Raw genomic sequence first — 71,878 nt, forward strand, 5'->3', positions numbered from 1 at the left:
CATGTGGTTTGTGGGAATTGAACTCAGGACCTCTGAAAGAGCAGCCAGTGCTCTTAACCACTGAGCTAGCTCTCCAGCACCAAGCCTTTTTTTTTCTTTTTTTTTCTTTTTTTTTTTTTTTTTTTTTGGTCAGAGTCTCACTATGTTTTCTTGGCTGGCCTGGAACAGGCTATATAGACTAGGCCAGTCTAGAACTCCCAGAGATCCTCCTGCCTCTGCCTCCTGAGTGTTGGGCTTAAAGATGTGAACCATCAAACTGACAAAAGCCATTTAAAAAAACTGGCTATGTAAAGAACATATGGTCTCGACATACAGTGGAACAGCCTATGACTCTAAGAAAATAATGTAGCATTACCATTTGTGACAGGAATAAAATGAGATCATTCTGTTAAGTGGCTTACATAGGAAGAAACAAAGAGTCAAGTCCCACATGATCTCACTCATTGTGGTGGTTTGAGTGAGAATGGTTTCCACAGGTTCATATGTTTGTCCCCAGTGCAACTGTCTGGGAAGAATTAGAAGGCGTGGCATTGGAGGAGGTGTGTCACTTGGGAGCGGGCTGTGAGGCAGTGGCTATTTCCAGTTAGCTCTCTCTGTCTCTCTGAGGATAAGGATCTGAGCTTTCAGTGCCATGCGTGCCTGCTGCCATGCTCCCTGCCAGGATAGTTGCTAGACGTCTGAGGAAACATAAAGAGACAAAGGCAGAAAGGACTATAGTCTGACCTCAACAAATGAGGCTGTGTGGGTTAGCCACAGTGAGAGTCAGCCTCTCTCCCACAGCAGCAGAGAGATCTGCCAGGGATACAAGCTGGCTGGGACCCTTTCTAGGAGCGGGTGAGGGACTTGAGAATGAGGAAGCCATTGCAGCTGTAGGGGGCTACAATTTCTGCTTCCGAAGTTGTTTGCCCAAGAAAAGACAACACTTCTTTGACTCAACAGACACCACTGCTTTCTGGAAGTCTACTGATAGATAGTTCTGACCCTCTAGAACAATGAACACTAACTAATTAAATGCTTTCTTTTATAAGTTTCTGTCTTGGTTTGGTTTCTATTTCTGTGAACAGACACCATGATCAAGGTAACTCTTACAAAGGACAACATTTAATTGGGGCTGGCTTACAGGTTCAGAGGTTCAGTCCATTATCATCAAGGAAGGGTCATGGCAGCATCCAGGCAGGCATGGGGCAGAAGTTGAGAGTTCTACATCTTGTTCCAGAGGCAAACAGAAGAAGTCTGGTTCTTCTACAGGCCACTAGGTAGAGGGTCTCAAAGTCCACCCCAACAATGATACACTTCCTCCAACAAGGCCACACCTTGTTGGTGTGCCACTCCCTGGACCAAGCACATTCAAACCATCACAGTTTCCTTCGTCATGGTGCCTTATCACAGCAATTGATAAACAACTATGACACCAGTCCATGTAATCTTAACCTGATCTCACAGAGGCTGAGAGTGAATAGTGGTTACCAGAAGCCAGGCAGAAGAGGGTGAGGAAGAGTTAGGGGAAGGTTGCCTTACAGGTATGAGGTGATGGTGTCATGTTTCACGTACAGGGGATAGGTTTGTTTCTCTACTGATTGAAGAATTAAAGGACAGAAAAAGTTTGAAAACCAGAGAAAGATTTTTTTTTTAAGGAGAATAGTTTTATTAGGGTTTAAAAGAAAAAAATTCCAAGACAGGTAAGCTTTAAATTTTAGTAGCTGCCTGGAAGAGAGAGAGAAAAGAAGAGAAAAGAAGAGAAGAGAAGGGAAGGGAAGGGGAAGGGAAGGAAGGAAGGAAGGAAGGGAAGGAAGGAAGGAAGGGAAGGAAGGGAAGAGAAGAAGAGAGGAGGAGAGGGGGGGGAGGGGAGGAGAGGGAAGGAGGTGAAGGGAAGGAAGGAAGGAAGGAAGGAAGGAAGGAAGGGAAGGGAAGGAAGGGAAGGAAGAGAAGAGAAGAGAAGAGAAGAGAAGAGAAGAGAAGAGAAGAGAAGAGAAGGAAAACGCCATGTCTCAAGTTACACCAGCATAGAGGTCACAAGGTGGGGGAAGAGGGATTTAGAAGAAGAACAAAGCCAAGGTGTTAGGAAAAGCGTGCTTGGAAAAGTAAAGAAACAACAGCTTTTCAGAGTAATTCATTAAAAAAAAAAAAAAAAAAAAAAGGGCTGGTTTATGAAGCAGTATGGCTCCACTTGTTGGGATTTGAGAGGGAATTCTGGGAAGCAAAAGAAAAATATCTCCTTACAGGTGCAAGCATTCCTCCTGCCTCCTTAGGATGGCTCAAGACAGTGGTTCTCAATCTTCCCAGTGCTGAGACGACTTAATACAGTTCCCCACGTTGCGGTGACCTCCAACCATCTCATTATTTCCCTGCTATGTCATGACACTGCTGCAGGGTATTCAATCACACTGTGGACCCTGGGCTTCACTGGGAAAACCTGTTTCCGGTTGTGGTGTGGTTGAGCCTGAGCACACACCTTTAACCTGAGTTTTCTGCTTGAAATTGTAAACAGGGTCAAATAAAGTCCACCACAGGTCCAGAGGTGGAGCAAGCAAACGGCTGACAGGAAGTGAACACAGGATTATTAAGAAAAACCACAGAGGGGCTGGAGAGATGGCTCAGCCGTTAAGAGCACCGACTGCTCTTCCGGAGGTCCTGAGTTCAAATCCCAGCAACCACATGGTGGCTCACAACCATCTGTAATGGGATCCAATGACCTTTTCTGGTGTGTCTGAAGACAGCAACAGTGTACTTATATATAATACATAAATAAATCCTTAAAAAAAAAAAAAAAAAACAAAAAAAATAAGAAAAAAAAAAAATAAAAATTTAAAAAAAAAAAAAAGTAAAAAAAAAAAACCCCAAAAAAAAAAAAAAAAAAAAAAATCCCCCCCAAAAAAAAAAAAAAACCAAAAAAAAAAACTAAAAAAAAAAAAAAAAGGAAAGAAAAACCATAGAGAGGGAGTTTGAAGAAAGTTGTGTTTTGAGATGGCCTGAAAGTGGGGCATTGCTGGTGGGACGTCAGCTGAGGAGGAAGGTCAGCCGGGAGCTTTCTCTGCCTCTCTGAGCTAGCAGGCTTTCACCCCGGCATCTGGCTCCCGAGTCTTCATTGGTAAAATGATTGCGATTTTGTTAAGGAAACAACACAGCTGTAATCTTGCTATTGTTGTGGATGGCAGTGTAAACATCTGATATACAGAACATCTGTGAGAGCCCCAAAGGGGGCACGGCCCACAGGTTGAGAATCGTTGGCTTAAGGCGAGCCTGCCTCCCTGGAAGTGGTCCTTGGCTGATGTTGGCATGCATGGCCGCATTGACTTGCTTTGGGTAGCTTGGAGGGTTAGGATTCCACCCAGGCCAGAGGTTTCATGTTCTTGCCTAGAAGGAACAAGTTTCCCTTGATGGGTCTGTACTGTTGCAGTGTCAGTGACCATCGGATGACAACGAGGATGTCCCCAGGGCCATAGTATGACACGGCGACTATAGATAATGATAATGTACCGCAACCTAAAAGGCTACGAAAAGCAGCCGTGAAGATTCTCTCCATCAAGGAATGGTAAGTGGATGGGCGTGGTGGCGAATGTTCTTAGTCCCAGTGCTCACAATGCAGAGACAAGCAGACCTCTGGGAGTTGTAGGCCAGCCTGATCCACACAGAGTTCCAGAAGGACAGCAAGGGCTGCATAGTGAGAAATAATAAATGTCTAAGAAAAAGAAGTAGATGCTTGAAGACAGCCTGGTTTACATGGTTCAAACATTACACAATGTGTACATGTAATGGTTTACTTCTCTTTTTTTTTTTTGTAATTAAAAATTTTCATTGATTCCTTGTGACTTCACATCATGCACCCTATCCTACTCATCACACTGTCCCTTCATATCTGCCCTCTGTCCTTTTAATGTTTCCCCCACCCCCAGAAGAAAACCAACCAATCGACCAACCACAAAAATCTCTCTGTGGAAGCTGCAGTGTGACACAGTGTGTCACGGTGTGTCACCCAGTACACCCTTTTGCCCAGACAGCTTTACTTTCAAATGTTCATTGATCTGGTTCGAGGCCTCTGGCTTCTGCTTCACTATCAATACTGGATCCTCACTGGGGCTCCTCTCAGACATCCTGTTGTTGCCCTGGGTCATGGAGGCCCTGTAGATTTGGATCTGTAGAACCAGGCTTTTCACACAGTCCAGCAGCTCATAGATGTTGGGTTGGACCAACTCAGAGTCCTGGATCTGGGCCTGGGGGATAGCTGAGTTGGGCCAGCTCTCCTGAGCCCAGACCACCAGGACCAGCTCTCCCACTTTACCCAGGCAATGGGCGGGGCCAGTTTCTACTCTCAGCACCCCAGGGCCAGCTCATCCTTCCCCTGACACTAACTTGTCCCAGCTCTACTGTGCAGCCTAGGAGAAGAGCAGGGACCACTCTTCTAAGTGTTGCAGCCAGTGAGGGGCACAGACCTCTTGCATCTCTCAACCCTCCCACCCACCCCTGCTATCAGAGCCAGCTCTCCTGCGGCAGGTGAAGGGCAGGGACAGCATAGCACAGTACTTGGACTTAGGTAACAGTCTAGACCAGGGACATCTGCACAGCCATTGGTAGTAGCTTGGGCCACTGACATCAGCACAGACCCAGCTGCAGTAGGATCACTGACCCAGCCATGGCCCTTGGTGGCGTCCCAGGCCCAGACATCACCTTGACCCCCCGTGGCTACACAGGCTCCTGGCATCTGCCTTTTTGTCACTGCCGTCACGTCTGTAGTTCCACCTCTCTCCACAGTGGGTGGCACTTGGACAGCAAGAACTGCATAGATCTACATAGTGAGACCCACTCTACAAAAGTAACAGCAGCAACAACAACAACAACAGCAGGCTGGGTGGTGATGACACATGTCTTTCTTCCCAGCAGCACTTGGGAGTCAGAGGCTGGTGGATCTCTGTGTTTGAGGCCACAGAGCAAGTTCCAGGACAAGGCTACACAGAGAAACTCTGTCTAAAAAAACCAAAAACCCAACAACAATAGTAATGATAATAATACTAACACCAACAACATGTAAAAGCAAAGTGGCTGCCCTAAGGAATACAAGAAAATAAAAGTGGAACTGAAATGTGACAGAAAGTTTTGTTGTAGTATGAAATGCGCATAATGGTGACATAAAAACGCAGATTATTAATGGAAGGCAATAATGCGAAGGAAAAGAAGACGCTCAGATGTAGGAACAGGAAAGACAGCTGGACAGGAAAGACAGCTAGACACGGTAATCCCAATACTCACGGGGTGGTGTTGTAGGATCAGGAGTTCAAGGCCAGCCTGGGCAACATAGTAAGATCCAGTCTCATACAAGTCAAGCAAGACCCAACCAATCGACCAAGAGCAAACAAAACTCCAAAACTACCCAGGCTGAGTGACTCAGCACCCACGGTAAAGGCACTGGTTTCCCAATGACCTAGGTCAGTGTCCCGAACCCACGTGGGGAGCAGAAAGAACTGACTCCACAAAGTTGTTCTAGCCTCCTTCACACAAGCACTGGGCCACACCTGCCCCTCTCCCTCCAGTCGCACACAAAGACACATTAAACAACTTCAAAAAAATAGCACAAATAGGAAATAATCAGAAATACAAAAAAATGACTATAACAGGTGAAATTATGGGGGTTTAAATCTTCTAATTGTTATTTTTCTAATAACAACAACCTTCTCTTCCTCCCCTTCTTCTCCTACTCCTTTTTCTTCTGGTTTTCTTTCTTTCCTTTCCCTTTCCCTCTTTCTTTCTTCCTTTCTTTCTTTCTTTCTTTCTTCCTTCCTTCCTTCCTTCCTTCCTTCCTTCCTTTCTTTCTTTCTTTCTTTCTTTCTTTCTTTCTTTCTTTCTTTCTTTCTTTCTTTCTTTCTTTCTTTCTTTCTTGTTGCTGATTTGTTTGATAGTTTGTTTTTTGAGACAGGGTTTCTTCGTGTAGCCCTAGCTGTCCTGAACTAGCTTTGTAGATCAGGCTGGCCTTGAACCCACAGAGATCCGAGTGTCTCTATTTCCCTGGTGCAGGTGCTATTGAAGGCATCCTCTTTGCCTAGCCAATAACAACTGCCAATCAGGGGCCAGAGAGGTGGCTCAGCTGGTATGGGCGCCTACCACCAAACCCGATAAACAGAGTTCAATTCCCTGAGTCCACATAGAAGCACCAGACCCAGCGTGTATAGGCTGTCCCCCTACCCTCTCATTATTAAAATATGATAAGCTTGTTTATCAATCACAAATAAAACTCCCATTTAATGACTAAGAGACGAAATGTCCTATCCGGAGGGATTTAAGCAGTACTGGTTTGCTTTCCTTTTAAATCAGATGTGGAAAGGACAAAGGGAGTTTAAAATGAAGAATATTTACACTTAAAACATGGAAAATTTATATACTGTTTGCTAAGTGTCTTGGCAATAACCCGGCAGGGAGAGAAAGAAAATGTCAGGGTAGACCCCTGTGCAGGGAAGTCAGAATATTTCCTGGGTCCTCCGTGACTGTTAACAAATGATTTTGAGGGTTCACAGAGTGACTGTATCTTTCCCTTAGGATAGAAGACCCCGGAAACGCAGCTGAACATCTGCGTATTTACATGCTGCACACCGTGACCTCGCGGCTTCCGCGGGTGGGCGGCGGCTCAGGAAAGGCTCTTTGCTCAGCGTTATAAAATCCCAGGAGAAAGACGGTGTACAAACATAACATTTGCTCATTTCCCTTAAGCAGGTATAATACTAATATTTATGGAAGCTCGCAAAGAGACACTTGATGGAGAAGCCTGAATCGGTTCAACTGCGCGTTGCTGGGAAACTCTGTCGGAAGGCAAACAGCTGCATTGATTTCCAGGATACGGGACTCTAAGTAAGTGTCCCGGCAGGTGCAGCGCACACACAGCAGGTAGCCGTCTGTTGTCTAGAAATAGCCGAGAGGCCTTCTGCTAGATAGAAGCTGATAGAAGGCAGAGGAGGAGAGTAGGAGGCCTGCCTTTGTTCTAGGCATCCCAGCAGCCATCGCTCAGGCACACTCACAGACCCTCTCTGTTTATGCTTGTTCTTATTTTCCAAATAGCTTTTTCTTTTCTTCCAGTGGCAATATTGCATAGCAGAGAGATGAAGCATTCTTCCAAGGCCACAGAGTGAGGACATCTTGGAATTCTAGTCTGCATGGCTTCTTCAGCCTTTCCCTCAGCCCTGGTCTCTTTACCAGCTGCCAAATGGTCATAATTATGTGGTCAGAGGAAAAAAAACAATTTTTTTTTTTAGTACTGGAGATTGAATTCGGTGATTCATTCCCATCCTTGAACTAAGGTACATTCTCAGCCAAAAGAAAATCTTTTAAAAATGAAATAAAATACGAGAAAATTCGGTCTTAGTTAGGGTTTCGTTGCTGTGAAGAGACACCATGACCATGGCAACCCCTGTAAGGGACAACATTTAACTGGGGCTGGCTTACAGGTTCAGAGGTCCAGTCCATACTCATACAGGCAGGAGCCTGGCAGCATCTAGGAAGACATGGTCGTGGAGGAACTAAGAACCCTACACCAAACAGAAGACTGACTCCTCAGGCAGCTAGGAGGAGGGTCTTAAAGTCCACACCCACAGTGACACACTTCCTCCAACAAGGCCACACCCACTCCAACAAGGCCACACCTCCTAATAGTGCCTCTCCTTGGGCCAAGCATATTCAAACCACCACAGATACTCTTTGGGCAGGAAAGTTGATCATGACTTTGAATTCAGTTTGTGGGAATCAGATGTATGTTTGCCAGGAAAAATGTTTTCTGGAGTTTCCCTGATACATTCTATAGGAAACATTTATGGCTCCAAACTAGGTTTCAAATGTACTTGGCATATTTTCAGTACATGTTCTTTCCTGTTGGTTTTGTTGTTTTTGATTTTTGAAACAGGGTTTCTCTGTGTAGCTATGGCTGTCCTGGAACTCACCCTGCAGACCAGGATGGTCTTGAACTCACAGAGATCCGCCTGCCTGTGCCTCGTGAGTGCTGACATTAAGGGTGTGCACCACCACCACCCTCTTGACACTGGGTAAAAGGAGTAAGTTTGAAGACTCCTAAGACGGGAACAGGTACACATCACTTGTTAACTGTGGACCTGAAGGGATCTCCTCAGTCTGGTTGGGCTTCATCTTTGTGTAAGGGTTACAACACCCAGGTTGCAGATATGTCTGAGAGATCTGAATTTCCACAATCTTGCATTAAGAGCCACACTATTTTTTTCTGAATCAAGTTTAGCCTAACCCCAATCCCTATTAGTCAAGTTTGTTTTGCAAGGACAATATTGGAATGGGGAGGGGTGTATGAGAGAGAGAGAGAGGAGAGAGGGGGGGGAGGGAGAGGGAGAGGGAGGGGAAGGGGAGAGAAAGAGGGAGAAGGAGGGAGGAGAGAAAGAGAGGGAGAAGGGGGAGGGGAAGGGGAGGAAGAGAAGAGAAGAGCAGAGAGAGAGAGAGAGAGAGAGAGAGAGAGAGAGCGGTCTTTGTTGCAGTGTTGCAGTCCATCTGTTTGTCATTGAGATGCTCTATGACCCAGATAGCCAGCTCCCTCAAGGCAAGCACTTCCATGTGCACTGTGAACTAACGTCTTACTCTTATACACCGAGTGATTCTGTGACCCAGAGAAACTGTTACTTGGCAACACACCAGGATTTCAGAGAGAAGGAGGGAATGAAAGGGTAGAGACAGAAAAGATAAAGAATTTTAATGTTGGGCTGGAGAGATGGCTCAGTGGTTAAGAGCACTGACTGCTCTTCCAGAGGTCATGAGTTCAAATCCCAGCAACCACATGGTGGCTCACAACCATCTGTAATGGGATCTGATGCACTCTTCTGGTGTGTCTGAAGACAGCGACAGTGTACTCGTCATATATAAAATGAATAAATAAAATCTTTAAAAAAAGAATTTTAATGTTTTATTCTTTGATAATTTTATACACAAACACAATTCATTTTCACCCCTATTACCCTCCCTTAGCACCCTGTCTTTCCTGCTGAAAACTTTTTCCTAACAAGCCTATTATTTTGATATTCCCCTTCCCCCACTTTGGTGTTTTGAATAAAATGCCCCCTCCCTAGGACCATAGGGAGTAGCCCTATTTGGAGGTGTGGTCTTGGAGGAAGCGAGTCACTGGGGATGGGCTTTGAAGTCTCAGAAGCTCAAGTCAGGCCTAGCAGCTGGCTTGACTCTTCCTCCTGCCTGCAGATCCAGATGTAAAGCTCCCAGCTCCTTCTCAGCTGCATCTGCCTGGGTGCCGACACACTTCCCACCATGCTGACAGTGGACTGAGCCTCTGAACCGTGAGCCAGCCCCCATTCAATGTTTTCCTTTATCTCTTCACAGCAATAAAACCATAACGAATGGGGTTGGGGATTTAGCTCAGTGGTAGAACGCTTGCCTAGCAAGCGCAAGGCCCTGGGTTCGGTCCCCAGCTCTGAAAAAAAAAAAAAAGAAAAAGAAAAAAAAAAAACAAAAAAAACCAAACCATAACGAAGACACCCATTGGGTTTAATTGTGGTTGCTTGAATGATCATGAGTCAGCAGTTATTCATTGGAGCAGGGACGGACGACTTGTCAGTGGCTACACTGCTGAAGAAAATGACACACCATGGTGATGGGCGGACTGAAAGTCTCGTATAAAAAAGCCACATTTGCAGTGAGCTTGTGAGATGACCAGGATATTGTTTCACTCCTCCCCAGCTCTGGCTCTTAAAGTCCTCCTCTCCCTCTCTCTTGATATTCCCTTGGAGTCTTCGAGGGGGTGATGGTAGATGTCTTATTAAGGGCCAACCCTCACCATCATTGTCCCTGCACCTCAGGAGAGGCAAGTCTACCGTTGCCTCTCTTCAGATATTACACACCCCGCAGCCAAGCCCCAATCCTTACTGGTGTTTTGAAGTTAAACTCCATTCTTGTTGAGTCTGCATTCATACATCTTTTTATAAAGTATATTGATTTATTGGTAGATTTTTTTCAACTTCTTATTGATTCTTGTGAGTTTCACATCAAGCTCCCCGATCCCACTCATCTCCCTGTCCCTGCATCTCTCTGTCCTTGCAAACTCCCTGAACAATAGAATAAAAACGAAACAAAACAAACTAGTAAACAGAACCAAAGCATGGAAAACATCTCACCGGGGACGCTGTATTGTGTCACAGTGTGTCCCACAGTGTACCCCTCTGTCCACACTTTTTTTTAAAAAATATTTTAAATTATATGTATAAGTGTGTGTCTGTGTTTGGATATGTGCATGAGGGTGCGAGAACCCATGGAGGCCAGAGGAATTGGATCCCAGTGGAGCCGAAGTAACAGGTGCTTGTGACCGTCTAACAAGGGTTTTGGGAGTTGAATTTTATTTCTCTGTAAGGTGAGCACTTTGAACTGCTGGGCCATCTCTCCAGCCTTGTGTCTTATTTCTTTCAATACAATTAATATTGTGTATGTCATGGGAGTGTAAAACCTGACTCTGACACTTAGAAGCCACAAGAAGAGGCTTCACGCTCCGTTGAGTTGGAGAGTTAAGGAGGGACATGAGTTTGCTTGTGTGCCGGTCATTCACCTCTGTGACAAAACATGAGAGGCACCCTAATGGAGAAGGCTTCCTCCCAGCTTCTGGTTCCAGGGGTAAGGCCCACCATGGGGGTGGGGGGGAGACACAGTGCCAACTTCAGCAGCAGATGTACAAGGCAACATGCTCATGTCCCAGCAGGTTTAGAAGCAGACTGTCCTGCTGGAACCAGAGGGTACCTTGCTCTACACGGGAGCCAAAGCTGCCTCTGTGCAGGAGCTACATGGGGAGTATGTGTGTGTGTATGTATATGCATGTGTGTATACATGTGTGTGGATATATATGTGTGCATGTGTGTGTATATGTATATGTGTGTATATATGTGTGTGTGTGAGTGTGTATGTATATGTATATATATGTGTGTTTATGTGTGTATATGTATATGTGTGTATATGTGTTTATGTGTGATGTGTATGTATATGTGTGTATATATGTGTGTTTATGTGTGTATGTGTATGTATATGTGTGTATATGTGTTTATGTGTGTGTATGTATGTGTATATATGTGTGTGTATGTGTATACGTGTATGTATATGTGTGTATATATGTGTGTATATGTGTATATATGTGTGTATATGTGTATATATGTGTGTTTATGTGTGTATCTGTGTGTATGTATATGTGTGTATATATGTGTGTGTATGTATACATGTGTATATATATGTGTGTGTGTGTGTGTGTGTGTGTATGTGTGTGTAGTGGGAGCTGTAGGAAGTGAAGTTGAAGGGAAAATGGCTCAGAAGCAGGTAGTATGAGGCTGTGTACCTCCCAGCCTGGCTAGGCCCAACATCCATTCCAGGCCTCAGAACAGCCAACAAAATAAGCATGTGATTTTGACCTCTGGCTGGACAGCAACCAGGGTCACAGACAGTCCCGAGGCTCACCTTCCAGAGAGCTTTGCAATGGTAGCAGACACTCCTAGAACAACCAGCCTCCCAGCCACATGCAAGGCCCACAAGCCACATGTTCAGCTCTCAACACAGCTGACAGAGATCACATTGGCGGGCCACCAGCACAATCAGTCCTGCCATCACCTCAACTTAGATTCAGTATCTTTTCAGGACGGCCTCGTAACAGAGACGGTAAGTACTCAATGAGGGGCAAGCAGTGTGTGTGTGTGTGTGTGTGTGTGTGTGTGTGTGTGTGTAGCACCCAGATGTTGTAGGTGGCCAACACTCTGTCCCTTGCCCCTGGTTGCAGTACAGAATAGCTACAGCAAGCCAGGCCACCTTCCGAGCTGGGCCACTGAAATCCTGGTTGCAAGACACAGGTTCAGGGTTCTCCTTCCCAAGATTCCCTTCAGGGAGCCAGAAATAACTATCATTTTCAAAATAAAATACTTCGTCTTTTTTTAGGATTCTTTTTGAAAAATTGAATTAGGTATTCGAGCAGTCCTGCCCATTCCAGGAACAAGATGGCTATAAACAAATCACATATCACACTGGCATAGATTAGCATATTCATTAGACTTAGAAAAACCGTATGCACTGTGTAGTCAGAACCCAGAGAAACTGTTGGGGCCTTGGGTTGATACGCTCTTGGTCAGGAGTCTCTTTTATGGGTTAAACTTTTCCACAGATATGAAAGGGCAGAACTCTCAAAGAGCCAAGAGAGAGTTGAAGAGGCTTTGGGATTTTAAAATAACACAGCAGGGAAGAAAGGCCCATTTGAGTTAACACAGCATTCTGCTTTGATGAGAGACACATCTGTGGTAAGTGAAATATCATTTTGGGATGAAAACCTACAGGGATCCCCAGGCTGCACCAGGCTGGGGCCTTAGCCCTATGTGTATGCTCATAAGACTTCTCTGCGGCGTGAGTGGTTTCTTGATTTTAAATAGAATCAGCACGTTTACAAGCTTTGGCATAGAGTCTCACTCAGAGTGTTTCTCTACAATGTGAGTTGCTTTGTGAATTGAAAGCGATTGGGGAAAGGAACTGCTAGCCCCCATGTGCTTTGAGTCTGGGATGATACATGAACCTCTTACCAGTCTGCAGACATTCATATCCGTTTGTCTCCAGAGAGGGTTATATCATGATCTCAGAGGTTCCATGAGGTCTTTATCTACTGGGCATTCGTAGGATGACGCTTGATACAGCAGGGGCAGCTAAAGGCTCTTCCACAGTTTCCATTTTTAGGGCTTTTCTCTGGTGTGAGTTTTCATGTTCTGAGGGAGCTGGACCATCTGAAGGCCTTATCACATTTTTTTTTTTTTACATTCATTCTAGTACATCATCGAATTCCCAATACTTACACGGTACACACTTACAGACTGAAGATGTGATTCGTAAGGGCCGCTTCTCCACAGACATGGTAGTCACGAAGTTAATTCCAGGGTGAAATTTCTCATTCATAACAAAGTCATTACGCTGTCCTTACTACCTGCACAGTGAAAGAGAGGGCAGAACCATCATGAACTCAGTAAGTGTTCTATGTTTCTCTGTCTTTCTGCTCAGTAGCCTTGAGCTTGGGCTGGTGGTCTTCTGAACACAGGAAGGCTAATGCACTGCTGTCCAGATAAAGGCTAATGTAATGGGATTTACCCACTGAGTGTTATTTCTTTAAAGACCTTCACCAGAAGTACCGTATTGCCAGTGTGTGAGTATCGGGCGTAGGTCTGCAGGGATTGAAAGAAAACACGTACACGGGTCACCCGTTTTCAGAGCGTGCCACCAAGGCTTTACTGAGATCTCCTTATATACCCAAGGCAAAAGCCATGGAAAACAAGGCAGGTGAAAATCCCCAACCAGGAAAACAGGAAAAGTCTGTGTGGTGGAAAGTCCCGGGCCCAATCAGGGGCATAAACAACAACCAGCTGGAAGGCTCAAAATCCCAGCCCCAAATCAGGGGCTAAGAGCAGCTGCCAAGAGTATAAACAACTTCTTGCTATAGCAGGCTAAAAGGCTCAGCGAGGGGGGGGGGAAGGGAAACACCAAGGTAGGGCCCAATACCGTCTGGCAACAGTAATAACTTGTTGGATAAACCATGCACACGGCCATCTTAACTGTCAGGAATGTGAAAAATGTGTGCTTTGTTACTGTTGGTGGTGTCTGTTTTCTCAGTCAAGTCTAGGAACAAGACTTCTTTAAGCAAAACTGGAGATCTTTTAGTTTAAAAAAGCAAAACAAAACAAAAACCACAGATGTAAAAATATGGGATTGGGCATCTAGCACTGACTCCCACCGAGCAGAGCTCCCGTTGGTTCACAGCTTGGTCTCCTTGCTCTGCATTCCCTAATGAGACACAGCTAGGTTGGCCACTGAGCTGCTTTTCTGCAGAAGCTATTGGCTTACCACGGATTTCTATGGGTCTTCCGTGGTTCACCCAGTAATAAAGATATTTTCAATTTATAGAAGTTTCTTCCTCTGATGATTCAACAAGTTAGTGGGATCTAGGGGAAAAATGTATTAAATTTACTTCAGATCCATCAGCTGTCATGAGTGGTGCCAAAAAATAGTTAGCAGAAGCCAAACATTTGAACAGCTTTAAACAAGGCATCAGATAGACTGCAATTATATTCAGGGAAGAACTGCTTGATGTGTGACATTAAAATGCAGTTCCCCAGGCAACTGGGGGAAGATTCATTCAACAGCAAGAGAGCTTCCAAGAATCGCTAAAAATTCTGCAGCACCTTTTCATTTATTTTTTTTTTCTCCCATTGACAGTTAAATTACCGCTTGAAAGCATTTGTTGACTAGAAAACAAATCTTCCATTCTGGGTAAACCAGAGCTTCTCCACAAATAGCCACTGTCTAATTGACAGATCAGGAGGAAGCCAGAGGGAATATACAGATTGGATGTGTGTGGCCTCACTGTCAGACGGTGGTCACAGATAGGTGTCCATCCATCTGTGATGTCCAAGTACCTCCCCTGGAACAAGCAATGCTTTGGAGTATGGCTCCTCTTCCCTGGTGATTGGCCTTTAGCCTTCTGATTCAGTATGGAGTCCATGAGTCTTCCCTTCCATTAACCGAGTGTCTTCATTTTCTCTCGATTTCTTCCCCAAAGTCACTCCATTCCTTTTCGGAAGAGAAGATGGCTTCAGTTGAATTCCTCCCATATTGGCGGATCCCTGGCGTTTTAGGATTCTGTTGATTCCACGGTCATGCTTCTAGTGTGTCAGGGTTGAAATAAGGACACCTACCCTGTGTGTTTACCTTAGGATTTGTATTGCTGTGATGAAACACCATGAAATCCATGGGAGTGGGGGTGGAGGGGAGGGAGGAAAGGGTTGATTTCACCTCATAGCTTGTAGCCCATCATCCACATTGAGGGAAGTCAAGGAAGGAACGTGGAGGCAGGAACTGAAACAGAGACCATGGAGCGATGCTGCATATTGGTTTACTCCTCGTGACTTGCTCAACCTGTTCTCTCATAGAGCTCAGAACCACTTGCCAGGGGTAGCACTACCCTTATGGGCTCTCATACATTAATCCTTAATCAAGAAAAGGCAGCACAGGCAATCCGATGGGACATTTTCTCCATTGAGTTTCCTCTTCCCCAAATGACTCTAGTTTGTGTTGAATTGACATAAAACTAGCCAAAACAGGACCTTTCCACCAACACCCAGACTCTCCCCAAGAGCTTAACTTTCAAACATAGGACCTTTATCAAGTTTATCTCAAGATATTTCTAATCAGTGTTACTAAATATCTAAGGCCACTTCACCTACTGCCCTTGGCAAGTGACTAGGCTGTCTCCCTAGTCTGGTCAGTCTTTGACACCAAGCATCTCTATTGTCTACCTCCTTTTATAACACATGCCCTAGAAATAATAGGATTAAAGAAGGTCCTCGGACTTTTGGAAGGAAGAAATTGCTAGACTGGGTACTGCTACTGGGCCTCTAATTGGGGTAGAAATATGGTGTCATGACAATTCCTATTCGTAAATGCTTACAGGTTGGTGCTGAGTTGTCTCTGCTAATGAGTTCTGTAGGACACACCTTTCTCATTTAGTCTATGCCTCCCTTTTCTCCCATCACTACTTAAAACCAGCCCTGCTACTAAACTGTTTACGCAATACTGGTGATTTCCAAGCTTCCTTATTTGCATCGCCTTCGGGCGCTGGCAGAACGGCACTGCTGTTACCAAACGGTGCTTTGCCTGTGTATGTGACAGAATGTTGTAGAAGTAGAATTTTTTTTTTTTTTTTTTTATTAACTTGAGTATTTCTTATATACATTTCGAGTGTTATTCCTTTCCAGGTTTCGGGCAAACATCCCCTCCCCTCCCTTCTTTATGGGTGTTCCTCCCCATCCTCCTCCCTTGCCGCCCTCCCCCAACAATCTAGTTCACTGGGGTTCAGTCTTAGCAGGACCCAGGGCTTCCCCTTCCACTGGTGCTCTTACTAGGATATTCATTGCTACCTGTGAGGTCAGAGTCCAGGGTCAGTCCATGTATAGTCTTTAGGTAGTGGCTTAGTCCCTGGAAGCTCTGGTTGCTTGGCATTGTTGAGCCCCTTCAAGCTCTTGAGTTTCATTTGTTCTAGGCATCTAGGGTAATTCAAGCATTTGGGCTAATATCCACTTATCAATGAGTGCATACCATGTGTGTTTTTCTGTGATTGGGTTACCTCACTCAGGATGATATTTTCCAGAGAGGGTAGAGCTGACCATGCTCAAACAGCTATCGGTGGGTCAGCCTGTCTCCCAAGGTAGCCCGTCTGGATGAATCAGGAAATCTGAGGAAGAAGAAACGGCAGGCTTGTGCATAGCCCCAGCAGTTGTACTCTCCAAGCCTCCTATAAAAACTCCAAGTGTCCCCCACCCCTTTCACAGGTACATCTTCCCCGTGGGAGAGTGTCTGTCCTTCACTGTTTGAAACGAATAGTCCAGTCTGTTGACATCAGCCTCCAGCGTCTTTTCTGCCTCCCGTGTCTTTAAGTTGCTTGGGAAATCTAACCGTAGGCCAACCATTGAAATGACCAATTTTGGGGAGTTTATACAGGAGGAGTTGAATGGCTGGAGCCGCAGGCCTCAAATCCTCCTCCCTGAGGATAAGGGTGCCCATTGGACTGAGCTGTGGGGTACGGTAGGAGGTTAGTATGCCTGAAATGACTGGTGCTCCCCATACACATCAAACTGCATAGTTCTTCATAGAATTCATGCTCAGAAAGAGTGGCACCAGTGTTCTTGGTTGGGGGGCCATCCCCAGCCATGGGCAGGTGACATATTGGTGGGTTTTAACCACTCTGAACTTCTTCTAAGCTCCTGAAAAATCTGCTCTGTCGTCTGGAGCTTATTCATCACACGTCTCATACATCGGACTTTGCGCTGATCTGAGAGCATACTGGAGAGAACAAGGGAAGGGAGGAAGACTGATTTTGTTCATGCTTTTGGGCGGTTCAGTCTGTGAATGAAAGTGCCTGGTAAGAACTGCCCCTTATGCTGAGACTTCTGCAAGGCTGACTCAGGGGAACTTGTTCCAAGTCCAGAGCCAGTTATCCTGTGCCATCTACTTATCTCTCTCTTTTTTTTTTCTTTCTTTTTTTCAGAGCTGGGGACCGAACCCAGGGCCTTGCGCTTGCTAGGCAAGCGTTCTACCACTGAGCTAAATCCCCAACCCCTACTTATCCCTCTTAATAGACATTTATTACCCTTCTTTATCTTGACTTCTCTGCAGAAACATTAGTTTCTCACCAACCCAAGAAATAAGAATGCAGTCAGATAGCATGTGTGGGGGATGGGCAAGCCCCCCAACTTACCAAAACCTGCCCATTCAGTGCATCCATCAAAGAATTTTAAAAATGGGTTGACTTATGACCTTCTTCATTGAGTTTCTATTAAAACTTCATGAGGGGGGGGGGCTGAGGAGATTGGCTGCTCTTCCCAAGGTCCTGGGTTCATTTCCCAGCAACTACATGGTGGCTCACAACCATCTGTAATGGGGTCTGATGCCCTCTTCTGGTGTGTCTGAAGACGGCGACATACATAAAATAAATAAATCTTAAAAGGAAGCTTCATGAGATTGCTACTTCATTAAATCATGGTATTTGGGAAATACCTAAATCTGTGTTTTCAGGCCATGGTCATTCATTTTTGGCTCTGGAATAGATCATCTCTTGTTCCTTGGAAGTGAGAGCTGTTTCTGTGGCAGACAAGTCCATTACTTCTCCAGGCACCTGAGAGTGTGTGGCACGTGGCAATCTTCACTTCGTGGCTGTCAGGAAGCAGAGGAAGAGAGAGACAAAGAAGCTCCTGGAACAAGGCATTGTGGGATAAAAGACGACCCCAGTGACCTGCTTCCTCTCAGCCCCAGTGACCTGCTTCCTCTCAATACAGCGCCACCAGCGGGGGACTGAACATTCAGTACATGAGCCAGTGAGGCTATTTTGTATTCAAACCACAGCACAGACACCCTCCTTAGAAAGACTAGGGTACTGCTTAACTACCTGGCCTGTAAAAGCAAGAGAAACCAGAGGTTTACTCAGGCTTCCCCTACCCACACCCCAGGCCTTTGATGCCTTTATCTGACATAGCACAAATCCTGAGACTCTGTGCTGAGACTTGGTGACATCAGAAATTTCATTAGGAGCTCTCTGTAAGGAATCAGCTATTAGTTAATGTTTACGTTTGTTTTTAAAAAGAAGGAGCAAGATTACTAACCCTAAAACATTGTTTTTCTTTATTTTTATTGCATATCTATTTCCTTCACTTAAACAGCATACACTTAAAGCCCCAAGGCTGAGAAGTCTCTGTGTTTGGTAAGATGTTTGCTGTGCAAGCACGAGGACACGAGTTCAGATCCCCAGGAGCCATATACAAAGCCAAGTGTGGGAGAACATAGCTGTAATCCCAGAATCGAGGGAGTGGAGACAGGAGGATTGTTAGAATTCACTGGTCAGCCAGATTAGTCAGATCTGCAAGCCCCTAGGTTCAGTGAGAGACTCGGTTTCCAGAGAACAGGATGGAGAAAGAGAGAAGCAGCTGCTGTCTGCTGTTGATCTCTGCTCTCCATGCATGAGTGCACATGGCTCACAGGATTATAGATCATGCTCGTGCGTGCACACACACAGACACACACCTCCCCCTGTACCTTTGTTTGTACCTGTTAAGCATGAGCTGTCCTTCCAACACTGCTTCCAGCTATGCTTGTAACAGTCTAATGGCCATTTCTCGATTTATGTAGTTTGCTATCTGAGATTCTATCTATCTATCTATCTATCTATCTATCTATCTATCTATCTATCTATCTATCTTCAATAATTAGCTTTTTCACAAACCCACTGACATGCGTATTTCTTATCCTTTATTTACACACACCGCACACACTGTTTTGATGGTCATTTTTCTTTTTAAAGATTTATTTATTTATTCTATGTAAGTACACAGTACACTGTTGCTGTCTTCAGACACACCAGAAGAGGGCATCAGATCCCATTACGGATGGTTGTGACCCACCATGTGGTGGCTGGGATTTGAACTCAAGACCTCTGGAAGAGCAGTCAGTGCTCTTAACCACTGAGCCATCTCTCCAGCTCGATGGCCATTTTTTTTTTTGATTCATGTAATTCTCTATTGGATATATATATATATATATATATATATATGTCTATAGATATATATATCCAATAATATAATAATTAGCTTAAAAAAGCCCACTGACATGCATATTTCTTTTTTTTTTCTTTTTTTTTTGGAGCTGGGGACCGAACCCAGGGCCTCGTGCTTGCTAGGCAAGCGCTCTACCACTGAGCTAAATCCCCAACCCTGACATGCATATTTCTTATACATCACTAACAGATGTATACGTATATTTTGGCAGTGTTCAGGATGGAGCACAGGGCTCAATTGTGCTAGGCAAGTGCTTTACATTTCTTCCATTTTGTTTGTTTATTTAGTCAGGGTCTCACTGAGCCAAACTAGACTCTAAATCTCTAGGTAGCTGAAGATGACCTTGAACCCCTGACCTACTGCATTCACTTGCCGAGTGATGGGACCGCAGGCTTGTGACAACATGTCAGATTCAGGCAGTCCTGGGCGTGTGCTAGGAAGGCACCAGCTGAGGTACATCCCAGTCTCATTTCTCCCATTTCAGACTTAGGGTGACTCTGAGATTAAGCAATGTTCATGTTTTCTTCCCTGAATGTTTATTTGGAATAGATAGACATCCGATAAATATGAATTACAATTTACAGTAAGAGACCTTATTAGTACAAAACAATCTCAGGGACTTATCTTTTGCTTCGCCCGACCTCAAGCTTACTAACATCTACTTGTAGGTCAGAGAATCAGCATAAGATACTCTCCGAAGCAAAGAAGACACTAATTTGATTGCTTGATAAAAATCCACCTTTGGAATTGTGACATAATCCCTCCCCTGTGAAAAACAAGCTCCACTCCCCCAATCTCAAAGAAAATAATCAATTCAAAGCACGTGTTACTGCTTACGAGACCATTTGAGTCACCAAGCCTTTAAGTCCGAGCACTTGGGAGGCAGAGGTAGGTGGATCTCTGACTACAAGGGCGGTCTGGTTTATAGAGTTCCAGGACAGCCAGAAGCCCAGTTGATCAATAGCATTTATTTCAGTTTGTCCCAACTCCTAGGGAGTGAATCTTTGAACTTAAAATTGGATCAACCTCCTATTTCCCCACAAAACACAAATGGGCTTTAAATGAAAACACTTTTTTTCCACTTGCTAATCAATTTTCTCAGGGTCAAAGTTCTGGCTACCACAAATGTTAGCTAGCAGGAGGCTTCCTGCAGGCAGGAAGCTAATCAGTAAGAATATCTGATGGCAAGAAGAAGGGAATCTCCGATCTAAAGAAACAGTTTTAGGCTGGGCGGTGGTGGCACAGCCCCTGAACCCCAGCAGCTGGGAGGCAGAGGCAGGCAGATCTCTGAGTTCCAGGCCTGCCTGATCTACAGTGAACACCAGGGCTACACAGAGAAACCCTGTCCTAACAAACAAACAAACACACACAAAAGAAGAAGAAGAAAGAAGAAAGAAGAAAGAAGAAAGAAGAAGAAGGAGGAGAAGGAGAAGGAGAAGGAGAAGAAGAAGGAGCAAAGGAGAAGAAGAAGAGGAAGGAGAAGGAGAAGGAGAAGGAGAAGGAGAAGGAGAAGGAGAAGGAGAAGAAGGAGAAGAAGAAGAAGGAGAAGGAAGAGGAGAAGGAGGAGAAGAAGGAGAAGAAGAAGAAGAAGAGGAGGAGGAGGAGGAGGAGGAGGAGGAGGAGGAGGAGGAGGAGGAAGAGGAAACATCTTTAGGAAAGCTGAGTTGGGGGGCAGATTATACAGGAGATGGGTGAATGCTAACTGGTGACTGACTGCCTGCCTACTCATGTCTGAAGGTTAGTGGCCAAAGGACTCACAACTAATCCTAATTCCTGGTGAGAAGATGATTTTCAGTTACTCAAATCTTAAAAACACAGATGTCCATTTCTTCATTTATTCTTTTTTTGAAATTTATTTTTACTTTATGTTAATTGGTGTCTTGTCTGCATGTATGTCTGTGTGAGGGTGTCGGGGTCCCCTGCAACTGGAGTTATAGATAGTTCTGAGCTGCCATGTGGGTGCTGGGAATTGAACCTGGGTCCTCTGGAAGAGCAGCCAGTGCTGTTGACCACTGAGCCATCTCTCCAACCCCTCATCTATTCTTTTAAAATTGTTTGCTTCTTTGTTTGTTTATGGGTTTTCAAGACAGGGCTTCTTTGCATAGTTGGGCTGTCCTGGAACTCTGGAGAGCAGGCTGGCCTTGAACTCATAGAGATTCATATGCCTCTGATTCCCCAGTGCTGGGATTAAAGGCGTGTGCCACCACTGCCCAGCTCAAGTATTGTTACTATTCTTTTTAAAATTATGTGTGTGTCTGTGTGGAGGTTTCTGCATGTGATTACAAGCGCCCGTAGAAGTCAGAGGGATTGGATATCTTGGAGTTGGAGTTACAAGTGGTTGTGAACTGCCAGATGAGGGTGCTGGGAGCCGGACTGAAGTCCTGGGAGGAGCGGCAGGCGCTCTTAACTGCTGAGCCATTACCCAAGCAGCCCCACTCTTGTCAGTGGTTAGTGTCAGTTCTTGACATAGTACACGCTGTCTGGCTAGAGGGTGTAGCTAGCTGCCCTAGTCCTCTTACTGATCACCAAATTCGAGGTAATGAAAGAAAAACAAACTTCCCCTAGATGTTGTGAAAGATAAGGTCAGGGCAGGTTAAAAACCGCAGAACAGAGATCTGGCAGCTTACAAAGATTATCTTCCTAGGCATAGGGGACCCCCGTAAGGGCCATTTACTGTAATTTGATAGAGGCCAGAGGGTTTTCTTAGAGGGGCAGGCATGTTGTATACATTTTAAGCAACTGAACACATTTCAAGTCACAACCTCTCTAGCCTTAAATGCACAGAGAGAGAGAGAGAGAGAGAGAGAGAGAGAGAGAGAGAGAGAGAGAGAGAGAGAGGCAGGGCAGATGCTTTTAATCCCATTGTTTGGAAGTATGAGGCAGGCAGATCCCTTGAATCAAAGGCCTTCCTGGTGGTCAACGTAGTGAATTCCAGGCCTGACGGAACTGTCCCACGAGACTTTGTCTCAAAAAGTAAAACAAAACGCAACAAAAGAATGACTCCAATCAGGTGTGAATATGGATGGGGTGGGGTTGGGGGGGTGAATGGAACAATGACTCATGAGGTCTAACCCTAGACAAAGATCCACGGGTGACCAAGGAATGCTTAGACTGGGGTAGTCTTCCCCAGGAAAGAGAACACCAATACTAGGTTAGCCCTGAAAACATAAACACACAAGTGACATTATATATCCTGAGCGGGTTGTATTTACATACTTAGAAACACACATACATATATAACGACTATTAAAAACAGAGACTGTGGGGTTGGGGATTTAGCTCAGTGGTAGAGCGCTTGCCTAGGAAGCGCAAGGCCCTGGGTTCGGTCCCCAGCTCCGAAAAAAAGAACCAAAAACAAAACAAAACAAAACAAACAAAAAAAGCCAAAAACAAAAAAACAAAAAAACAAACAAACAAAACAGAGATTGTGAATTTGAAAGAGAGCAAGGAGGGAGGAGGTATACGGGAAGGTTTTCAGAGAGGAGAGGGAAAGCAGAAATGAGGTTACTTGTGACCTCGGTGGTGGTGGTGGGGGACCCTAAAAAGAGAAAAAAATATTTTTAAAGGAGCACAAGTTTGCTTATCACCGGTTTACTTGCTCCACCCTGCCTGCCCCAGCAAGGTCACCTGTTAGCTCATCTTTCTCAGGGCAGCTAGACCACAGCATTTTTTTTTTTTTTTGCGAACACGCCCCCTTTTCCCGTGGAAAGTGAGGGGGAACGGGTGTCTCTATCTCGGAGGTTCTAGCTCCCCGGATTCTTATCTCTTTGCAGACTCTGTCCTTCCCTTCATAAACCGAGGGGGTCCAACCTGAAGCTTGTCTTGTGCAACTGCGGGGTTTAGGGGCCCTCCAGGAGGGCGGGGCGGAGGGGAGGGGCGAGCGCCTTGACGCAAGAGGCTCGGGCCAATGAGAACGCCTCGCGGTGCCGGCAGAGTCGCCCCGCCATAAAAAGAGAGGCGCGGCGGGGCTCCCCAGCTGGCGGCTGCCCTAGACTCCGAACCTCATTCGGTGCTGAACTCCTGTCCCGGTGACAGCCACAGGTCACGGCCGCCAGCTAAGCCGAGCCGCAGCGCTTGGTAGCACCTTAGGCTGTCTCGGGAGCAATCGCGCCGGGTCCATGGAGAAGCCGCGGGGTGTAAGGTGCACCAATGGGTTCCCCGAGCGGGAGCTGCCGCGGCCCGGGGCCAGCCGACCTGCCGAGAAGTCCCGGCCGCCCGAGGCCAAGGGCGCACAGCCAGCCGACGCCTGGAAGGCAGGGCGGCCCCGCAGCGAGGAGGATAACGAGCTGAACCTCCCCAACCTGGCGGCCGCTTACTCGTCCATCCTGCGCTCGCTGGGCGAGGACCCCCAGCGGCAGGGGCTGCTCAAGACGCCCTGGAGGGCGGCCACCGCCATGCAGTTCTTCACCAAGGGATACCAGGAGACCATCTCAGGTCGGTACGTGCGCCGGGGTGTGTGAGGCGCCGGAGGCTGGTTCAGGAAGCAGGGGCAGCTCCGGGAACTTTCCCGAGTTGCTTCACTTTTGGCGCACCGAGCTGAGCTGTCACGTCCCAGCCCCGTCTGTGGCCCCGGAGCCTCCACCTGGCCGAGGCGAGGGCCCCTTCCTGGGTCGTGTGGCTGGCACTCAGGGCTCTGGGGAGGGTGGCCCGCGAGTGCATAGCCAGGTGGGAAGGAATGTGGGACCCTCTCACCCCCGCGCCCAGGGTGCGATGAGGCACGTGCAGCACCCACCTTCCCCACGTAAGGATCCGGTGCACACTGGTTGAAGGGACGCGTCTGGAGATCCAGCGCTTTTTGGCTGAAGCCAGGTTTCCGTTACACCCAGTAAGCCTGGTAAAGTTAGGTACTTGTAATGGGGCGGAGGACTTCTTCGGAGAGTTGGAATTCCCATCCGATTAATTCAAGTTTAGGACTTGACCAAAATTTGACATAATTCTGGATTCAGATTTACACACAGTTTGAGGTGTGGACTTTCTTGAGCTAGAATTGCTTGTTCCCCCAAAAGAAATAAAGGGATCACCTGCTGCTACTCCGAGGGTCCCGGCTCTCTGGACCCGGGATTCCATGCTTGCGTGCCCCCTCCCCCCTCTAAAATCGGCAGTCCGAGCCTGCTGGCAGCAAGTCTTTCCCAGTCAGTGATGAGGAGTTGTGGGTACTGAGGCTGGGTGAAGAGGAAGTGGAAAATGACGAGGGCCTTGCTGCCTATTTAGTAAAGCAGTGTTGGCCTTTATTTTAAAAGGAGAAGCTTCTGGTTCCTTTGGCTGATTTCAGCGGCCTTATTTCCAGTTTAGGTTGGGGCATCTCTGTGACATGTTTCTTTGCCTCCACCACTACTCAAAAAAAAAAAACAAAAACAAAAAACAAAAACAAAACAAAACAAAACAAAAAAAAAAAAAACAAAAACAAAAACAAAACGGAAACAAAAGGTACTGTTTTTGAAAGGTGGTAATCCTGTCTGTTCTGTCATCTTCCTGAAGGCGTTGAGAGATTGAGAACCCGTCCTTGAAAGAACATTATTTCTGCCCAGCCTTCCCCCACCTCAAAGGAAGGGTGGGAGATCAGAGCCTGAGAAGGGCGGGGCCCCAAAGGAAACGAAACTACTTCCTAATAATTCGAGGAAGTGGACTCAGATCTAGTTCTGAGTCTGGGTTTCACTGTTTTACATAGATTTGATGGTGAAAGTTTGAACCTCAAAAGCAGAGTTTGAGAATGCAAAGAGGGGAGACCAATCACTGTGGTTTTTCTGAGAGTTCAGTGTCTGGGAGCGTTAGCGTGTTTGACCGTCCAGATGTAGCCAGGAGGAGCATCTTGACAGAGCCTTGTTCATTCTGTCTCTTGACACAAAAGGTGGCCCTCAATGGCATCCTTCGGCTGAGTCCCTCCCTCCTGAGGATCTCATTACTCCAAGGGAGAGGAGTTTCTAGCGTGTGATTTGAGAGCTGATAGCCATGGGCTTACTTCTCAGGAGCTGAGATTCAGCTAAAGAAGCCTAAGGGCTCCAAAGTATCCTCCATTCCAATTTATTCATAAAAGGTCCACTGACTGACCTAGAGACAAGATCTGACAGCTGAGAAGACAGGGCTAGTGAGAGGCATCCTAATGGCTATGGAATTTGCTTTTCCAGCGATAGCAATGTTCTGGGACTAGACAGGTGACAAGTTACACGGCATTGGGATTGCTACTGAAGTGCATGCTTTACAAATGGTTAAAAGGAAGAATCTTATAGATGCTCTACCACAACAAAAATCACTGCTTATTTGAACGTTTTTGGTCACCATCAATTGAATTTTTCAAACGTAGCATTGGCTGGCACGGATGCCAGGTAGGTAGGTAGACCAGATGACTCTAGAACTAGGAGATCTGCCTACCTCTGCCTCTGTCAGGCAGGGATTGAAGGTGTTAGCTACCATGCCCACCTCAATTGAATGGTCTGGGCTAACCCTGAACTTTGACATTAAGCATTATTCTTTTATCCTCACAATGAGGAAGCTGAGTGGGAGGTTATATACGGTGGGAACTAGGCAGTATGGCCACCGGTCAGTAGGTACTTCCTCATGTTGCAATACAGCTAGATGAATCAGTGTACTTTTCTAACAAGCATGTGGACAGAGAAAGGTGCGGACTGGCTACGGTCAACTTGTCACATGTAATAAAGTATAGTGAAGGTAAATGCTTAATTCAATTTTTACATAATGTGTAATTTTCTATTTCATAGGCATTGGTATTTTGCCTTTGTGTATGCCTACATGAGGGATTGGATCTCCTGGAATTGGAGTTGCAGTTGTGAGCTGCCATGTGGGTGCTGGGAATTGAACCTGGGTCCTCTGGACCTGGTGTTCTTAGCCACTGAGCCATCTCTCCGGCCCCAAATGTTTAGTTTTAAATGTTTTTTTTTAAAAGATTTATTTATTATATTTATTATATAGAAGTACACTGTAGCTGTCTTCAGACACCGGAAGAGGGCATCAGATCTCATTACAGATGGTTATAAGCCACCATGTGGTTGCTGGGATTTGAACTCAGGACCTCTGGAAGAGCAGTCAATGAATGCTCTTAACCACTGAGCCATCTCTCCAGCCCCCTTGAATGTTTTTATTCTTCAAGAATTCCATTCATACCCGAGTGGAGATAGCAGTGACACATATCTTTAATCCCATCAGAGGCTTGTGGATCTCTGAGTTCGAGGCCAGCCTGGTCTAGGGAGTGATTTCCAAGGACAGCCTGGGCTACACAGAGAAACCCTGTCTCAAAACAACAAAGAATGTCGTTCATGCGTACAATGTATTTAGATCAGATTCATCCCTCACCCCTTCTATCTACTCATATCCTTCTGCCCCCCACTCTCCCTTCCCTTCCTGCCCTTCCCTTTCCAACTTTCTGCCTTTTAAATGTTGTATTTATTTTTAAATAAATTTATATTTATAAATTTAAATCCATGAAACCTATGGCATCTATACTCATGGTTATGTGGCCATCCACAGGACTGTATTTGACCTGCTAGGAGTCACCCCCTTAAAGAAACTGACTGTTGCTCTTCAAGTGAGACAGAGCCTAGGGAGTAGGGCCTGTGACCCTCTCCACCCATCCATGCTGAGTTGACAAATAACCAAATTATTTTTTCCAAAAAAGATAATAACAATTTCCTAATTTCAAAAAAAATTTTTTTATTTAGCATGTATGAGTGTTTTGCCTTCCTGTGTGTATGCACATCGCATGTATACAGGGGCCCTCCAAGGCCAGAGGAATGTGTCCGATCCCTTGGAACCAGATCTTATATGTAAGAACTGAGGCAGCCCTTGAGAGTCTGATTTTTTTTTTTTTTTAGAGCTTATGGACAACCAGGGATCTAAATTGTTTGTATGCCTGGTGCTTTATTAATTCCTTGCTGACTTAGGGCACACATTATTTAATACTCTCTGTGTTTTCCCTTCTCTTGCAGCTTTTCTGTTCATTTCTTGCCCCTGGGAGTTTGTCATTTTCCCACCTCCCTCCCTGTCACACCTTTCTCCTTCCAGCACCTGCCTTTCCAGGGGAGTGACTCTGGTCATCTGTGACAGGGCTGCCTGCCTACCAGTCTCCCTCTGGTTGTCACTGCTGTATCTTGTGGGCTAGCAGCTCTCCTCGGCACGTATCCTAGGACTCTGGCATCTCTAACCCTGGGGTCTCCGAGGCACTCTAGGCCTTCACCTTCAGAGTTTCACACAGTGGCCTCATCTTCGCCTCCTTGCAGGGACAGCCCTGACATACACCTGGCCTCAGTGGCTTTCCTTAGTTGTGGAGGGGCGATTCCATAACTCCTGTCATTGACTCTAAAGCCAGAAACGTGGCTGAAGCTACCAAGCTCTGCTGCTTTCTCTATTGAATGGTTTCCTCTACTGTCTAAGTTCGGCTGTCCTGGAACCAGTTGTGTACACCAAGCTGACCTTGAACTCAAAGATCTGCATGCTCCTGTATTAAAGGTATTTATTACCATGCCTTGACCTAAGCTGTTCTTTAATTCCTTTTCACAAGATGGATGCTTAGCTGGGTAGGGTCTTTCTATGCTTCTAGTGTATATCGGCCCAGGATATAATTACCATCTCAGAACTACAGGGAGGAGCATAGTGTGGAGACTCTAGATTAGAGCAAGACCAAAACCAGTTGGACACACTCAAAACTACACCTCCATGGCTGATGTCAAAATGTCCTTTAGATCTCTAATTTCTCTCAGTTGTGTTGACTGCAGCACACTTCTTCCTCTTGGAAGTACGTGATCTGATTTTTTTTTTAAAAGGGGATTACAGTTACTAGATTTTATGAATCTCAGAAAAGACTTTGAACTTTGGACTTTTAAACACTGTTGAAACTGAGAACACGGGGACTTTTAAAGTTGGATTAAATACGTTTTGCATTATGATATGGCGACAAGCCTATGGGGGGGAGGGCAGGGAGTGGAATGTGCTGGTGGTTGGAATAGGTGTAGCCCTCCATAGACTTGTGTTTGAATGCTTGACCCATAGATATGGTGCTATTAAGAGGCATGGCCTTTGTTGGAGGAAGTGTGTCACCACGGGGCAGGCATCGAGGTCTCCTATGCTCAAGCTCTGCCCGGTGTGGTGCACAATCTCCTGCCTGCACATCCAGACGTAGAACTCTTGGCTCTTCCAGCATCACATCTTCCTGCATGATGCCATGCTTCCTGGAATGACAGTAGTACACTAAGCTGCCGAAACCGTAAGCCAGCCCCAGTGAAATGTTTTTCTTTATAAATAGGAGTTGTTGTGGTCATGGTGCCTTTTCACAGCCATAAAACCCTAAGACAGTTGAACTCTAAACAGTGACAGCTAAAGGGTGAAGGTAGATAAGAAATGATATTTAATAGGCAGTTGTGAGTGCCGGGGTCTGAACGTGGGTCCTCTAGAAGAATAGTACATGCTCTTGACCTCTTTCCAGTCTCAAAGTAGTTCATCCTATATCATGGATGGAAGGTAAATTCATGCCCTTGTTTTTAACATATATATTATAAGGCCTGTGGAGATGGTTCAGTTGATAATGTGCGTACTGAATAACTGAGTTTGATTCCTAGCACCCACATAAGAAAGCAAGTGAGGTGGCATACTTGTGTTATCTTAGCACCGAGGAGGTAGAGACAGGAACCCTGGGGCTTACTGGCTACCTAGACTAGCAAAACTGGCAAGCTCCAAGTTCATAGTGGAGAGACTGTCTTAAGAGACGAGAAACTGAGGGGAATACCTGACATCACACACATGCATGTGCACACACGCACACAGACACATAGACAGACGCACAGATGCACAGACACAAGACACACATATATGTCACATCAGATAGATATACACAATACATGATATGTACACACCCATACATAAATACATACAGATCATACATACACACACACACACAGAGACACACTATACACCACTGGTCACAGACACACACACACACACACACACACACAGATCACACACACACACACACACACACACACACACACACACACACACACACACACACACACACACACCCACACAACCACACACACACACACACACACACACACCCAGTTCATATAAGGACTGAAATGTCAATGAATAAACATGTGGCACACTTAAATCTTGACTCACTAATCATTTCTGTTAATTTCGTTAGTGGATTATTAAATATAGAGCTTGTTTGTTTCCAGGATGAGCTCTGTGAATGAAGAGGAAATCAGAAAGCTGTCACTACAGTAGTTTTGTAGATCAGAGCCATCAAGACTAGAGGAGAAAAGCCAGGAGTGGGGAGGTACAGGTACTGCATGGAACACTGGAATGACAAACACGCTTTTTCTGTTGTTGTGAAGAGGCAATTTATAGAGGACATTGAAGTGGTGGCTTTATAGTTTCAGAGGGTGAATCCATGACCATCACAGAAGTGAGTAGAGCAGCAGGCGGGCAGGCAGGCAGGCAGGGTACTAGAGGCAGAAGTTGAAAGCTTTAAATCTTATTCTCTGGTTGGAGTCAGAGAGAGGGGGAGGGGGCAGACAGACAGACACCCTGAGAAAGGGACTGGGTCTGACATGGCCTCTTAATCTCAAAGCCTTTGCCCAGTGTCATACCTTCTCCAACAAGGCCACGCCTCCTAATCCTTCCAAAAAGGTTCCAGTTCCAAGCAACTGGGGACCAAGCATTTAAACATGAGCCTATGCAGGGGTCGGGGGGAAGCATTCCCATTCAAACCACTACCACAGCGTCCATACTGATCCTAGTTTCTTAGGCTACCAAAGAAAACACAACAGCTGGGGATTATACAGTCTTGGGTGCCAGGTCTGAAAATGAACCAGCAAACCCTAGCTCCCTCGGAAACTACCGGAGTCCTTCCATGCCTCCTCCCAGTTTCCGGTTGTAGAACTCAGTCCATGTTCCTTGGTTTGAAGCCATCACTCGCTGCGGTCAGCATCCTAGCTTTTATCTCCTGGGGACACTGCTGAAGATACACGTGGTAGCGTGTCTCATCTGAATTTGTTGAGTTACACCTGCAGCATTGTGTCTAATAAAACCATATTCAGAGGCACAGATCTTCATTTGAGACAGGGTCTCTCTGTAGCCCTGGCTGGCCTGGAACTCACAGAGACTAGACCAGCCCCTGCCTCTTAAATGTTGAGATTAAGGGTTTGTACTACCCAGGCTTGGAGGCATTTGTTCCAGGTATTGTGCAGAGCACAATGGGTGAAGTTGGATATGGTTTTTGCCCTCCCAGGAGGGCCTTTAGAGAAAAGAGACATTAACCAGTCATGGGGAAGAGAAATGTGGCTATAGCCACACGGTGCAGAGAGCCGTTAGTAAGGGCACTTGATGTCTTTGCCCGCTGACTTTGAGGCTTCCCTGAGACCTTGACAGGTATCACTTTGCTTTATCTTCATGATATCCCTATAGGACATGTCATATTCCCATGTTGTAGACAAGGAAACTGAGGCGCAGGGAAGACTTGCTCCAGATGGTGGCTGACAAGCAACGTGGCTTCCAGTCGATGACAGTGTTGTACTAATTTACTTGGCTTTCTTCTTCTCTTTTGTTTTTTTTTTTCTGCTGTTTGCTTGGTCTGGCCCTGGAAACTCCTCCACATCCTGGCATCTCTCCAGGTTTGTATTTGCAGCATCCTTTGGCCATTTGAGTTTAGTGTTTCAGTAAGACTGCAGTACCAAAACTGACCAGGAGAGGGCCGACATCTAATTACTGGTTTTGGGATTAGGAATCCAGGTTCCATGGCTCCTCATTCCAAGTTATGTGAAGGGAGATGTTTCTGACAGCTGTAGATTCTCCCCGGGGTCTGTGGCAGTTACACTCAGGAACGACCTAGAGTGAGGTAGTTGGGATTATCTGAACTGCTGGTGATTTTGTTATACGTAATTAAGGCCAAGGATTTACTAGACTTTTGTTTTACAGTAGAACACTTTCAGAACAAAAGGTGACTGTGGGCAATCTGTTTGAATCCTTAGCCACTTGCCTGAGAGCTAACTGATGAGCTTGATGGATACTTGACTTTGTTTCAGGGCAGACCATTCAGTGCTCTGTCTCGTTAGGATCGTTTAAAAATTATCTTTTTATTTATTTTTATTTTTTTTTGTGTGTTTTGTGTGCTTATATGTCTCTTCTCCCCATCTCTCTGTCTCTCTGTCTCTGTCTCTGTCTCTCTCTCTGTGTATGTTGTTCATGGAGGCCAAAAGAGGGTGCTGGCCAAGGTGCTGGTGTTACAGTCGGTTGTGAGCCACCATGTGAGTGCTGAGAGCCAAACCCAGTCCTTTGGAAGTGCAGGCGGTGCTCTGCTGGGCCACCTCTCCAGCCCAGGATTACGGAATAGTTCTGGTGTGCACGAGGTTAAGCCGTGTCCCCATCATGCAGCCTCAGTGACTGTCAGTACAGTACATCTGTCCTGCTTTGCCCCTCCCTGCCTCACAACCTTTCTTCACTGAATCAGCTTACAGCGAGTCCCTGATGTGTTATTTCGTAGCTAAATGTTCTGCCGATCTCTAGAACATAAGGATTTGAAAGACAGTAGTGTGTGCTCAAGTGTGAAGTTGGTCATAGCCCCTTGTTATCCAGTCACTAGCAGGTGCTTGCAGCTACTGGTCTCTCACAGGCTTCTTTGTATTAACTGATCTCGATTTAAACAAGATTCTCACATTATACTAGGGAACTCTTCCTTAAGGCCATCTCAAAAAAATTTTCTTCAAACTGAATGTCCCTGGGGTTGGGGATTTGGCTCAGTGGTAGAGCGCTTGCCTAGCAACCGCAAGGCCCTGGGTTCGGTCCCCAGCTCCGAAAAAAAGAAAAAAAAAAAAACAACTGAATGTCCCTGCCTTCTACTTCCTGTGTATCTCTCTCTCCACCTGCCTGACTCCATCTCTATGGTTTTTCTTTTCTTTCCTTTAAAAAAAAAAGATATTTATTTATTTCATGTATATGAGTACACTGTAGCTGTCTTCAGACACACCAGAAGAGGGCATCAGATCCCATTACAGATGGTTGTGAGCCACCATGTGGTTGCTGGGAATTAAACTCAGGACCTCCTGGAAGAGCAGTCAGTGCTCTTAACCGTGGAGCCATCTTCTAGGTCACTCACGTTGACTTTTTAGACTCTGGCCGAAGAAACGGCCCATTAGTCGTGCAGAATCTTCCACAGTCCTGCCTTTGTTTATTTTATTCCCAAGAGTTAGTCTATTGTAAGCCTCTCATTTCTCGTATTGCACTTATGATCAGAGTGAGAGGCTAACTCGTCTTTCAAAATAAAAACGTTTAAGTGTAGGCAAGACGGCATAGAAGGAGGCATGTGACTCTGGGGAAGCTAAGTGTCTTTCTTTTCCGGAATTAAGCTCAGTCAACCTTAAGTGTCTCAGCCAGTCTTGCCAATTACAGAGTTTCCAGCCAGCCTGTCACCTGCTGATTTAGGATCTGTTGGTGACTGCCTAGATCTGGTATTTACTAGAACTGATGAGCTAATGATCTTTGTTCCTTTTATTTTAAATGTATTTAGTTGGAATTCTAAGTGGGACTCTTGTGACTCTTTAAAAGGGGGCCCTATATATAACTCTGGCAAGAAAATGAAGCTTTAAAGATTTGTTTATTTATTATATACAAGTACGCTGTAGCTGTCTTCAGACACACCAGAAGAGGGCATCAGATCCTATTACAGATGGTTGTGAGCCACCATGTGGTTGCTGGGATTTGAACTCAGAACCTCTGGAAGAGCAGTCAGTGCTCTTAACCATTGAGCCATCTCTCCAGCCTGAAGCTTTTAAACATAAAAAAAAGCTGTGATTTTAAATGTATTTAACTCTATAATAGTAAACTACTTAACCATGCTTAATCTAGAAACTATAAAATATGACTAACATAGTAATTATTTTTCATATGTTGAGTACACTCACAAATGGAGTCAAGTGATCATCTGGGGATGACATCACCACTCATCCCGGGCAGTGGGCTGATGATAATGTAAGACGAGATGCTGGGAAGTGTTGGGAGAAACGTGAGCTGCACAACTGGAAAAGCCACACAACTGGAAATTGCCAAAGCCTCTGTAGAAAAGGCTCCTAGTAAAGGAAATCCAAAGGCCTAGGCAAACAGGAAACAGGATTGACCCCCGCTCTCCAGGAGAGAAACACACAAGTCCTACGTATAGATACATTGTTCTTTGTTGGATTGACAAACATACAGAAATTTGATACTATTTGATACTATAATATTGAAACTAGAAGAGGAAAAGCATGATGTATGTATTCAAGGTTAGGTACTGTGGGGAAATGGCTTAAATATCCATTGTCTTACAGTTGAGTGAGGGATGCGTGTGGGGATGGAAATGATTAGCAGCTCTCCACAGTTGTCCATTGAGCAATGCTAGACCTGAGGCAGTGTCTCTCCCTGAACTTGCAGCTCACTGATTGGCTAGATGGCTAGCAAGTCCCTGGAAATCCTCCTGCCTCTGCCTTTCTGTTGTAGAAAATATTAAATTTCAATCCAGAGTGTCTACCACCTTTGATCATTCATTTCTCAGATAAATGACACACATGGCCTTTATATTTCTTTCTTTTTTTTTTTTTTTCTTTCAGAGCTGGGGACCGAACCCAGGGCCTTGGGCTTGCTAGGCAAGCGCTCTACCACTGAGCTAAATCCCCAACCCGGCCTTTATATTTCTGTTTTTGTTTTTGTTTTTTTTGTTGGAGCTGGGGACTGAACCCAGGGCCTTGTGCTTGCTAGGCAAGCGCTCTACCACTGAGCTAAATCCCCAACCCGGCCTTTATATTTCTAATAAGCCCTTATTAGCACAAATGCTGGACAGATATCTACCCTCTATGCTATTAAAATCCATTTCCTCCTGATAACCCCGAGTAAGTACTTACATAGTTTCATGGCCAGCCCTCATGTCCATGCTTTCATGACTCCTAACTCATGGTGTCTTTTTCCTTTCTCCCCCTTCTCTCTCCCCTCGTGGTCTCCTACCCCAACCCTGGGAACACCATACCCTGCCTTCCTCCATTCTGCACAGGTATAGGCTATAGGAATCTTTATTTAATAGTTAGAAATAACTTGGAGGCAAGGTCACATAGTGTCACTTGTGTCTATGTGTGGACTCTTCTTGTCTTTGGGGCAACCAGGCCTTGGGGCCTCACCTAGCATTACAATATGTAGCGACAGACAGGCCAACCCCCCATCCCTCAACACCATCCCAGTGCTGAGGTGATGGCTACCATGCACAGGGTTTTATGTTGGTTCTGAGGGATCCGAACTCAGGTCCTGATGCTCACACAGCCAGCACTTTACCGACTAAGCTCCCTCTCCACCCCAAGTATTTTCTTTAAAATGTATTTGTGCATATTTTCAAGGTAGGAAATGATTAGAGCGGACTACTGTCAGGGCATATTCTAAAAATAACCTTGATTTTATAAATGTTGCTAAGCTACCTGATTCTGATAGCCCCCCCCCCCCAATATCCTAAGCAACCCATACATAAGTGAATTAACACAGTTTAACTTTATGGGTCAACCATACTTTAATAATATTTTTAACTTTTTAAGCCCATGCTTGGATTTTCAAATAAATTAAAATTACTCTGACAGCCACTGTGCGTAGCATTGGCTCAGAAAGAGCTCCAGGCTCACCTCCCTATTCAGTGGATGTGGAAAATGGCAAGAGTATGAACTATGCCCAGCCCTGTGATCAACCCTGCCAGCCAGCTTCTCCTGAAGTCGCTCTATGGCAGCTAGCCTGCAGATGCTGACCGCTGCTCCACACAGCCCTACCAGGGTTGTTCAACCAAGCCCACTCAGGGCTCAGCTCGTCCATCCCAGCCCAGTTGCCTGTGGCCCTCCACTTAGCACCGTGCATCCAGTCTTGCAGCAGCAGCTGCTACGGCTGTTCACACCGCTTCCCTGCAAACATATGCTGGAGAAATCCTCGGTCCACCGCAGTGTCTTAAAGCACAGTTACCATGCAACAGCCAAGACCCTTGGCCGGCTTCCATGTTGGCATCTGTGCCCCATCGAGAGCCAAAGCAAAAGTGGGGTGAACAGTTGTTTCTCTAATTAAAGCCACACAGCCAGGTCCTGCTGGTAAGGTCACTGGTGTGTTGTTGGGGGTTGGTGACTCAGAACCACTTCATATGCTCCAGTCAGCCTCGAGTCTCTCCTGTCTGATTGATAGGCATTCTGCAAGCCTTCCAAGCTGAAGATGTCCAGGAAGGAAGCAGTTAGCAGTGCCAAGGTGCTCAGCTGTTCATGTTGATCAGGGACCATGGATGGAAATGCATACTTCACCAAACAAAAATAGCTAAACGCCAAAATGTACTATTAGGAAATTTTGTAAAGTATAAAAAAAAAAAAAAACAAAAAAACAAAAAGGGAAAGAAGCTTTTGACTCTTAACATCCAAGTAAATCCCAGGTCTGGCAAACACTGCCTGTCCTAGATTGCTTGACTTAAAAACAATAACCCCCCCCCAAAAAAAAGTAATAAATATAAGAAGAACTCAAATATTTTATCTATATACTCTTGGGGAAAAAAGCATTCTCAGCAAAATACAAAAAATTTAAAGCATTTATTTATTCAGTTAATTTTTTACTATAGAATAACTCAGTATGATCTCCCCTCCCTTTTCCCCTCCCTTCCTCCCTCCCTCTCTTTCTTTCTTTCTTTCTTTCTCTTTCTTTCTTTCTTTCTTTCTTTCTTTCTTTCTTTCTTTCTTTCTTTCTTTTTTCTTCTTTTCTTCCTTCCTTTCTTTCTTTTTTTCTTCCTGAGAAAAAGTTTCACAATGTAGACCAGGCTAGCCTAAAACCCATTGAGACTGGTGGACCTTCCTGCTCTAGTGGACTGTTGCTGATACAGTCCAAGAGGGCAGTGGGAGTAGAGATTTAGAATGGGGTGGGGTTCGGAAGCCCTGTGAATACATACAGGGAATAAACCACACTGAACCTATAGTCAGGCAGATCAACTTTATGTAGGGTGAGTGAGCTTATAAAGTTTTAGGGGTCTGAGGGTAGAAACATCTAGGATGGGCAAAAGTCATTGGCTGGGGGCTTAGGGATCTGGTATGTCTCATCAGCATGGAGAACCTTTTCAGGGGTCTCAGGTGCTGGCTGAACAGGTTTTGTCAGGAGAAGGTAAATTGGTCCTATAAACTGAAGTAACACGACATCCCTCAGAGATGTATATAGGGGCTTAGAATTCCCCAGACGCAAGGTCAGAGAAGGAGATGGGAGTCTCCCATATTGCATGGAGCACAGAAGCTATCCAGTCATGGTGGACTTCAATGTTAATTAACAAAGTTTTCCCACAGAGACCTACCTGCCTCTGCTTCCCCAGTGTCAGGACTAAAGGCGTGTGCCACCACCACGTAGTTCTGTTTCAAGTAACAGTTTTGATAATGAGTAAGGAAGTGTAATTTGGATTATAAAATTCTTACTTTCATAAAAATTCCTCAAAATCATAGGTGCTTGAGGCTGGGACAGTTTCTCCAAGCGTCCTTGATGAACTCGGGAAGATGGTAAAATATGAGGGGAGCAGAGGTGGGTAATGGTAGGAGACTGGGGGCTGCCTAGACTCAGGCACTGGATACCGGGGGGCCAGGCAGGGCTAAGTGCAACAGGCCAGGCAGGCAGCCTAGAAGGGGCTTTGACAACTCAGTTCTAGGTTTCGAACCATACGACTTTCAAAATAGTAGCATTGAGGTTTCATTTAATACCTAACTAGCTGTTGTGAGGGGACAGTCCAGTGTGAGAAACACACACCGACCAGGCTCATTCAAACCCAAGACTAACAGACCCGCAGTTCCGTTGGCTGTGTAAGCAGTCTTTATGGAGAGACTGGATTCACCACCGCAAACGTGCCCTGGGATTAGAGAGACAGACGCGTGTGTGGTTCTGTCCCAAGACTTCAGCATCGCTTGCATATATTGCAGTGACCCCATAAGACTGTAATGGAGTGAAAAAACCCCTGTCGATCAGGACAACCCACGACTGCTGTGTGTCAGGCTGCGACGCTGCCAGTAGGCTAGAGTAGGTAAGCCTTAAACAGTAAATAGACTATATGTATAAAAATGTAACATTAACATCGAGTGATGTGCAAGCGTACAGTAAGTTGTGTAAGCGTGTTCCATGGCAGAGTAACACACTGTTCAATGATTCGCTTCGCTTCGCGGAGTTCTATCATAGCCAGGCATGATACCCAGTATTCGGGGAAGTGAGGCCTGGGCTATGTGAGACTCTATTTCAAAAAACCAAAAGCATATTCTCATCATTAAGTAGTGTAGATTTGACTTTTGAACACAGGAAGGTAAGCGCTTACACACGACCCTGTTCCTCAGTTAGCTCTATGCTTACTGACATGTCTATGAAGTTGTCCTTATTTTATTTTATCTTATTTTAATACTCCCTCACCTGACTGGATTCTTAAATATATTCCCCACTTCACGGTGAGAGAACCGTGGAATTGGCTTAAGAATGTAAGACCTTTGGGGGCTTTGAGTCACCATGTTAAAAGTCCAACAACCTTGAGGCTTTTGCTCTGTGGGGATGTCTTGAGCTCGTGAAGCACTGCTCGCTGGTGTGTGAGAGTAAAAGCCCTAGATGGAGAAGAGATGAGGCCAGACGTCTGCTCTGGGCCCTGTCTCATTGCTGGCCCATAAGATAGATCTATGGTCCCAATAAACTGTGCTTTAGAACACTCACTTCCCCTTATGCAGCGGGGCAATCTTAGATGAGGGTAAGTAGACTTGTTTTGTTCAGAGTAAAGGGAGAGCCTTGAAACTGTTTTAGGCTCTAGATTTAAACTTGTGAATTACCAGCGGACAGAAGGCTGGCACTTGGAGTGTGCCTGCATTTTATGGTTCTTTTTTTTTTTTTTTTTTTTTTTTTCGGAGCTGGGGACCGAACCCAGGGCCTTGCGCTTCCTAGGCAAGCGCTCTACCGCTGAGCTAAATCCCCAACCCGTGCCTGCATTTTATGAAGGAGGAGAGGGAGCTGGGGGTGGTGGTGGGGACCCAGGATGTTTGTTAGTGGACAGTGTGAGAGAACTCCCAAGCTGAATTCTGGAGTCTTGTGTTTAACTTTGTCTTGGTGCATGGTGTGACAAGGGTACTATGTAAATGCCAAGGCCCGGATGGAGCATTCCTTCTCGTAGCCTGTAACCCCAAGCTTTGAGTCTGAGTAACCATGATGCCAGGGGACCCAATGACGTAGTGCTGTGGGCCTTCCGAGCTTCTCTGATGCTAGTGACACAATTTTTTTTTTCTCAAATGGGATGGACTTATCCTTTTGGTTTTTCAAAACAGGGTTTCTCTGTGTGGTTCTGGCTGTCCTGGAACTCACTCTTTTAGACCAGGCTGGCCTTGAACTCACAAAGATTCATGTGAGTGAATTAATAATCCCCAACTGCTGGGATTAAAGGTGTGCACCACCACCATCTGTCGATAAACAACGCCTTTAGGTGATTTAATTCTGGGCAAGAGCAGAGTCCCCATGCCTAGGGTTCTATTGCCCCCGCCTGCCTGGGCTCTGTTCTTCCCCTTATCTTTCTCTCCAGACAGGATGTAGACCCTGCTATATCTTTCCTGTCCTTCGATGATTGCTCATTCAAGGCTCCAAAGCCATCTTTTATCAAGTTTGAACGCTGGAAGATAAGTCAAGTCTTGCACCCTGGCCTTGAATGCCATTCCCGTGCCCAAAATTAATGGTAAAGACAAGATAGAAATTTCTTGTGTCCTTCCCTTTTGCCCCTCTCCCTGGCAAAACAGGTCTGCTTGTCCTAAATGTGCACACACATAACATGGAGGAGGTGTGAAGGTTCCGGGTGGCAACAGCGGTGCTCCCCTAAGAGTATGGTAGTGTCTAGGAGCTTTTCAGAAATGAGATTCGCAAGCCCACCCGGACCTACAGAGACTGTGGATGGGATCCAGCACTTTGTGTTTTAACACAGCCACTGGGAGAGTCTGGTATCCTTGCTGCAGAAGGTGCTTAGAGAGCATCACATGTGCGCCTCGCTGTATTTTCGGGAGGGGTCCTAGCGGGCCATCGGCTTGAGGGATGGCTGCTCAGCCACGTGACTTCATCTGTCAACGCTGACAAGGGCCGTGGTGGTGTGGACAGACCTCAACTTCAGGAGGCTGTTCTGGTTTCCTTTGTGGTGGTGACTAACAGAGAACGCTCTGAGTCCCGTTTCCAGGGTTACCTTCTTGCTGCTGATAGCAGGCAGGAAATTAAAACAATCTGTGATAAAGCTTTGTTATTAACCACAGATGGCAGTTCCCAGATACCGGGAGCAAACCGTAAGTCAATATAGCTGGGGAACTTCTTTATTGAAGAAAAATGACTTGGTGAGGTCACATGTGACATGGGGGACAGTGGCGTCAGTTCTACACAAAGCATTGCCTCCAGAGGATGGCTAGGCTTTTTGGTTTGACTTTGAGCATGTGTTTATGCTCAACTCAACGGTCAAAACTACGGGGCGTGGCTGGGGAGACGACTCAGTGGTCGAGAGAGCGTTTGCTGCTCTTCCAGAGGACTCAAGTTCAGTTCCAAGCACTTCTGACTCCAGGGGAGTCAGTGTCCTGTGGACTCCACAGGAATCTGCATTCACACATGCACATGCCCCATCCCCATATACATAATTAAAGAAAAAAATCTTTAAATATGACATTGTATTTTAAAAACGGTTCATTTCCAGCTGTTTCCCTTTTTTTTTTCTTACTCGTAATCCTTTTATAAGTAATTGTTTTATTAGGCTTGTGATTTAGCCTGCTGTCATTTCTTTTGGGGGATAAATGTGTATGCTACACGTGAGGCTACATAGTATATAGTGAAAAGGAAAAGGAAAATAGTTAAATTTATTAAGGCATGGCTAACATCTTCATCTACAATGACAGTGTGAGTTGGGACAGACATGCACCCCCCCCCCAGTCAGCTACAAGGTGATGATAGGGCCACCCCCAGATTTTCTCCCTGTCAATTTGCAATTTTTTCCACTTCTGTCCTCCCAACCCGTGAGCCACCTATACCCCATCCCCCAACTATACTTTAGCCTTGACTAGAGTTTCACACCTAGAGTTTCACACCTAGGGCAGTAGTGTGTCAATTGGCTGTCTCTTCAAATTACACAAAACTGAGCTGAGGAGACTGTCATGGCCGGGAGATTCGGCCTCCTCAGACACCACTGCATATGTGATCTGTCACTGGCTGAGCGCTGCTGTTCATACAGGAGGAGCCTTTCATGTTTGTGTGACTACGCCATGCAGAGACCTTCCATACCACTGTGTGTCCACAGCTCACTGTTTTTCACTGAGTTATATATACTCCATCGTTTATACACTGCAGTCATTGCATAGCATCCCTTTTTTTAATTTTCAAAGCAATTTTAGACTTATGACAATTACAAAGATGATACTGAGGGTTTTCATAGACCATTTAACCAGCTTCTAGCCTCCCAGGCCCACGGTACAGTTACTAACACTTAAGTCAATATTGGCATAATGATGTTAACCAACATGTTTTATTCAAATTCCGATTTTAGTTTTAATTACACTTAGCTATCATATTTCACTAATCTCCTCCACACTGACAATTTTACAGCGTTTACATGTTTTTTATGACCTTAATGAATTTTTAAAAGATTACCCATGGAGCCATGCCTGATGGTACTTTTTTTTTTTTTGGTTCTTTTTTTTCCGGAGCTGGGGACCGAACCCAGGGCCTTGCGCTTCCTAGGCAAGCGCTGTACCACTGAGCTAAATCCCCAACCCCGGTACTTTTTTTTTAAAAAAAATTTATTTATGATATATAAGTACACTGTAGCTGTCTTCAGACACACCAGAAGAGGGCATCAGACCTCATCATAGATGGTTGTGAGCCACCATGTGGTTGCTGGGAATTGAACTCAGGTCCTCTGGAAGAGCAGTCAGTGCTCTTAACCGCTGAGCCATCTCTCCAGCGCCTGATAGTATATATACTCTTATCCCAGCTACTTGGAAAGCAGAGCTGAGAGATCAGTTCAAGTCAAGCCTAGATAGCTTAGAGAGGCCTTATCTACTGAAAACTCTACTAAAGTGACTTACAGTGTAGCCTATTTATTCCTCACCTTTTCTGATGATTAGACCACAGTTACAAACTATGGGTAATACCACAGAGGTGGTGTCCAATGTCATTTTGTCCTAGAAGTGGCTGAGTCACCCCTGATCCACCAATTTTCTCTACTGTAGAGGTGCCTTTTCCCCACCGTGTGCCTTGCCTAAGGTCCAACAACTAGCTGGTTCCTGCTTGGCCTCGAGGCCGACTTCTGACATGTGCTGTGTAGTTGTGAGAAGTTCGAAGATTTCCTTTGCCAGAGTCTGACATCCCTTTCTCTCTTTAGTTCATTTAGAAACGTTGGTTTGTTTTTACTCAGTCATATTTCTCCTATGACCAAAGATTTCAGATGATACTGAATGAACTCTTGGAGAAATTTAGGGTATTCTGGGAACACCAAGGAGCTATATTTAAACTGCTTTTAGAAATACAACCAAAGGTTAGGGCAGAGTATTCTGCATAGGCAGCTGCCAGAGAAGGGGTATTTACTTAGAGAATGACAGAGCTCGCCCCTGCTCCCTTCATATCCCTATTGGTCTGTGTGTTTAAACCTTGCACACGTCCATCCTTGCTGGCCACACTAGTGACTCCCCTACCAGTCAGTCCAAGTGACCTGATGCAAACAGAGGCTTATGTGTGACTCAGTACCTGAGCCCCTGAAGGTCAGGCAGTGGGGGTGGGTGTTTGTACATCTCTGTGACTCATAGCCTGTCTTACAAGGGGAAAATTGCTGTGGGCAGCTGCAAAGCCAAGATCATTCCCCTCACTTGTCTTATTATACAGTGGGTTGGATGTTCCCCAGATTAGCCGCCTCTGGGTCATCTGGTCTACCAAGCCATAAGATGAGGGTTTCCTTGTGCATGTGTTCGTTTTATAAAAGCAAGAAAACATCCTCTCGTGACAATGACATGTGACACTTACATACAATTTTAGAGCACCTACCAGTTTGTCAACACCATGACTGTATCAACAGTGATGGCTGTGGCTTATATATCCCTTTCATCTTCCTGCAGCCAGGGCAGGATGCTTTTGCTGTCACAGAAGGTTAAGCGAGCTCAGTGCTCCCCTTGGGCACCCTCTGGTTAACCTTTCCCTTTGCAGATGAGGAAGGGGCCGTTACTAAGTGCAGCCTTTTAACATAAGGCATCTTGTCTGAACTGTCTTTTGTCTGCCTGGCCATATGTCTGAGGATCACAGCTTATGTGACTGCTACCTCGTAGAGAGGCATAGGCGTGCAGAATATAGGAATTATTTCTTTTTGAAGGCTGGCATTTCCCCTGGTAATTTTCCCCCTGGTAAACGTAATGATGGGAAGAGCAACCCCCATTTCTGCCTCCGTACACGGCTGCTCACTTTGTCATGTCCTCCCCCCACCCCTTCCAGCTCACGATGCAAATGCATTCGGAATTCTGCATTTCTCTTGAAACATTGTCCTGGGGATGTCTTATCGATTGAGGAAAAGACAAAGCTTTTATTTTCTTAATGTTTTTAGTAAGGGTATAAAAATCCTTACTGTCCTTTTGTATTTAACCAGTTTTGTATTTCCCTGGCTCCAGATGTCCTGAACGATGCTATATTTGATGAGGACCATGACGAGATGGTGATTGTGAAGGACATTGACATGTTTTCCATGTGTGAACATCACCTTGTTCCATTTGTGGGAAGGGTAAGCTTCTCCTTGTTAAGAAAGTATAATGAAATTCTTAAATTCGGATAATTGCATTTCAAACTCTCGACTGATTCTTAATTTTCTCAGTATTTACAGTCTACATAGGTCATTTTTGACTCTTCAGTTTTGGCTAACCTAATAATTGGAAATTTAAGCTGGGCAGTAGCAGCACATGCCTGGAATCCTAGGAGGCCAAGGCAGGTGGATCTCTAAGTTCAAGGCCAGCTTGGCCTTCAGAGAGAGTTGAGAGGTCCAGGATAACCAGTGCTACAAAGAGAAGGTAAAAAGAAGGTGGTGGCATATGCCTATATAACATTAGCAATTATGAGGTGGAGGCAGGAGGATGGAGAGTTTGGGGCCAGCCTACACACATAGGCTTTGTCTTTAAAACAGACAACCCCCTAAGATGGCCCATACAGACCTTTCATCTTTAGCACTCTGTTTGTAGCTTGGGGTAATGAGGTTAAACCTGCATCCTTTAAGGGTGAGTCCTGCTGCTCTGAAAGGCTTTGGCCTGTATTTTGAATGAACCGTTTACTCCAAGATGCACGGACACAGAACATGACATCGTGACCTGCAGGGATGAATGCAGAGTTTCTGGAGCCAGAGGTTATGGGATTAGTGGGTTTAATTGGATTCCATCCCTTTTTATATTAGGGAAAGAGAATCAAATCCAAGCTAGATAAATCATTAATGCATTAAATGTCATCAAATGCACCTTTGAGGACATGAATGTTTACAATAGAGATGTCCTGTTATGCCTACCCTCATAATAGTTTAATTCTATTTTGACTCTCTTATTAGTTTTCCAACAGGAAACTTGTGGGGAATAATATGAATATTTAATGTTTGCTTTGCTTTTTGTTAAAATATTTTATTTATTTTCTTATGGTTGTAAACCATGGAAATGGCACACAGTATGGCCTGAGACGGGCAGGGTGACACACTTTTAACTTTTAACCGCAGGGGCAGGGGCAGGGGCAGGGGCAGGGGCAGGGGCAGGGGCAGGGGGCAGGGGGCAGGGGCAGGGGCAGGGGCAGGGGCAGGGGCAGGGGCAGGGGCAGGGGCAGGGGCAGGGGCAGGGGCAGGGGCAGGGATCCACCTGGCTTATATATAAAGTTCCAGGCCAGCCAAGGTTCTTATAAAGAGAAACTGTCTTGAAAAGCCAACCAATCAAAACAAAACAAAAACAACAACAAAAACCCCAACCAACCAACAAACAATGCTATCCCCCAAAGACAATATGGCCACCAACTGTCTCTTGGCGTACATATGCACCCTTTTTTGTTGGATGTGTCTAGGAGTGGGGTTACAGGATCATAGATATACCATATTCATTTCTGAATGACCTTTGGCTCTGCAAACGTACATGCAGGGGTTATTAATACTGTATTTCCAATAGCACTTGGTACTTCCCTCTTTAGTATTTAGTGCTGTCTACCCATCCAGTATCTATCTAATCTCTGCATAATTAAAAACAATTAATTGATTCTTTGGATTTCACATCATTCACCCCAGTCCCACTCATCTCATTGTTCCTTCATGTCCACCCTCTGTCCTTGCAATCTCTCGCCCCCCAAAGAAAACAAAACAAACACCCAAACAAACAAACAAAAGAAACCAAACAGAATCCTGCCATGGAAGCTGTACTGTGTCACAGTGTGTCACGGTGTGTCACGGTGTGTCACACGGTACCCCCTTTTGCTCAAACAGCTTTCCTTGCAATGTTCATTGCAATGAGGTCTGGATCAAGACTTCTGGCTTGTGCCACAGCAGCCCTACTGAATTCTCACAGGGACTCCCCTGAATTCCCCTGTGGCTTTGTGCCACCGAGATCCTGCAACTTTGGAACTAAGGGAGCTACCCCTTCACACACTTCAGGAGTTCATGGATGGGGTGGATGTTGGGGTGGGCTAGTTCAGGGCCCTGTATCTGGGCATGGGTAGAAACTGAGTCAGTCAGCCCTCCAGCACTCCTGGGCCCTCCATGGAATAACATGGAATAACAGCTCTTGCCATTGAAAGGAGTCTCCCTGACTACTGCAATCTTATGTGACCTTTTTTTTGTTTTCCTTATTGAGTATAGTTTTTCTTGACAGGCTTTCAGATTTGAACCAAGGAACATTACAAGTTTATTTTTTTTTACAAGTTTATTTTTAATTTGTCTTTCAGTAACAAGTCAAGTCTGTTTTTAAAGAGTTTCTTCATATGATTTGAGAGAATGTATGGGATTGCTTCACGGGTTTTAATGATACATTGTCACTGTGATAAACTTACCTGTATGTCTGCTATGGTCTTCCTGTATCTGTTTGTGTTGTTACAAAGTACTTAACGTGTTTTTACTTAGCTGATAATCTCTCTCTTCCCTGAAGGTCCATATTGGTTATCTTCCTAACAAGCAAGTCCTTGGTCTCAGCAAACTTGCCAGGTAAGTCTGGGGTTTCTAGAATTGTTCCTATTTGCCAAGACTCTCAAGATTTCTTCGAAGCTGGAGAGATAGCTTAGTGGTTAAAAGCACCGGGTTCAATTCCTAGCACCCACATGGCAGCTCACAACTGTCTCTAACTCCAGAATCTGACGCTCTCACACAGGTGCATGCAGACAAAACACCAATGCACAAAAAAATAAACTATAATAAAAGTTTTCTTATTTCTACCTGTATGGATCTAACTTAGAAGTTATAAGGTAACTTAGGTCTGTTAACCCTAACACTGTATACTGTGTCTCTGCCTTCTTCCCACACTGCCTGTTCTTCTTTCTCCAAGTCCCAAGTATGAGCTCAGAAATTTCTCTATAGAGAGTTTTCCTCAAACTGGAAAAGACCCAAGGTTACCCCTAGTCCAGCCCTGGATCTTAAGAGGAGGTTAGTTAACAGTGAGGGATGGGAGGGGAAACGTGCATGAGTCTAACTGCACTCTCTATATATTTTGGGGGACAGGGGGTAGAGTATTTGCATATGTGGAGAATAGTATCCAGTGCATTGCAGGAAGTATTTAGTGCCGATGTAAGTCATGTAACTCTGTTGTATATTCTCATGGGTGCTAGAAAGGGCTTGCTATGCAGCCCCCATATACCCTTGGCTGGGGCTTCTTTCCAGTGTGAATCCTTCCCGTTTTCAAATAGAGCTGGACTGGTCATTGCTTCCCAACATTACTGACACAGATAAGTTTTCTCTCTAGTGTGAGTTCATTCATGTCTACAAGGGCACAGAAAGTGAAGGGCTTCATACGTTGCCGTGCAATAAGGTTTCTCTCCACTGCAAATCAATTCTCTATTGGAAAGTTACTCATACAACACACGATAGCATTTCTGTCTGTCAATCAGTTCGTGTTTCAGAAAGCTCTGAGCGTAACTGAGGGTTCCCCATCCCCCTTGTGTTTACATGTCTTCTCTCCGTGATATTCACAGAGCTGAGCTGCAGCGAGCAGACTTAGGGATGAATGACTACGTGGGACTTCTGTTCTCACACGGCTCCTGTGGGGTTGTCTCATTCACTGTGTGGTCTGAAGATCAGATAAAGGATTCTCTGGAGCACTCTTGTGTGTTCTGAGTCTGTCTACATCTTCACACTGTAGCTTTCTCCTGGAGCTTTTATGTACTTACACTGGTCGGGCCTTTCCATTGTTTTCTGTTTCTAAGTGTTCTGCTATGGTCACCAGGAGTCTCGGAGGCCACACAGTAATGGTAGCCAAGCCATTGGGAGGCCCTATTAGTACGTGAGATGTGGTTTTAAACTTTTGGTCAGCCTGTGTGTGGGGCTCTGGCTTCTTCCTTTTCTTTGCACCTGTGCCTTGTGTATTTCTCAGTCCGGCACCCATGTCTAGGTCACTTGCCTCTGTAGTTACAAGGGTTTACCTTCCTTTACTTGTCTTATTCCATTTTCTGCTCTTTTGTCCTGCATGTTCATGAACTTAAAAAAAATCACTTTCAAGCTGAGCATGATGGTGTCAAACCTTTAATCCCATCACTCAGGAAAAAGAGGCAGGCAGGTCTCTGTGAGTTCAAGGCCAGCCTGATCCACATGTGTGTGTATTTGTTCATGTATAAATGCATGTGTGTGCATATGTGCATGTATGCATGCGTATTAAGAACCAAATGAAGGGGTAGGTGATGAATGTGCAGTCATTGCATTTAAAGCTAAGTTTGTATCGCTTGCCTGAGCAGGCACATTGGAACAAACCAATCTCTGTGACTACTCTTCTGCGGCGGCTTTGGTGTGCTGTATGGGGTTTGCCGTAGTCCTGATGTGGTTGCCCTCATCTTTTTCATTTCTTACTTGGAATCTGTGGTGGTTTGAATGAGAATGTTTCCCATAGGGTTTGAACACTTGGTCCCCAGTTGGTGGTACTGTTTGGGGAGTTAGGAGGCGTGGCCTTCCTGGAGGAGGCGTGGCCTTGCTGGAGGAGGTGTGTTTATGGGGGTGGGCTTTGATGTCTCAAAGCCTTATGCCATTCCTAGTTTGCTCTCCCTGTTTGTGGTTCAAAGGTTGAGCTCTCAGCTTGCTGTTCCAGCGTCTGTGTCTCCCCGCTGCCTTGTCTCCTCACTGTGATGGTGATGGACCCATAAGTCCAGATAAACCCTTCCCTTAGGAGTCGTCATGGTCACCGTGTCTAACATAGCAACAGAATGAAAGTCTTCCCCTGTTACTTACAAATAATAGTGAAAACAGATTAATTTCAGCTGTGAATGACAGTATCAGCAGTGTGCTTATTGCAAAACATGGTCATAGGTGCCATTTTCTGGTATTCTCTTTTCCATCAAGAATGTTAATTCTGCCTTTATCATGGGAGCTCTGGCACTGTCGAGACTGCGATAGACGGTGTATTCAAGGAAGACTGAGTTAGCGATGGCTTCCATACTAAAAAGAAGTGTCACAGAGCATTGTGACCTTAGGGATGGCCTATTTACTTTCCTCTATTTGGTACTGAGGCTCAAGCCCAGGGCCTCAGTCAGTCTAGGCAAGTGAGTGGCCCTACCACTGAGCCAAGCCCCCAGGCATCTGAAGACCTTGAAGCCCAGCCTCTGCCTGAGAGATGGTATCTAGAGTGACCCAGTGAGGCCATGGAATAAATGATGACTCAGAGGCACAGGAGGACAATTTAGGTTCTGTCCCTTCCTGGTGAAATGGCCGCAAATAGTTAAATCTTCCGTGAAGCATTACAAAGAAACCGATTGTTACAGGAGGCTTTGCCATTGTGTTAATAGGATCAAAATTTAAGAAGAAAATGGAACACCAAACCAAGGCATTGCATTTCCTTTTAAGAAATAAGAATGCTTAGAGATCAAGGGGTAATAAGGAAAGCCATGTCTTAGCGAAACCTCACTGCTCATTTTAATCCTGTGTGAGCAGCTTGTTGTCTGCTCACCTTTAAATGCATGACCTTTCCATTCCAGCGAAGTCAAATATCAAGCAGGAAAGCCTCAAGTCACAGGAAGGCACCAGAGGTGATTTGATTTGGTTCTAGTGGAAGTCTAGAGTAAACTCACACCACAAAGCTGCATGTTTTCTTGACTTAGAACAACTGAATGACTCTCACTAAATCCTGAGTTTGGAATTGTAGCTCCCGGGTATTGAGTTACTCGGCTTGGAAGGGTTCTCCAGGTCATCTGCTGCCATGGCCAGAGAGAAGGAAGCAGGAACTTCCTCTTGGAGGGGGAATGGGATGAGGTAGCCACAGAGATGTCTGCACTCATACCCCCAAAGCCCTGCCTTTAGGTTTGCCTCGAGAGTCTAAGTTCAGGGTAACTGTGATTATAGTGCTATGCCCAGGCAGACGTGGAGGGATGCTCAGCTTGCTAAGCAGGGAGAACGTCTAAGGTGTGGCTAACGCTGAAAGAAAGGCAAACCAGGAAGTGCGATCAAGGCCCATTCTAGTGTGTGTGTGTGGCGAGATTGATTACCAGAAATAGGGGGGTTTTAACCCACAGATGGTGAGGAGACACTGAAGTTGGCTTTGATTACAAAACGATTAAAAGACATGTGGCGCTATGCCCAATATTACACCTTTCATGCATGCCTGGTGCCCATGAATGCCAGAAGAAGGCATCAGATCCTCTGGACCTGGAGCTATAGATGTTTTGAGCCACCATGTGGGTTTTGGGAACCGAACCTGGGTCCTCTATAAGAGCAACTGGTGTTCTTAACCACTGAGCCACCTTTCTTCTGGCTCCTTAATAAATTTGTTTCTTGTGTTGAAAAGCTAGGCAATTAAATGACCACTCAAAGAAATACAATGTAGCCCTGAAAAGAAAGAAAGTTGGGCTGCTTTTTTTTTTTTTTTGAGATGGGTTCTCACTGTGTCCCTTTGCTGGCCTAGAACTCAATATATACCAGGCTAGCCTTGAACTCACAGAGCACCCTTGTCTTCCGAGTTAACCAGGTGCCCCAGCCTGGCCGTTCCCTTGATAGTGCAGTAAGGGACCCCCCATCTTGCAACATAGGGCAGAAGGAAAGCTACCAGCTCACTGGGGACTATCTCCACCATGGGCAATCACCACCAGCTGAGCCTTCTTGTTCTCCACCAAAGTGGTGGCTGTGTTGACCCGAAGCTTTGAACCTGTTGTAGCTTTGATCTAGATTTCCTTAATGGCTGAAGATCCTACTGTCTGCCTTTTTATCACCGACTTCCATGGCTCCTTCGCTGCTCACACACGTCCATGCTTTGCATTTGTCTCTTGATTTTTGTTTTGAGGCAGGATCTTGCTACAGAACTCAGGGTGGCCTCAAACTGTAGCCGAGGCTGGCCTTGCACTGGGAATCCTCCTGCCTCAGCCTGAGTGCTGAGAGGAGGTGCGTGCACCGCTGTGCCTGGCTGTTCAGTGTTCTGTTTCCCCAAGGAAACTTCACAAACTCTCTGGTCCCAAGCGGCACACCTGCTTGTATTTGCACTGACTTCAGGCCTTATTTTTATGTTGAAGTCTCTGGTACATCTTGATATATTTGGGATCAGGAGTAAGGAAGAAGCCTCCATTGCTCCTGGGTGCTCCTTGCCTCCTCCAGCTCCTCTTCTGGCTGACGAGTGCTGTCCCCTTCCCGTCCTGGCTGCCAGCCACTGCGGAGCCTCCATCTTCCTCCTGGTTTACTTGTTAAGGTCCCGACTCTGCCCTACACCTTCTAAGGGTGCTTGGATCTGTTGCTGGGGCGTTCTTCCTCAAGTACACATTTCATTATGCTGTCCCTTTCCTGACTGTCGGTAGCCTTTTCTTTTCTTTTCTTTCCTTTCCTTTCCTTTCCTTTTCTTTTCTTTTTTTTCGGAGCTGGGGACCGAACCCAGGGCCTTGCGCTTGCTAGGCAAGCGCTCTACCACTGAGCTAAATCCCCAACCCCTATCGGTAGCTTTTAAGACAACATTCAGGTTCTCTGGAGTAATTGAGAACACTGATAGAGAACAGAAGTTACAAGCCCAACCATTGAAGATACCGAATCAGACTGCTGGAGGTTTAATTGACTCAGGGAATCCATGCTGATATTTAAATGAGAACACATGTATCAAAAAAGATAACCTTAAAAGTCCCAAAATTCTTGGTTCTTTTTGAGACAGGGCCTTCCTCTGCACTTCAGGCTAGCCTAGAATTCACGCCAGTCTTCTTACATCAATGTCCTGGGTGCTGACTTTGCAGGGGTCAGTCACCATGTCCAGCAAATTTATGAGTCAGTTTTCATAGCTGAGGTAAGGGTGCGGTACATTGAAGGTCGGGAAAACTGCATGTGAACATAAGTAAAAGGGAACTTGGTTCGTGTTGCCATAGGAGTGCTCAGAGCCTGTCAGTTTTGTAAATATTCCTTGTTGACCAACCGAAACAATTACAATCATTTTTGATGTATGTATCAATACATTCATAGAAGAGCCAGGCAGGGTGGTGCACACCTTGAATCCCAGCACTCAGGCAGGAGGATCCCTGAGTTCAAGGCCACCTTGGTCTACGTGGTGAACTCTAGGGGAGCCAGGGCTACCTACAGACTCTGTCTCACAAACTAAGAAACATTTCTAGAAGAACCTGTGAGGTTGCTTGGGTAAGGTGGTGACATCACCTACTCCTGACATAGCCTGGTAAGACTGGGCACGTTACAGACTGAGCTCGTTTACAAGTAACAGTTGCACAAAGTCCGGAATGTACAAAGTCTGCTCTAACACGTGAGTTGCAATGCTGTCTTCAGACCCAGTAGGCTCATTCCTATATGAGTGCTTTACACTCAGTCAGCAACTACTTACCATGGAGGCGCACTGAGTAAGGTGGTGATGACCACCCTGGCCCTGTGGTGGGGGCGGACATGATCCTTCATTAGCAAGATCAGGAAGAAGCGCACACAGGGACACGTTCACAAAGCTCTGGGCAGCGGGATACCGCCTGTGCAGCTTTCAAAAGGCCTGACATGGTCAGTGCGGTGGGTGGGGTCGGGAAGATGGCTCAGTCCACGGGTCTCTAAACATTTCATCCAAGTTTTCTTTAGAAATCCAACTTCTCTTTGAATCAAAGTCTCTCAACGGTGGGCTCCTGTTGCTGTTTTTAGAAAGGACATTAAAAACAAGTGAATCCTCCACTCCAAGAGGGCACCACCAGGCACAAGCAGGGTACAGTTACAGTCAAATCAGAGCAAAACTGCTGACCCTGAGGAAATATTCTCAGAACACTTCCCCTCCATGATACTGGTCTCTCAGTGGTGTTGGTCTCTTGTTAATCACAGCTTCAACTCCAGTTTACCAGACACAGTCGATTCTTAATTCAAAATATCACATGAGGGCACCGGTAGAGACTCGCTTACAAACCTGGCTTCTGCTGTCTGCACTGTTCTCAGAGTTGACTTTGCAGTTCCCACCACGGCTCCTTGAGCACAATGGCCTTTCCAGCTCAAAGTTCCTAAATTCTTCAGAATCCTCTTATAACACAGCCATGTCTGTCACAGTGACAGTCCACTCTCTGATGCCAGTTTTTTGTCTGCAAGGACACACCATGACCAAAAGCAAGTTGGGGAGGAAAGGGTTTATTTCATCTTAGGACTTCTCGGTCACACTCTGTCACCTAAGGAAGTCAGGGCAGGGACTCAAGGCGGGCACCTAGAAGCAGGAACTTAAGCCGAGCTGTGGAGGAGTGCCTTGATGCCCGTGACTTGCTCAGTGTGTTTTAATCAGTCGGGATCACTTGTCCAGAGATGACACCACCTCCAGAGAACTGGACCCTCCCACCTCAAATGTAACATTTGTCAAGAAAATGCCCTATGGACTTGCCAATCCTATGGGGACTTTCAGTTACAATGTCCTCTCCCCAGATATATCCAGGATTATGTCAAGTTGACAAAACTCAAACAGTACACATATAGATATATAGATTTTAGGTAGATAGATTATAGATAGATAGATAGATAGATAGATAGATAGATAGATAGGTGATAGATGATGGATAGATGAGCTCTCTGAGCACAGGAACATGTGCTTGGAACATAACCACATAGTTGCTAAAGGACCATCTGCATGAATGATCCACTCCATGCTTCCTGTTGGGAATGTAACCAAGGCCTCATTCCACCCCTGATTTCCATGATACGGTGCTCATGATATGAAAACTGCTCACTACAAGAAGCAAACACATCAGATGATAAAATAGATCAGGCATTCCTGTCAAGGTGTGGAACATTGCCCACCCAGTATTACCTGCATTTCCTGCTAAGGTGTGGAGTGAAACATGGACGCCCAGGAATATTTGTCTAATATTCCATCCTTAACTTTTCTTAAAATAATGCTAAGGTTTTAAACTATAAATCAATGACATCTCCTGAGTATTTGACAAACTAAAATTTTTGAAATTTAGCCCAGTAGCTCCTAACTCTGGTCTTAAAAAACGTTCTTTTGCTCAACTAAAACAATATCATATCATATCATATCTTACATTTTATAACTACTGAGCCCAAGAAATAGACTCGTTCCTGCCCCAAGGGATCTCCGGATTGGGCGGTAAATGTCATGGTGTTCTTGCCGCTGATATATCCAGTTTAGCTAAAAAGGAGCATTTTGCCAGAGATGTGTATAGGTGTGTGTGTGTGTGTGTGTGTGTGTGTGTGTGTGTGTGTGTGTCCTAAACTGTCTCAGAAGAAGTGTGCAGACAATAATGTTGTAAAGAAATGTCTGTCACTGGCTGAGGGCCACCCTCACGTGGGCCGTCCATGCTACCACCTGGCAGGCTTCACTGTAAAGCCAGGGGCCTCCCTTGTGGGAGAGCATTAATCCTGTGAAACGCTTATATAAACCTTTCTGAAGAAAGGCCTGAGAGAAATCTAATCTTGTCCAATCTGATTACTCTAATAGATTTAGCTGGTTCAGTAGTTGACCTACTATTAATTAACAGATAGCCCTTTTATTTTTAACTTGAACTTTAAAACAGTATGATTAATTAGAGCGCCCGAGACTCAGCCTGAAATTGACGACTGGGGGGCGTCAAGATTTGTTACTCCCCTGTAGTTATGTGTTTCCTAAGTGAACTCTACACTGGGGGCTATTAGTTCTCCCTGTCTCTTCAGGGACATAGGAGCAGAGCTGAGGTGTGACCGGCGCTCTCTGCTTGAATGTATCCTTTGGTGCTTCCCACAAGCCATCTCCCCTGCCCACATCCACCGTCGCTGCCACAGAGTCCTTGTCTCACAAGGAAACTTTGCTGAATTCACTTTACACACGTGACTCACCAAAACATTTCTTCCTTTCTAGGATTGTGGAAATCTACAGCAGAAGACTACAAGGTAAGCACAGACTTTATTTACAGGAAACATTTCCCATAGAACGAGTAGTTTTATTCTATTACAAATGTGACAAACCTATAGAAGTTGGGTTTCTGAGGGAGGTCCCAGAGACTTGTGTAGGAAGCCCCGCCATGCTTTCAGACTCCTCCCGTGTCTATGCTTGAATTAACATTTCCAAATCAGATCCTTTGCATTTACACAAATGTGGGCCCTTATGTAATGGGCCTCATGGCCCTTCCAGTTTCCCGTGTGCGTAACACACCTTAAACAACCTTCCGCTCCTAACCGTGGTTCTTTCAAGTTCCACTGTGTGAACTAATTCACCTGCTCTGGCGTGATTCTGAGGCCATATTGAAAGACAAGTTGTTTTCGTCAGCATAAGAAACAGACACACACACCTTTAGCCTCTCAGCGCTCAGGAGGCAGAGGCAGGTGGATCACTGAGTTTGAGGTTAGCCTGGTCTAAAGAGAATTTCAGGACAGCCAGGGCTATATAGAGAAGCTCTGTCTCAGGGGAAAAAAAAAAAGAAGAAGAAAACTGAATTATTTAGGTCCCAGCATTGGTTTTTAACAGTCCAGCAGTTAGCTCCCATGCTAACAACACTGCTGTAAGGTAATTAATCCTTCACTCCACTCTGTATCTATGGAGATGCTTGTGAGCCAGTATCTGTTCTTGATGCTTGACCGAGAGATGCTTGCTGTTCTCATACCTTCCCTGCAGAGGTGCCCGAGGGCCGGGGTTTCCTCAGGGCCTGTGGTGCCTGTGAGGAAACTGACCAGGGACTTTTTCAAGCCTTAGCAGATAGAGTAATCTCAGAGAAAGCTGGCGTGTCTTGGACGTTAAATCCCACAGAAGTCTGCTTTGTAAGATCACAAATGTTCTAGAGGCAAAAACAAAACAAAACAAAACAAAACAAAAACAAACAAACAAACAAAAAAATCTTCCATCCGTTGGTGCCTGGCCTTTAAAACTGTCTCCTTGTCACATCCTCAGTTCAAGAACGCCTTACCAAACAGATTGCCGTGGCCATCACAGAAGCCTTGCAGCCTGCTGGCGTCGGGGTAGTGATTGAAGCAACGTAAGTCTGAACCCGCCTTTGATAATGTCCCAGGAGTATCAATACCAGCCTCTGTGTTTAGTGCCCCTCAGCAGCACCTTCTAGGACCAAGTAAGGCAGCTGCTGCTGCTGCTGCTGGTGGCCCCAGCCATGGGCCTGCATCTGCATTTCCCAGGGAGCCAGGGATAGAAAAGGTTTTCCTTCTGATTTTAATCTTGTTTGGATCCCGTGCATGTGTGCCTGGGCTGCACGTGTGGTGATGTTTGTGGAGGTCAAAAGGAGAGCCGCCCAAAATGGCTCCTGGGAACCAAATTCAGGTCAGTTGATGTTCTCTTAACCACTGAGCCATCTCTCTGGCCCCTAGCTCTTTATTTTTTCCCTCTTGTGAGAACATTGGGGCTCTTTGAGTCCTAGGTATCGTTGCAGAAGTCTGTGTGCAGTCAGTAGTGTCTTTGCGTCTCGCCTGTTGCCTTAGCTTTTTTTGTGAGTGCATATTTGTCAAATAGAAAAAAAGGAAGAATTGGTAAAAAGGGCAACTGAAGACACTATTTATATGAACAGCAACAAATGCTTTCTAGTTTTCAACTTCCTTGTTTACTGAGGTTTTAGTAAATCACGGTGTCTTGATAGAGTAGACTGCAGGGTTTAGATGGGGTTAAGTGTGGCTTATTGCTTGGTTGCCATTTCTCTAGGAGTAAAAAACGTTCAGGTGCTTCCTTGCAACAATGTTGCCATCTCTGCTCACCCAGGATTTCTCACTGCGTTTAGCTATAACTTCAAACCCATCTACCTGCTCAGTGCTCAGAGCCTCTGAAAAAAGCGCTGTGCCGTTCCATGTGACTGACTCGGAGTGATGGTCCTCAAGTAATGGTCTCCAGACACTGTTGAAGTTAGACTGAGAATCACACACGTTGTATAGGCGGTCCCCTCCCATGCTCTGGTGGTCCCCAAGCTCTGGCCTTGGTATGCTATCTTCATGTTGCCTAGACTCACTGAGCACTTTTACCTGCATTTGCTGGCAAGATCAATGTCTGAGCATCTCTCTGGACACCCTCATTAGTACAGAGCCACCATGGTCCTGAGGGTAGATCAAGCCCTCTCTGATCAGGCAACCACTCAGTTGGGAAATTCCAGGAAGTGGTCCTGACTAAAGCCTATCTGTTGGTCAGCATTAAATATTTAATAAAGATTGCTTCAAAATTGAAAGGAAAAAAAACTTCTTCACCCAGGAAGAAGATTCTGCTTTCCCCTTCAGTTTGAATGTATCAAGGACTTAATTCAGGAATAGGAATAAAGGCAGCGGGGTTGGGGATTTAGCTCAGTGGTAGAGCGCTTGCCTAGGAAGTGCAAGGCCCTGGGTTCGGTCCCCAGCTCTGAAAAAAAGAACAAAAAAAAAAAAAAAAAAAAAAAAAAAAAAAAAAAAAAGGCAGTATGAGATAGAATGATTCAAGAGAAAGTTTAATGTTTTCCTAAGAGGGAATGTTTTGATACTCTTGGGAACTGAGACTAATGTTTGCCCCGAGTTTTATTTAACTGAAATAGAACACCCCTGTCTGCTTCTAAACCAGCTCCATTTTCTTGCAGACACATGTGTATGGTCATGCGAGGTGTGCAGAAAATGAACAGCAAGACTGTCACTAGCACCATGCTAGGCGTGTTCCGGGAAGACCCAAAGACTCGGGAGGAGTTCCTCACACTCATCAGGAGCTGAACTTCCGTGTGCGAGCACCGGTTTGCAGACCCCCGCTGAGGCCAGCGTTATCTGTCTCGATTGTACATTCCAGTTTCAGTTGGTATACTTGTCAACTTTATTTCTCACCATGAATTGTATTTAATAATTATTTATAGAGATGTCAAATAAAGGTGATCAACTTAGGGGTGAGCTTCTGCTTCTTAGTGGCGGCGTCAAAGCGAACTGCCAGGAGTTTAGGTTTACACAGCGACTGCCACCATTCAGAGTCCCCCGGGATGCCGGGAAACTCATGCGTTTGGTTGAGATCGTAATGGACTCATTAGCAGAGGGCATTGGACATTCAAGGAGCTGTGGCCACTAGGCAGTTTCCCGCCTCCAGTGGGTATAGCAGAACGTTGAAATGCTAGAAATAGGTGTACAGAGAGCCTTGCCCTCTCATTCAGAGACCACAGACTTTATTCTGTTTTGATCGCATATGAGAAACTACCAGGGACATTTTCTTCTTGATATATTTATTAACTGTCCAGCTATGACACTCATCTCTGAGGGAAGGTGGTGGGATATCTGTCTTTAATTTTGCCGTGAGTTAAAAAGACACTTTTTTTTTTTTTTAACTTTCTATATTTTAGAATTTGAATAGCGGGAATTCTTCCCTATAGTAGTTTCCTTAGGTTTCTTCTCATGTCGGCATACATGGATTTAGAGGGTTGAATCTTGTGCCTTGGTGAGAATGTTGCACCATTTGGAGTGCATGGCACTTTGTCTATCTTTTCGGACAGCCATTATTACTTCTTAAGTTTGTAAGTACCCACTCTGCACATTTCCTGTTAGAAGTTCCTGGGCGTTTACTTTGTCTATTCCAAGATACTTCAAAGCATTTCAGAAACTCGTATGAAGTATTTTTGTAATTATTTCCGGGATCTTTTAGAACTGCCTCTCGGTCAGCTCTGCAGACCCCCAGCTCCTTTGAACTACAAGGAGCGTGGGATGGTGAGGGAGGCCGGGGAGCTGTGCCCCACTCTTATGGCCACACCATGCTGTAGCTGTTGGTGTCTGAGAAGATACACTGGGGACTTCAGCCTAGTTCCCTTCTTGTTGGTGTGTGTCTTGTCTTCAGTACAAGTGTGTCCAGAACTATCCTGGAAGTGTGACTTATTATCATTTACTTTAAATGTCCTCCACCGGGGCAGCGAGGGCCAAGTTAAATCACAGCATTCTTGCTCCCCCTGCACAAACAGGGTCATAGCTGTTCCAAAGAAGAGCTCTCCCTCTGGCTGACATAGTGCACTTGAAATGTATTCCTGTGGTCCTTTCTGCCACTTAGACTCACCAACTTATGATGAAGCAAGAGCGGGTCTTAATTTTATTATTTTTTTAGCCTCTACCCTTTCCTAGTACTTTCTATATTTAGAGTTTCCAAAGTAGAGCCAGGTTGATTTTGCATTTCCTTTGAAATCTAACCTGATAGCAGTGTTAGCCCGAGCCCAATTTGCTATTTAGACATTTCTAGTAGAATGCCAAGTACTTAACCCACGTTTGGTGTTTTAAAGTGAAACAAAATCAGACCAGTGTGACTTGATTTAGAGGACCAAAGAAATTGTTAGATATGCCTTCATCTTTTTTGGGGTGGACATTTGGGGTGGGTCATTCTCTAGAATGACAAATGCCTGGCTGCGTTCTCATCAGTGTGTGTGTATGTGTAGGGTCGTCTGTCTCAGTCTGGTCTGTAACACTTCAAAGCTACCCGTTCACATCCACGACGACGCTGAGCCCATCTGGGGAGTTTTTAAGAATTTGATGTATTTAAATATACTGTTTAATTACACTGTTTGGATTCACTGTATGTGTCTGTGTGTTATTGAAGTTGGTTCTATTTAAATGATTAAAGTATTTTAATTTTGACTTTGTGGATGTTTCTTTTCTTAATCACAGTGCATCATATTGATTTGTTTGATTACTTTGGTTCTGTATCCATCACGAAAGGCTTTGCTCATCCAGTAAAGAGTACGGATCTCAATGATAATTCGAGGTAGCCCGAGGCTTTGGTTGCTGTGAGAGGAGTGTTACTAACTCCAGCCTCTTGCTTGTTCTGGGAGGTCTCAGGGTAGCTGCAGCCTCCTAGGGCAGACAGTGCCTTTGCATGGATGCTGATGGGGAAGGAAATGGCTAGGGGCAGAAGCAGGAAGAGTTTGCTCTCCTCTTTAGGAGGGTTCTCCCGGGGCAAAACCGGAAGTGGGTTTTGCTGTCTTTTACCTGCTCTATGCCAGATTCCCTGTGCCCTCCTGCTTGCAGCTTTCTGCGTTGCTCTTCCTTGGACAGTGGCTCCGGCCCTCACCGGTTGCCTGTATGTCTAGGTGCCAGGCACTGGAGTGATTCACCGCTCCTTACAATATTGGATCTTGCCGTTCTGAGTAATGCTCACCGGCATAACTCCCGAGCCACAGTTCCAGAAGTCAAAACAGAACTGCTAGCTCAGCCCAACATGTTGGTACTGAGATTTTTCTCTGAAAAACGCACAAGTCCTTTGTCACCCAAGGCTGAAGGCTTTCCAGAGGTGGCATTCACCTTTAACCCCTGAACTCTGGAGGCAGAGGCAGGTGGATCTGTGAGTCTGAGGCCATCCAGGGCTTCACAGGGAGATCCCGGCTCAAAACCAAAACAATGACAAAACCAAAGTAAGGTTTTTTACTAACATGACAGTTACTGGTCTCTCACGGAAGAGGAAGACTTTTGAGAGGAGTTCAAGGGGCAGTGAATTCCCATCTACCCTACCCCCACTTTACCCAAAGCCATAATGGCTTATTTTTTTAATTGTTGTGCAAAATAAAGCAGCCACAGAGAGACTAGCATGTAGACCTCACACACCTCCCACCACTTCTGACATCTTGTGCATAGCCTACACCTCCCCTTCTTGACTGTTGTAAATCAATTCTTAGGTATTATTTTTCCCCTCCTCCTTCCCCTCCTCCCTCCTCCTCCTTTCGTCTTTCTTCTCTGGTTCTGTCTTTTTTGAAGCAAGCTTAAGTTTTAAGACATCCACCGCAGGGTTTCTTTAGCTTCCGTTCAGGATTGCCTGGCTGCCAAGGTTTTGGTAAAGGTGGAAATAATGAATCCTATACGTAGGCCTTCTTCTGGGGTCTATTCCTGGGGATTCCAAGAATTGGCTTGGGTAGTAGGAGTGTTTGGATTTCCCCATCCCGGCTTTCCATCACATTGTGATCCCCTGAACAAGAAAATTGGGCTTTGGCCTGGGTAAGTGGGAGGGTAGTGACATTTCAGGTCTTAGGCCTCTGTCTCTCTCCTGTCCTTCCTCCCCTCCCCCTCCCTGAAGGACTGTGGAATGAACCCAGGGCCCTTATACTTGAGGGCATCACTCTAGCACTGATCTTCACCCCCAGCCTGGTACAGTCTCTTCTCATAGTATAGTGACTTCCTGGCAGGATGACCTCTGACCTGTTGACTGTGGTGATCTGCCTGACTCCTTTCTACATCCACTGCTTTCTGTGAGCAGCACGTGTACAACTCTGACCTGAGAAATCCTTTAGCTTCCGGGACAGACTGTGCCTGGGTATGGTCAAGACTTTCAGGGTTGATCTTTTTCCTGACTATGGGAGGCAGGATTCTTCTCCCCCTTGCTGGATCTCCACCCTTGAAAATATTCTCACCAGGTAGACAAGTAGGACATGTTTCTGATTTGTCTTTTTGGGGGTTTTCTACTACATCTCCATGTGGTAATGCTAGTTTTTATAGCATGTTCTGTCTTGGCTATAATTTCCATATATATATATATTTCAGACACAGAAGAAAAGGGCATCAGATCCCATTACAGATGGTTGTGAGCCACCATGTGGTTGCTGGGATTTGAACTCAGGACCTCTGGAAGAGCAGTCAGCGCTCTTAACCATTGAGCCATCTCTCCAGCCCTATACATTTCTTTATGGATCCACCCCCCACTGTCTTGAAGGGCTTTTTACTTGTAGAATGGAGGGGCACTGAGTAGCGTAGAGAAAAGCTGAGGCTGGGAGCTTTTATGGGTAAAGTGCTTACCGTATATAGGTGCAGGGGATTCAAGTTCGGGTCCCGCCACTCCCATGCAGGAAAGCACACTCCTGTGACCCCAGTGCTGGAAGCCACTCCTCCTGCTTCCCAGAGCTTGCTGCTTAGGCAGAACTGCTGAACCCCAGGTTCTGGAAGAAAACCTGTCTCAAAAGTCTAGAAGTGGGGTTGACGAAAATGCCTGTCATTGGCCTCTGACCTTTGCACACAAACAAGCTTGTGGAACCCATGTGTTTGTACACACATACATACACACACACACACACACACACACACACACACACACAGAGAGAGAGAGAGAGAGAGAGAGAGAGAGAGAGAGAGAGAGAGAGAATAGTAGAAATTGTTGGTTAAAGGAGAATGAGTAGTCATGAGGAGGGAAGGTGCCAGGAGACTAGTGTGGACTTTGAAATGTATTTGATACAGGAACCTGGAAGCCGGCATGGGCTTTGATAGGTAATCACAGGTAGCCATATGTCCCTTCTGCTAGAGGTAAGAGAAATGACTCCTTTGGTGGACGGGAACCAGCCCCACAAGTCCCTGAAGGATGCTGGCTTTTATCTAACCCACCAGAAATCCTTATTTCTAGTCCAGGTCGAGCTCATGTCTAGCTGTATGAACTGCTGGTAAGACCCAATGGTAGGTAATGTCAGTGACAGCAGGGACAGAGGCACAGTTTCATGCTGTGACTCATGGCAAGCGTTGCCCCTGCTGCCTGGGCATCCACTGACAAGACTGCCTTGCCTGTGGGTCAGCAAAGGGCACGGAGATGAACCAGTCCAGAGACGGTTTCGGGAAACAGTCTGCTTTCTTGCTTATACAGTGGAAGCCTATGGACTGATGGCTTAGCACATCACCTTGGATTCGATAGTGAGCTCTCAGTACCAGGGAAGGGTCTCCGTGAGGAAGAGGCATATAAAGGAGCTACCTGGCTCCTCATACAACGGAATTCAGTGTTCGGACTTCTGGGACTACTCAGGAGCACGAAGTGCTGGCCGCCTGATTACACCTGCGTTTTGCCTACAAGTCTGAGGAATTCCTTCAATCTTGTAGGGACCTCAACTCAGGTAGAACAGGATCCTTGCCTTTGCTGTGGGAAAGAATTTTGGGGTGAAGTATTAGGAAGTAGAACTGGAGTTATTAATATTTTTTTTTTTTTTGGTTCTTTTTTTCGGAGCTGGGGACCGAACCCAGGGCCTTGCGCTTCCTAGGCAAGCACTCTGCCACTGAGCTAAATCCCCAACCCCTGGAGTTATTAATATTAAAAGAAGTTTTTGATGTGGGTTTTAAGAATAAGGGTTACTAGTAAGGCTCTCAGGAAGAAAGCCAGAGACATGTGAGAGAATGGGTCTTCTCAGAGAAGCATCAACCGCACGTACTTATTTGGGTGGCTCTCAAGTTACACCTCAAAGGTTTGCTAAGAAAGTCCCATCCCCACCCCTCGTAGAGAAATGAAATCACAGTATGTCTCTATGGAGGTGCCTCGGATGGGGTTAAGACAGCGATCAGATGAGGTAAAAGCCCGAGAGGCCAGGATTGGTCCTTTCACCTTAAAACAGTTTCAGGTGAGATTTTACTAAAAGACAAAGGCTTTCTGGCAGGAAAGGAGAAGGGCGTAAGCAAATGCTGTTTTTGTGCTGCAATTCTTGGTTCTCCTCAGGCAATAGGCTTCCCCTGGGCTCCTGGGTGAGGACCTCCTTCCCTTCCTCTGTCCTCCATTTCCTGTGTCTGTAGGTCCTGCCTCAGATGACACTGGCAATGTCAAGCTTTATGTTAAGGTGCTGGAACACAGACCATCAGCTCCGTTTCCAGAGTGTATTGCTCCTGCTAGGAAAGGGACAGGTGCGTCACCTCTCTACTTACCCAATACTCAGAAGGATTGTTCTCAGAGAAAATCAAATTACGGAAGCTGCCAAAGGCAATTGTGTGTGGCTTTTCATTTGAACAAAAGTGCTGTACGTTTTAGAAACATTGCTTGAGGGGTTCAGGCAATCTGTGTGTGCTTCACGTTTTAATGCCGGGGATTCAAACTGGTTCCTTGCATAGACTCCATACACACATGCTATACACACTAAGCACATGCTATACACACTAAGCTCATGCTAAGCTCTTGCTAAGCACATGCTACCAATTCATTAGCCCTCCCTCACTTCCTCCCTCCTTCCTTCCCTCCTTCTTTCCTTTCTTTTTCTTCTTTTCTTTAGGCAAGGTTTCCTGTAGCCCAGGTTGGCCTCAAACTTACTATGTAGCTGAAGATGACCGTGAACGTCTGATCCTGGAGTTGTAGTGTGTACTGCCTCCCTGTGGCGAAGTATTCTGGTCCTATATTTAGCTTAGAACGAATCATCCCCCAGTTAACCTGGTGGAATTAATTAGCAGAATGCATTGAAGATACACTTTAATTTTAGCCATGTAGCCACAGACATTCTTATAAAAATTATAGATGGAGTATGAACAAAGATCAGAGTCTAAAAGTGTCTTTGTACATTCTTGTATGTATGTATGTTGCATGTCCATGTGAGTAAAAACATAGGTACTTTGTTCCAACAATTCTACTTTTGGGGCTTTTCATTCATTCATTCATTCTCATTCTCTCTCTCTCTCTCTCTCTCTCTCTCTCTCTCTCTCTCACTGCGTGCGTGTGTGTGTGTGTGTGTGTGTGTGTGATCCTGTAAATGTAGTCACTTATTGTGGCATTTAAAAATTCTTGTTTATGTCAGTTCTAATCCCAAGGCATGAGCAATGATTCCACGGGGGTTGGGTTGATTTTTAGGGTCCTTCTAGCAAGAAGCAGGTTAGTTCCTGATCCACTGTCACCTTATCGCTTTGGCTCATGCTGAACAAGTCCTGAGTCGGGCAGGGGCTTGGCTGGTTCTCACTGTGAGTCCCTCAAAGCATTCACCATTTTGTGTATGGTCACATGTGGACTGGAGAGCATGGCCTCCTTGTTTTCCTTCTTGCTTTCTGTCACTCTCAGAGACCAGAGCAGAGAAGGCCGGGGAGCATCTGGACAAGGTGTTCTCCAAACAGTAAGAGGTTGTGGCTGCTCCTCTTTAGAGAGACATCCGGGCTGTGTAATTTGCTCTGTAGATACATAATTGTCTCGAATTTGTAGTACGATATAAAAGTTATTGCTGGAGATTTAGAAGTTCTCACAGTTCTGCCACACAGAGTTCCCTCATGAAAGCTTTCAAATGCACAGAGAAGAACGAAAAGAGAAGAGAGAGTTCTCTGGGGCTGCACGTGTACTTGTCGGGAGAAGCACATGCATAGCTACCATGTGAACACCAGTAGCTGAGTTAACCAAACACAGATACAATTGATCTCGGGGAGGAAGACTGGTGTGAAGTCCACTCTCGACTGTCACAACAGCGTTTGGATAACATCCAGACCGATCAGCCGGAAAAGCAACTAGAGGATGATTTTTGGTTAAAGTAACCGTTATACAGGGAGCAGAAAGTCTCCTTGGGTACTTGTCTTTTGCAGAGAGGAGCTGGAGCCATGTGAGACAAAGGACCCCTTCAGGTAGACACTTTTTTTCTTTTTTATCTGTCACGATTCGATGATCAAAAGGTAGGTGGCTATAATCCTAGCACTCAGGAGGCCAGAGGATTGCCGTGAGTTGAGGCTGACTGGTACCACATAGTCTGGGAATAGCCTGGGGCTTCATTATGAGTTTGGGGCCAACTTAGGAGACACAGTGAACTCTACCTCAAAAACAAGACACGAGGCTGGAGAGATGTTTCAGCAGTCAAGAACACAGACCGCCATTTCAGAGAACTGGAACCTATTTCAAATGGCTCGAAATCACCTGTAACTCCAGGTCCGGGACACCCAGTGCACTTGTCTGCTCTCTAAGGGCACTGGCGTTCATGTGCCGCCCCCACATCTACCATTGATTAAACAACACCAACAACGCACCTCAGTTTTATTTGCTCTGTTGAAGTGAAAATGTTACTGGCCTGAATTTTGGCATCTTTATTTCTTTGTAACTCACAGGCTTTGAGAGCTCTAGATCAGAAACCATCGGGCTGGAGAGATGACTCAGCGGCTAAGAGCACCGACTGCTCTCCCAGAGGTCCTGAGTTCAAATCCCAGCAACCACATGGTGGCTCACAACCATCTATGATGAGGTCTGATGCCCTCTTCTGGTGTGTCTGAAGACAGCTACAGTGTACTCATATATAGTAAATAAATAAGTCTTTAAAAACCGTCACCTTTTTTTTTTTTTTTTCTGGAAAGTCGCTGGTAGTAAATATTCTTGACTCGTGTTTTCTGCCTACTCTGTCATCACAGTGTGAAATTCACCACAGAAAATGTCTTAGTCAGTGTTCTCTTGCTGTGAAGAGACACCACAACTGAGGCAACTCTTTTAAGAGAAAGCATTTGACTGGGGGCTGGCTTACAGCTTCAGAGTTTCGTCAGTTATCATCATGGCAGGGAGCATGGCATCCTGTAGGCAGGCACTGGAACAGTAGCTGCGAACACTACACCTGAGCCACAGGCAGAAAGAGAGACTGGGGCTGGCGTGAGCGTCTGAAACCTCAAAGCCCATCTCTAGTGACACAGTTCCCCCAACAAGGCCACGCCTCCTACTCCTTGAAATCCTTTCAAACAGTTCCACTCCCTGGTGACTAAACATTTAAACACGAGCCTATGGGGGCCATTCTTATTCAAACCAACACAAAAAAAATCTACAAATGAATCAGTGTCTTTGTGTCTTGATGTAGTTTTGTGTATGATTGCTGACATTTGAATTTTATATAATTATTTCTAAATTTACTTTGCGTGCGTGCGTGCGTGCGTGCGTGCGTGCGTGTGTGTGTGTTTGTATACCATCTATTTGCAAATGTGCCAGAGAGCGTAGATTCCATGGAGCTGGAGTTACCGGTGGTTGTGAGGCCCCTGACATGGGTGCTGGGAACTGAATTCACATTCTATGGAAGAGCAGCAAGTAATCTTAACCACTAAGCCATCTCTCCAGACCCTTGTATAGTTTTTAATGTGCCATGAGATATTGCTCTTCTCAATTATTAAAAAATGTAAAAAGCATTAACAGATGGAGGATTGGACTTGGCCAGCAGCGGGTCATTGGCAGACCCGAGCTCTGGGTCCAACCCATTTGTGTGGTTCCTTCACATGCATAGCAAAGAGCTCCAGCCATCTGGGCTGCTAGGGGAGCTGCTGTGGAACTGGCAAGCATCATTTCTTCCAGCAGTCACAGCTATGGGGATTGTCTTAGAGGGCTTTGAGGCCCCCTATTGGACACTATAGAACTAATCTTGTTTCTCTTTTCTCTCTAACTTGTCCTCAATTGTGTGTACGTGTGTGTGCGTGTGCATGTGCGTGTGTGTGTGTGCACAGATGTATGCACCTGTGTGCTCATATGCAGGCCAGAAGGTGATGTTGGGTGTCTTCTTCTCTTCCTCTCAACCTTATTTTTTGAGAAAGGATCTCTCACTCAGCCTTAAACTCACTGATTCATCTCTACTGACTGACCAGTGAGTGCTAGGATACACCTGCCTGTCTCCAGCAGCTTTTCATGGGCACCAGGGATCTGAACTCACACCCTGACGCTTGCACAGCAAACGTGTCCTACACTGAGCCATCTCCCTAGTCCCTCTAATGTATTTCTAACTGTCTAAGTTTGGAGACTTCCCTGCAAATGAAGCCACAGCTCAGCGAGTGCTTAATTCCGTTCACATAGGGAAAGATACAGCCTGTCTTAGTTTGCTTCTCTGTGACTGTCGTGAAGACTGTGGACAAAACAACTTGTGGAAGAAAAGATTTATTTATTTATTTATTTATATCACAGTTCATTACTGAGGGAAGTCAGGGCAGGAGCTAAAGGCAGGAACCTGGAGGCAGGAACTAAAGCAGAGACCATAAAGGAATACTGCTTACTGGCTTGCTCTCCATGGTTGGCTTTTCTATAGTCTCCAGGACCATCTGCCCACAGGTGACACTGTCCATAATGGGCTGGGTCCTCCCTCATTGATCGTCAGAGAAAATACCCCACAGTGACATCCATATTTGATGGAAGCAATTACTCAACTGAGATTGCCTTCTTCCCAGGCAGGCCAGGTTTGTGTCAAGTGGACAAGACTAACCATCACACGGTTAAAAGTTATACAGGTGGCATCGTGTGCTTTCTGGTGCAAGAGGTTGGATCGGGCACCTTGGTCCCAGAAACTTCTGATGGTATGGACTTAAAACAGGCTTCTTGAGTGCCAGCCCCCTTTCCATTCACAGGCGGAAAGACCAGGTAAATACCGGGGGTGAGGTCCCACCTACCCAGAGATGTAACACTGCAGTTTCCTTCCCGTCCCACTGCACTTTCCTGCAATGACTCTGTGCTTTCTCCCTTAAGCTTAGCTGTGCTGTATGTAGGCACACAAAGGCGAGGAGGACAGTCCAGGGTGTGAGCAATGGAGACTCATGTTTGGGACCCATTAGATAAAGGGCTTCCCTGTATGTGGGTCCCACAGTGGAGGTGGGGTACTAGAGACAGAGGGTTGGAGAGATTCTCCAAGGGCCAGATCCCAGAAGACCTCAAAGGCCCTTCACGAGAACAGATCCAGAACCAGTGTAGAGCAGGGAAAAGCTAGTAGGAGGTGTTCAAGCCGGGAGATTTGGGCTGTGCTGGGAGTCGGAGGATGGACATCTCAGGGGCATTAACTCAGGGCATAAAGCTTGGCAGTGTCCCTGGGGCTGAGAAGAGGAGACAGCACAGCAGAGAGGTTTGAAAGGTAGAGTTAATGAACGTGTTCACCCCCTGGCGAGGGCTTATCCTGAACGATTGTGCTTGGGGAGGTTAGGTACCTGGGGATTATGGAAGCACTCACCACAAAGGGAGAGGCAGTAGCAGAAGTGGGCGGAGTAACCCCTGATCTCAGTGTTGGAACCAAATACTGAACAAGAAGCAACTGAACAAGAGAGAAGAGGCTTAGCCTCGCCCACTGAGCCGGGAAGGCTCATTGAGGACCTGTGGTGGCACAAGCGTGAAGTAATTTGCTTGTATCTCAGCAGATTGCAACTTGGAGGGCTCAGGCTGCAGTCTGAACAAGCTATAGCCACCCGCTCTAAGATACCCATTTCTTCTAGCCAGGCTTCACACCCTTGGTAGTAACTGGAGCACGAGGGTGGGGTTCCTCAGCTCATCATGTCTTGGAGAAACAGGAAGTAGAACCGGGATAGGAGGGGAGTCTGGGCTATAAACCTCCAGGCCCACCTACCCCAGAAAGTTCTTCAACTTTCCCAAACAGTACCTGTAGTGGAGGACCAAGTATTCAAAGGAATGAAACTGTCAGGGGCATTCCATATTCAAACTATTACAGTGGATGTCAAGGAGAAGTTGGACAAGTTGGACAAGGGTGCACAGTAGGCCATCAGCTTCAGACCTGCTCCTGGGACTTCTGTGGGACACAGAAGAAAGAGGGCTGGGCTAGGTGCAGACCGTGATGGTTTGTATATGCACAGCCCAGGGAGTGGCACTACTAGAAGGTGTGGCCCTGTTGGAGTAGGTGTGTCACTGTGGGTGTGGGCTCTCAGACCCTTCTCCTACCTCCCTGAAAGCCAGTCTTCTTCTAGCAGTCATCAGATGAAGATGTAGAACTCTCAGCTCCTCCTGTACCATGCCTGCCTGAATGCTGCCATGTTCCTGCCTTGGTGATAATGGACGGAACCTCTGAACCTGTAAGCTGTCCTTATAAGAGTTGCCTTGGTCATGGTGTCTGTTCACAGCAGTAAGACACTAAGACACAGACCAACTCAAGATGTGTCCAGAGCTGAAGTCAGCCAGGAGAGGATGAAGAGCAACGAAATGGAGAAAAGATATTGTCCCAAAGATCATACTCAATCAGGGCTCAGGAGACAGAGGCAGATGGACTTGTCCAAAATCACGGTGGGCTTCCAGGGGGAAGAGGATGTGAGAGACTCAGGGGCAAGTGTGTGTACCTGTGTATCTATGAAGATGTTTATTTTAAAATTTATAATATTAAGGACTTGATAACAAAATCAGGCAGCACTGGAAATCTCATGGCATGGCGTACACTGTAACTCTATCAAACTGTCAAAATGTTTAAAAAAGTAAATGAAAACCACTCAGAAATATTCAGAAAGAAAGTACTTACTGAATTGTTACTTCTGTCAGTCTCTACATTGGTTGGCAAAATACCCAAGTAAGAGAAAATATTACTTTAATGTTCATGTATAACTAATTATTAGTTAAATTTTCTTATTTGCTGTCTTTCTTTCCTCAAAATCTGTGCAATAATCTTGAATCACGGTGTTAGCTTTCTGTTTCTGCGAGAGCATCAATTGAGAAAACTCCACTTAAAGGAGGAGAGATTTTACTTTGTCTTGCCATTTTAGTTCCTGGCTCCATTGTTTTGGGCCTGAGACAAGGCAGGGCTGGCGGTTTTGGTGATGTGTGGCAGTGGGAGGCTGCTAGTCCAGGGCATCCAGCAGGAAAGCAGGTGGGAGGAAGGGAGAGAGGTAGAAGGGAAGCAGAGAGAAGAGAGATGGGCTGGGAGAAGGTTGGGTTAGGACTTGAGAGCATGGCCCCATGGACCTGCTCCCTCTAAGTAGACCCCACCTCTGTGTTTGCATCATCTCTGAACCTATCAGTGGATCCATCCATGAATGAGATCACAGCACTCGGGATCCATAACTCCCAATGCCCCATCTCTAAACTGTATCAGGAGCCAATTTTTTAGCATGGGAACCTGTAGTGAGCAAATCCATCTGACCAGGTAAGAGGCCAGAAGCGAGCCGATTGGATTTGTAAGGTGGAAATGATTAGCCAGTTAGTCAGAGCTATTCAATGTTTTCAAGACACTGAACCATCTTTATATCCCCAGGGTAAACATCACCCAGTTGAATGGGTTTACAGTTGAGTGAAAAAAAAAAATATCAGAAAGGAGCCAGAAAACCTAAGAGTGCCTGCCATCGACGTTTTTGTGTCTATATTCTTCAGGGATACAGATCTGTAGTTTTCTATCTTGAGGAATTTTTGTCTGGCCCTGACATCAGAACAGTACTGACCTCTTAAGTCTTCATTTCTCTTGAAATTTTTGGAAGAGTGCTCCACAGATTGGCATTGACTTTGTGCAACTTTACTAGCGAGCTTTTTTTGAGATCTTGATCAATGATTTAGTCTTTATACCGAATCATCGTGAATGGTATACACTTTCCTGCTTTCTCATGCTCCAGGCATAGTGTGTCTCCCGGAATGGATTTATTCATTTCTGCTGGGTTTTCCAGCTTGTTGGTGTATAATTAATTGATCACCATAGTTCTGTATGATCCTTTAAAAACTTCTGTGACACCAGCTATATATTATTTCCATTCATTTCTAACTTTGAGTATTTTTCTTTTACTTATTTAGTCTAGGTAATAGTTTTCAATGTATTTATCTTTTCAGAATTTTAACAGTTTATTACATCATTTATTTGTTTATTTGTTTATTTTATGCAAGTATACTGTGGCTGTCTTCAGACACACCAGAAGAGGGCATCAGATCCCATCACAGATGGTTGTGAGCCACCATGTGGTTGCTGGGATTTGAACTCAGGACCTCTGGAAGAGCAGTCAGTGCTCTTAACCGCTGAGCCATCTCTCCAGCCCTACATCATTTTTTTAAACTGTCTTTCTCTTCCCTGTTTCATGTATTCCTTCTCCGATCTTTACTTCATTCTTTCTGCTAACTTCGGGCTTAGTTTGTGTACAATGTCATACAGGTGAGAGCGCGTACAGGATAGAATGAGGCCTGTCATTGGACAAGAAGGAAGGATGGGTGGGAGAAAAGTTTGAGGGAAGAGGAGGAGACTGGCAGAGTAACCACGGAGAGAACATGGAGGCTGATGTTAAGATTCCACTCTGTGTATTTACAGGTTGTTATGAATGTCCTTAAGGGATGGATGTGCACAGGGCTTTGTATGTTTAGGTGGGCAATTATATCTTACCAATTGGGTCAGAGGTTATTGTGTTGCGTGTTCTTTCTTGTGGACAATTGACAATTTTACAACACCACCATAGTTAGGTGTATGTTGCTGTCATAAAACACCATAACAAAGGCAACTTGGAGAGGAAAGGCTTATTTCATCTTTTACTTCCGGGTTATCCATCGCGGAGGGAAGTCCGGGGAGGGCTTCAAGCAGGGCGGCCATGAAGGAATGTGACTTACCGGCTTACTCTTCCTGGCTTGCTCAGCCGGTTTTCTCACAGAACCCAGGACCACCTTCACAGGGGTGGCATGGCTCCCAGTGAGCCTGGCCCTCCCACATCGATCTGCTAAGAAAACGCACCACAGGCTTTCCCTTTTGTCTGGCTTCTCCCTTTGGGTGTTTTGTATTCTGCAGGCATTAACATTGATAAGCCTTGTGTTTAATTTTACGTGTCAATTTCAGCAGGTCTTAGGATGCGCACGATAAACTTTGTTTTGGGGTGTGTCGACGAGGATATTTGAGTTGATGGACTAAATAAGTATTTTCTTGCCCACTGTGCTTGGGCATCATTCAATCCATTGAGAGTCAGGATATAACAAAAGGAGGAAGAAGCGGGAATTCGTGACCCTCCTTTGCCTGTTGTTGCGTTCTTTGAGCTAGGATGTACCACCCCATATCAACTCTGGCTCTCAAGTTTTCACAGTAAGTTATATCACTGTGTGTTTGACGCGTGTAGAGAGCAGATAATAGGCCTTCTTATCCTCCATAATTACACATCCCACTCCAACTTCTCTGTTATGATTTAAATTAGAAATGTCTGCCACTGACTAATCTTCCGAGTTCTTAGTCACCTGCCTGTGGTGATGATTTAAAGGCTGTGGAGTGGGACCTTTGGAATGGGGCTTGGCTGGTTAATGAGGTTACTAGGAGTGGTAATGGTGCACATGTGATGATTATCTTCGTTGTTGATTTGACAAAATTAAGCATTTCCACGGAAACGTACCTCTGAACGTTTCTATGACAGTATTTCTAGAAAGGTTTGGCTGGACAGAGAAGTCTCATCCTGGGTGTGGATGTGGGCAGCAGCATCCCAAAGGCCGGGGTGTCGACAGAATAAAAACGGGGACGTTGAGCCAAGCACCAGAATTCATCTCATGCTTCCCAACTGTGAATGCCATGTGACTATCGCCCCCACACTCCTGCTGCCATGCTGTTCCTGCCACGAGGAACTGTGTTCCCTCTTAACCGTGAGCAAAGTAAGTCTCTCTTCCCTTAAGTTGCCTCTTGGCAGGCATTTGGACAGAACGCTGAAGTGGAAATTTCTGGTTTCCTTAACAACTCAGTTGTGTCACTTGGTGTTTTTCTGGAAGCTGTCTTGTGAGAGGACATGTGATGTTTTGCTGAAAACAGACACTTGAGAAGGATGCGTGATGTTTAGAAAGAATATAAATGGAACCCCACTGTACTGGCTGGTTTTGTGTGTCAACTTGACACGAGCTGGAGTTACCACAGAGAAAGGAGCCTCAGTTGAGGAAATGCAT

General features: G+C 45.6%; 1 protein-coding gene across 1 annotated transcript; it reads left to right on the forward strand.

The window, feature by feature from the left end:
* The first annotated feature begins 23,066 nt into the window (after positions 1–23,066).
* Gch1 (GTP cyclohydrolase 1) lies at positions 23,067–58,236 on the forward strand. Its single transcript, XM_032918040.1, has 6 exons — positions 23,067–23,534; positions 42,743–42,852; positions 45,227–45,282; positions 53,552–53,583; positions 54,578–54,662; positions 56,226–58,236. The coding sequence occupies exons 1-6, from the start codon at positions 23,219–23,221 to the stop codon at positions 56,350–56,352; spliced, it is 726 nt and encodes a 241-aa protein (XP_032773931.1). The 5' UTR covers positions 23,067–23,218; the 3' UTR covers positions 56,353–58,236.
* Positions 58,237–71,878: the final 13,642 nt, after the last annotated feature.

Source organism: Rattus rattus, chromosome 12 (assembly GCF_011064425.1).
Source record: "Rattus rattus isolate New Zealand chromosome 12, Rrattus_CSIRO_v1, whole genome shotgun sequence".
Lineage (NCBI taxonomy): Eukaryota > Metazoa > Chordata > Mammalia > Rodentia > Muridae > Rattus > Rattus rattus.

Coding starts and splice junctions, on each gene's coding strand:
- Gch1 (XM_032918040.1), top strand. CDS start 23,219: ATGGAGAAGCCGCGGGGTGTAAGGTGCACCAATGGGTTCCCCGAGCGG. Junction 23,535..42,742: donor ATACCAGGAGACCATCTCAG/GTCGGTACGTGC, acceptor CCCTGGCTCCAG/ATGTCCTGAACGATGCTATA. Junction 53,584..54,577: donor CTACAGCAGAAGACTACAAG/GTAAGCACAGAC, acceptor TCACATCCTCAG/TTCAAGAACGCCTTACCAAA.